Source organism: Ptychodera flava, chromosome 1, assembly GCF_041260155.1.
Source record: "Ptychodera flava strain L36383 chromosome 1, AS_Pfla_20210202, whole genome shotgun sequence".
NCBI lineage: Eukaryota > Metazoa > Hemichordata > Enteropneusta > Ptychoderidae > Ptychodera > Ptychodera flava.
Genome location: NC_091928.1, coordinates 28,234,698 through 28,306,786, shown reverse-complemented (window position 1 = coordinate 28,306,786; position 72,089 = coordinate 28,234,698). Strand labels below are relative to the sequence as shown.

The window sequence follows — 72,089 nt, the reverse complement described above, 5'->3', positions numbered from 1 at the left end:
ATAATTAGATATATATCAGATCTCAGACCGTCTCCATAGGGAAACCATCGTATGGAAAAAAACACAATATTGCATAACTTCATTAAAATATTAGCCACACTAACCAAAATCTAATCAGTTCTTGCAAGTAGCATATGATACCTGTGTACCAAATCTGACTTCAATCTGTTCAGGCGTTTTTGAGTTACCGTGTAAACAGACAGACAGACAGACAGACAGACAGACAGACAGACAGACAGACAGACAGACAGACAGACACGGACAGACAGACAGACATCGCTATGACATTAGCCCACATGTTCACACACGTGAGCTGAAAATGAGGACATTATGAAAGACACAACACTTCAGCAATATTCTATAAGCCGATCACAATTTGATGCATGATAAATCAATATAATTTCTATAAACAATGTTTGTCGTTACTGAGATTGGGATGTAAAAGATAATATATTGGAGCTGCTAAGAAGTGCAACGGTACAGCTTGATTGCAACGGCCATTTTGATTTGAATAAAATTGAAAGACACTGTTTTTCTCATTTTGCAATTACCTGTACAACACCTTTTTAAATGCCCAGATTTCTCTACAACGACATTTTCAACGAGGAAAATCTGGACGACCGCTCGGTCGTTTACATCACTGTACATATTCACATCATCGACAAAAGGTAAGTACTAATAGTTTACTTTCATTTACTTTTTTATCTTCATTTCTTTGACTTTTCTTGAACGTTAAGAATTAGAGTGATGACAAGTTATTCATATACGAAACTATATATATGTGTTTTGTTTTTGTAAAATATTTGTGTTTAAAATACAAAAAGATCGCATTTGTACATCAAATGCACTGCTTAACGATGACTTATTCCTCTATTATTAGGTTTAACAAGAAAAACACTCTCAGAAGCATTATCAACGTTTACACCTCAAACAAATAATTTCACTGGGCAAGGTAAAATAATAGAAAAGAGTTCTAACTCGCATCAGTCATTTGTACGCTCTCGTATGCACGTATTGGAAATGCGATCATGTGAAGGGCCGTTTGAAAGAATTTTTCCTTTTAAAATTGTTATTACTGGTAAAAAGTTAAATTGTAAGAAAGTTGTTTTAAAAAGCGTGAATTTTACTAGCTACTTCAGCATTTTATAAATTGCAGTCTATTAAATACATAGACCTTAGGTCGATATTTTTAGATGTCGTTATGAAATCACACGCATTTAAGTTTAAAGCTCAAACATTCTGAATAACGGTGATACTAAAACGCAAACAACAAAGCCTGCCTTTGATTTAATTCCTGTAATAAGTCACATTCTCGTACATAGTTAATACATTGTTCGGTAGTAGTAACGAGAACGGTTTTATTTAAATTTTCAGATATTAATAAGGTTAACTCATCGTTCACAATTGTTGTCATAGTAGTCGCAACATTAGTGGCGATTATGGTGGCGCTAACCGTAACGGTTTCAATGATCTACCTGCTTATACGCATCAAGCGTGGAAGTAAAAAGGATTGTAATAAGGAAAAATCACAACCAGACATGAACAATGTAAGTATTTGCAACATTTATACAGATTGAACTGTTTATTTTGCCACACAGATCACCACTTTACTCAAGAAATTAAATAAATGGTTAAAGTGGCTTCAGGTAATGATACTTAGCGATGAATTATGAAACTAAACGTGGCGATAATGAAATACAATCAAACATCGTAGTGTATTCATTCCTAGGTTTCTAACAAGCATATTAGATATTGACGTTTACGTTTTCAAAATTAATTATTATGGTCGCTTAAACTAATAGAACTTAAAATAAACATGAACGTTTTCTGTTTCAAAAGATATTACTCCACTCTTCACTGTTTTGGCATTTACTGGACAATATATTTTGTAGATTTTACATTTTGACTTGACATACAGTGCTATTTTACGATAAAAGAAAGACATCACAAAAATGCAAAAGGGAATATGATAATGTGCGTTTTACAGATAAAGTACTACTGATAGGAAGGTTATATTTAACATAGATGAAAACCAAATTACAAGACAACATTAGCTTATAATAATCTTAGTGATTTACGTGCAGTTATGAAAATGTTACATAAGATTTTAAATATATCAAATAATTTTCTTCCAATTTCTTTGATTTACGGCATGATATTAAAAGTGAGTTTATGATATTTGATCACATTTCCCAGATAATCGACTTAGTGTAATTGGGCTTGTATTACGGTACATCATTGACCTTTAATGAAAATGAGATATACACAGGGAAGTTAGGTGACTGCTAAAGAGCACAGGCTTTGAAATACCTGGGAGTGAAACATTATATATTTTGAGCGGTGGTCAGGATGTATTCAATTGTGTTTGCCGTTCCTGATTTATTTATTTCAAATTTGTTTACTATTTTCCTTATTTTCCTACAAGCGTGATGTAATGTGTATTCTAAACCAAGCTTGCCCCCGGGAAGAAAATACAGCAATCCTTTGCTCTGCAGATTGTCTTTTCTGTTTGTGATCTTCTTCCCGACATTTAATTGGCCATATTAAAGTTGCAATGTAACTCGATTGTCATTCCTTTCTGCACACCACAGTCACTCTCATGGTTGCAGAAATTAACCAGATACCCTTTTGTACCGTTTCCAGAATCAAGAAAATAAGAAATTAAAAGATGTAACATCGTCTGATAATAACTTGATGATAAGTTCTGGCTATTGCACGGGCAATGTAAGTAACAACATGTATCTCATACTGAAGTATACTTATATAAATTGCATGAAATAAATGGACATTTTTACAAATGCTTTCACTGGAAAAGTAACTTTTATAGGCACAATAAATTTGCCCTCATTCCGAAAATATTGATTACCCTTTATAGCCAATGTAATTTGTTGCCTTTTGACCAGTTAAGTTATTGAAGAGACGAACTTGTGTTATGAGAATTTGAAAAGACAAATTTGTGTTATTTAGTCATCAGATTCAGACAAGAAAAGTGAAGAGGACCCATTTATCAATTCTCCGGTACAGTCATCATAGAATCATCGTCCTTGTGCCATGAAGCGAAGTTTTAACGAGAAAATGAGAGAATCTTTCCGAAGTCAAAATAAATGAGATTAATGTTACAGTTCCTGATATTAAAAGCGTTTGATGTCCCTGTTTCACCCTGTTAAAACAGGACTGCGGTCTTTGATATATAAATATGCTTGTGACTGTATGAGTATGCGGACATTTCACATGACAGCGTAGAATATACAATGCCATGTATATGTTTTTCTTGCATTTAAAGGAAAAGTCAGAAACTATTTACACGACAAAAATGTTGCAACGAGAACTGGAGAGCATTCCAGCTCTTCACCATGGACCTAAACAAAATTGCGACTTACTGGAATTAAGTCACGACCTTTTGCAATTCTATGATGACGGTTACCTTGGACGAGGAGAATTCGGAGTTGTACGAAAAGCTATTGTGCTGGACGTGAATTTTAAATCGGAGAACAAGGCAGTGGCTGTTAAGTGTTTGCGTGGTACGTATAGATGGTAGAAAATGATCGTTTAAATGCAAATATAATAAAGGTGTTAAACACATATATTTTTATATCAACTTGTTTTGCAAATATGTAAAAGAACTAACTCCTACAGGACAATAAAACTGAACATGATTGTCAAAAGGGATTAAGTACGTCATAGAAAATATATCTGAATGCTAATTACCTGGAAATAAAACACCGTTGTCTTTGAAAAAGTGGTGGCTTAGTGATAAAGTAATATTGTCTTTCTAAAGCTCACTTACTTGTATTTAATTTAACGACGAGTTTATCTGTCTTATACAGAAAACGCCTCCTACGAGGACAGGAGGAATTTTCTCCGAGAGTTAGAAATCATGAAAATTCTTTGTGAAAGTCATCCAAATGTCATCACACTTCTTGGATACTGCTCTCAATCAGGTATTTTGACCTATGTATGAGCCTTGTCCTTTGCTTTGATGTTTGGTCCTTCCAATAATATATATATATATATATCGAAGTAAAGAGATGTCCTCGTGGGAAATTAGAGTGCTCAATGCAAAAGCAGAGCGTCATAAATAACTCTACCTGAGGATTGCAAGATGCATGAAACTTAAGTAATAGATTTCATTACTTTGTACTTGAATTAATCTGTTTATATATATATATATATATATATATATATATATATATATATATATATATATATATATATATAACGAATATATGCCATGCGTGTAGAGTTATTTCATGCTTCAGCTTTGCTTATTTAAACACCATCGAGTTTTCGAAATGGCATTTCTAGTGTTTACATTACGCTTTGCAAAAGAGGCTTCACTACAGCGTAGATTATCATCGTTAAAGTAAATTTACTGCATTTATTGTATGTTTCTATTCATTTTAATACAAGTCGTTCAACGTCTGACCATAAGAAAATGATGTGGTTGTTCATGTCCTTATATAGTAGCATATATTATTTCACATGGCGTCGATCATAGCACTTATGATATTGGCATACACTTGTGAAATTAAATTTACTGAAAAAAGCTTGAAATTGATATAGTATATAGCCAAATATCTAAGAATATTGTAAAAGTAGTGTCCTTGTAGTCAAATTGCATAATAATGGAAAACTTATAATGAAATGACCACCGACAGTCTATTGCATGAGTCATGAAGGATAGGCAGAAGTGAAATGGGCTGAAGGCGGACCTGCATATCAGGATCAACCGGCGTGGTGTGCATCTCTGCCCTTATAAGTAATTATGAAAAGACGTTTAGGAATAATAACGTCAATATCACACTGGTCCCTCACACAAAAGTATATTGACGTCCGGTTTATTCATATCACATACATATACTGCATGTCTCATCAAGTAAGTCATTTTAGAGCTGTAAATACAACAGACAGACAAATAAACAAACAAAAATATAGACAGACAAAAAGAAAGACAGACAGACGATGATGATTGACACGAAGACAGCCAAACATGCAGTGTCCGTACGACGGTAGCTTGGTAGCCTTTGCGAGAGAGGTATAAAAGGCATTTTTAAGATTAGTTAGATTCAATAATTTGTCTTGACTGTCCTAAAACAAAAAGTGTCTCAGAGTGGGATAGAAAGTGTCAAAATATATTAAAATTCGAAATATCTTTTATGAATTTTAGACGTTGATTCTTGCGAGATGCAGAACATGATCAATCCTACAAGACTTGTCACTCAAGTAGATATATTACACCTTGATGCTGTACACAAATAACTTATTTGTACTCTAGATATATTTGTTTATTTCTTTCTACACATTTTATTCACTCTTGTCTTGTGTGCCTTTTTTGATTTTTACTAACCTGACAGTGTTTCGAACAACCGTTTTTTAAGATATAACAATAAAAAAGTAATAAAAAGTTCCTACCAAGAAAGTGCTTACCTTTCCTCTTCGAGTCTGAATTCACATCCCAATCCTGGGTAAAATCTTACTACCCCTGCTAGAATGGCATTGTTATGCAAATGTATCGTAAATGCAATGTTATGTTACATTCTCTCCAATTCCTGTCAGTATTTTTTACATTTGGGCAAATGTATTGAAAAGTAATAAAGATAAGTACAAAAGCTTTTCTATGTAATATTATAAAATATTATTGATACAATTACACCAGTTTGACGACGTTGTTGCCTAGTTGCTAGTGAAAAATTAAAAGAGTAAAAGAGGTAAGCCGGTTTGTTCTACGACAAATGACTTTTGTTTTTTCAAGTTGAACAAAACAGTAATTCGAGAAAAATGATAAATGAGATGTATCATATCAGCACAGGGTATAGTTGAAATAGCGAACGTGAATGTAAATCACACTGCACGAAATCGACTTCAATCTATGAGCAGGTCGACAGTGAAGCCATAATTAATCTAAACTGATAAGTGGCTTGAAATAGCGATACGACAAGCATAGAACTAAACTCCAAAGTTTAATTTAAATTTTCCGTTAACTTAAATGACAATGATGTCCCACCATCTGTAAATGTTTGTTATAACAGTTTTAAGTGAGAGCATACTGCCCATACTTAAAACTTTTCATAATAAGCACAATCATGATGACCCCATATTATAATAATGTGCACGTGGGTACCCCTTACTTAAGCAGATTGTTTTAGTAAAGGTGATTGGTCATGTTCACGTTTAGTTGCAACCTAAATATTTTATAAAGCAATGCATGACACCTGACAATACTCGATTTGAAGAGAATATTTTTAGAGTCGTTTATCAAAATTACTAAGCGATCAGAGAAGACTTTTTTTGCGAAAATGTGAAAAATTGAAAATGACGAATATATATTATTGTCACAATAATTTGCACATGTCAATATATAGTCCATCCTAGAAACCTAAAAATCCATATAACAAAGTTATCCTGCAATTATTTGTGCGGAAGATATCTGACCAAATATTGTACATTTTACCACAGGGACCTGTACAAAAATCAGGTTATCCATATATCCTATCGATGATATGCTTGAGACTTCAACTAAAGAACGGTTTGTTTTTATAATGTATTGGAGCCCCTGATCACTTGACTACACACTGTTAATTCGTAAACACTGCCTAACGCAGAAGAGCCTTTGAACCTAAGCTTATTAGGGGCGTAAATCGAACATCTTACGACATAATAATAAAATGCCTTTTCGAGATTTTGACTGACTGACGTAATCATCTGATGAGGTCAACACTGTAGCTCATAAGGCACTTTTTTATGGACAAACGGCTGTGTTCAATAAAAGGAGAGAAGGCCTTCGATAGAAATATGCAACTTTATTGGAAATATCACAAACATCATTTAAATGATTGATACTTGAAATTCCTACATTCCCTGCAATTTGATCTTATAATCGTTATGTTTGAATAAAACATGAATGAGAGCACCCCTAGTGACTTAAAAATCAAAGTTTAATGCTAATGAGTAAGCAGTTTAATAAAAAAGATACTCCATTCAAAAATAAAAAATCGGCTCATTATGACTGTCATCTGCAAATGTGTTATAATTATACTGTAACAAAAGGTTATGAAGCATAATTTCGTTGACGAAATTAAAGACAGTTTCTATCACGATTTCCCCCTGGCACCAGATGTTAAAGGCACAAGCTCTGTAAGTTTGATCTATGTCTCGCTGAAAAAGGCCATCACATTTTGCCAACATGTCTATTCAATCCTCCTGTAAGTCACTTTACGGAAATTAGCTTGTATTCCAATCTTTTACGGAATTTTAATGTGCTGGTTTCTCTAGTGCTGTATGTTTACTAGTACTGTCTTCAAATATGGATCAATGCGATGCGACAATGAGTGAAGGTTTTAGGGTTTGCGCTACAGTCAGATACAGGAAGATTATTCCCTTTGATGACAGCCATCACAACTGCCTGTCATGTTGTACGTGATCAATAACGAAGCATTTTGATATTTGCAAGGGATCAGATAGATGAATTATGGCGCCAAGGTAAGCAAGATTTGAAAGGTTTTGCTCAAAAGGACAAGTCCAGAAAGTCGGCTAGTGGTGTACCTGTTAGTTTGACGAGGTTTTGTTTCCAAAGACGAGATTGAGGATGGTCTTAACACTAGATTTTGGCATTTTTAGAAAGATTTCGGTGTTCGTCGTTCGCCCTTTGAAGGGTTGGTTACATAAAATGGACAGCTATTGAGAAAAGTTTGCCTTCAGTGTCAAAATTCCCAGAGAAAAGCTTTCAAGGGATTTCAAAGCATACTAAGGGTGAAAGGATTGTCCACATTCAATCGGCAGCTGATAAGCAATATATAACAGTCAAGGATTGAAAAGATGTACTTATAGGGGCAGATACTAAACTCTAATGGGCAGATCAAGCTTTCAGAATGTTACTCAGCTGCATTTTACCATCCTTGTTTTCAACCGCTTTTGCTCATACAACTCTTTCGCCACATTCTAATATATAGTCGTCTATGGGATTTGAATATTTACAATTATCTCTTTCTTCGACGGATTATATTTCGCATGCCACTGTGTTGTCAGTTTCTGCCAGAAGGGTATTATTTCTTGATCAGATGGGATTCCCTAATTAGTCAACTCACAAATGTTTGAGCAAGCTTCCTATTCGAGGCGATAATCCTTTTCATTGAGAAGTCTCCGATATATTTCGTAAGAAAATTGAAGTGGCTAGAGATGTTAGAGCAATATATAGCAATTGTCATTAGACCACGTCAGTCACCTATGTGCTTTATTTCAGCTCAAGTAGCGGCCTCCTGCTAAACGTAACAGGCTTACTGCAATGGATAATTTTCAGGTTCTCCAAATAGTTATTTTAAGGGTTAGAGGAAAAAAGAAGATCCTTAAACCACTGTTGCTACCCTTTCCCTCTAAACTAGAAAGCGGTCATCCAAACAATGACGATTTGCTTATGGCTCAGTGCGTAAATCCTGCAATATAATGAATTCACATACACTTCTTGAGGAATGTATCTGTTTTCAGTTAACACTTGGTCAAACTAACTAACAACAGTAGGGTTTTAGGTTGTTTCAGTGGATTTTCACTCGAATATCTGCACATTCCCCAATTGATCTCACAATGGGCTATAGAGCCTGTTACGGATATGTCAAAATGTATACAGCTCAATTTTCTGATGCAAAAGATATTAAGTGGTTTGAGACCAGTTGAAATCTTCCATTCAACCGTTCCTCACAAACAACATTTTGAATGGAAACTCTATCTTTACTTTTATCGTTCCTGTGGAAAGGTGATTGTGTAGTACCAATCTAGCTGTCTCTAGCCACTAAGGTTACCAAGGCTGCATCAGCTTCACGTCCCTTTCATCAAGAACAACAATATTTGTCCATATGTATCTTGACAATTCAACTGGCTAACTATGTACACGAAGATCAGGTTATTGCAGCAGGATACCGTACAAATTCTAAGGACACTTGTCAGTTTAGGTTGGATTCCGAACGACAAGAAGTCAGAGCTTTGCCAAAGTCAGATCATTCATAATATAGGAGCTACAATAAATGTGGAATGATTGCTAATCCACTTAAAGAGCGTTTTCAAGCTTTGTGAAGTGGTAGGTCACTCTTTGTCGGACAATTTTTATACAAAACGGTATTAAATTTGCCTCCTGAACCTTGTGGCATTATATGTTTAGCTCATTCCATCGCCAAGGTTGAATATGCGACTGCAGTTTTCATTTGTCTTTTGTCTTCGATGCAACAACATTGAAATCCACACAGTCATCCTAAAAGGGCAAATGCCTTGTTAGTACAACATCTCCTTTGGTGGATCAATAGAATCATTTTTTGCAGGGGAGTTTCACTGTCACTGGAACCCTGTTATAATAATTAGAGATGCTCTGATACAAGGTTGCAGACCTCATATTTCATAAGTCTGGTCAGTAGCTCAGAAACGACATCACATAAACTCAGTCGAGTTTAAGGCAGTATGGGAAAGTTTGGGGGCTTTCGTTCCTAATATTTGGGTAAATTGGTTCTTGTTAGGTCAGATAATTCAACATCAGTACCATATTGAAAAAGCAGAGGACAAAGTTCCCATCTCTCTGCATCCCAACTTGATATCTAATGGGTTGATGTATTGTCAGAAATATTAGGATCAGGTTAGCTCATATTCCAGGCGGAGGCAAGGGATAGATGATACTCTGTCCAGAAGACTACCTATCCAACAAGAGGTGACATTTATGCGACAGGTGGTGTTGCAACCATTGAAGATATTAGACAGGCCTCACATAGATCTCTTTGTTAGAACGTACTAGGTCCATTTGCAGGTGTATTTTTCTCCGACACGAGACCAAGGAGCAGTGGCGATGGATATTTTCTCAATTTCCTTAAAAAACATGTTTGAATATGCCTTTCCTCGAGTGTATCTGATTCACACAGGTTTAAGCAAGTCAGGACACTAGGAGTGTGTTGTCCTTCTCATAACAACAAAGTGGCTGAGACAACCATGGTTCCTCGAATGCTGGAGTTGCTTCCTTCAATAAGTCTTCAAGTTGAATGCTTTGAAATTATCCAAAACACTGTTGCTCACATGTACTTCAGTAAGAGCTTCAGAAGATGAAGCAAACACTCATCAATCATCAACCATTACGTCATGTAGTTACAGGCTCAGAGCATTCATTTATTAGAGCAAAGAACATGATGTTGATTCCGTGTATCATTCTCGACGCTATGTGGCTGACTGTCTAGTGTCTCCCCTTTGAGGTTAAGGGTCTAAATCCCAAGACAATTTCACTATGTCTTTCAGCGTGAAGTTAATTTCTTCCGAGTTATGGTGAGGTCAGCATCCGATTGTAGAGATGGTCTAGTTAAAGGGGTATTTGTTAAGCATCCTCCACGGAGGCGGCTGTTGCCATCTTGGAGCCTTACATTGCATTGGTGTTTGACTATGGCAAGCTCTTTATGAGCCTATTAGTCTGAACTGAAAGATTCAACCAGGAAAACTGTTTGTCTTTTAAAGGTACACGGTCACCATAAATTTGCATATTCCATATATGGTAAAGGGAGCGGGGCTTAACGTACAACCCCGTAACACCTGTAACTGTCTGTCCTCAATATTTGATATGTCAAGATCATGCAGACGCACGCTGCTAAGCAGGCCATGGTTGGTCATGTGGGGGCGCCCTTTTTAAAAAGCGGCCACCCGCGTAAAATCTGTGATTGGCTAATAAAAAACTGGTGACCGAATACCTTTAATTGTTGCATGCAGATGTAGACCTAGTGAGATTCTTACTTTGTCTATCAACAATGCTTATCTCATATGGGACCAATGGGTGTCAGTTTGTGCCTACGGTAGGTTTCCTTTCCTAAAATGAATTTTTAACTCATGTTGGGACGAATGCTATCCTTCCTTACCTTGATAATATGTCCGATCATAAATAGTATAAACTTATTTGCCCTTGTTTGGTTCTTTGCCACTTTATTAAGGTGACTAACAGCTGTGTGTTAATGCAGTATTATTCTTCATTAAGGTGTCCACATGGACAAGCATAAAAGGACACTATTGTCCCACGATTAAGAGATTTAATCCAACTTGCCTAAGATTCTTGTTATGACAAACATAGATATCTACCTTCAATCAAAGCATATTATTGATGAGCTTTTGTTCCCCTTTGGCCTTTGTTTAAAGGTCTTTCAGTTGTAAGTGTTCTGAAAGTTTGTTTGTGGCTTTAATCAATACCTTTATTAACATTCACCTCAAGGACGGGCCTATGAAAGAAAGTTTTGCTTACCATGTTTGTGTTGTTCTACATGGTTGAGAAAATTTATTCAGAAGTACGTTCCTCTATAATGGCTTTGGATTCCGCATCAAAGGTAACAGTGTTAGGTAAGTAGAATGACGAAGTGAATGAAAAAGTTGTCTCGAGGAAAAAACTTTCGAATGGAACTACCGCTTTCCTGTCACTCTTCCTTCCTCCCACTGATTTTTTGGAAGGTTGAGAACTGATTTTATATGGGGATCTCATGGTGGTTTTCTCCGTGGATGAAATCACATGTTATGAAAATGTTCCTCCATTCTGAAAGGCAGAAATGAGATAAGCCAGAGGTAACAATGACAGGTACATTAGGTATTAAGTGTTGTCGCAGAAAGATGTTTCCTGGGAAAACTGTTATTCGAAACTTAAGGCATTCCCGTCGAGAATATCGGATGTAGTGTTTTTTTTCTTTGTCTCGACTTATGAAATGTGAGCAGCCTAGCATAGCAGCACTCGTAAATCCTGGGCGCCAATGTTTTGGTACATTGATGAAGAACACACGTAATGGCCAGGAAACGTTTAAAGGAACTGGTTTCAAATACTATAGTTTGACTGAATACACTTTTGTGATGTATAAGTACAATTATCAGTTCTATATCAGGTACCGCAGTCAGCATATGTAATGGACAGGGATTAGATAAAGATCATTAAACTTCTAGATATTTTTGGCCAATTCGATTCTAAGCCATTTGATGTGGTAATGTTCCTGGTTTGCTGACTGATAACATAATACTTTCCAACTACAATGATTATGCTGCCGGCAAAGTCAGGGGAGAGTTACAACTTAACGAATTTGGTTGGTAAGTCTTTTGCTATTGAAATTTTTCTCACGTAAGAAACATTGAATTTCTGCAGTTTTTATTTACGACTTGCACAAAAAGCCAATCAGTTCTCTTTATTCAGTAATTACACCCGATCATCAAATTTTCGCCAATCTGATCAGGGGGCACCAGTAAATAAATAAGGGAAACGAATATGCAGACAGAAACACTATACGCTCCGATATGTAGATACAGAAGCTTTAAATTAAGCCAGAATGTCCCATTAGTCAAAGAGCACGCAAACAAGGTGAATACATGCACTAAATCTTTTTGGCTAAGTAATTTACATTCAATGATAAGGCATGCTGTCTTGTTTGAACTTAATGCCCAAGGGAAATGCAATAGAGATCAGATTTGTAATAATCTCCCTTTGAAATCAATCAGAAACTGGTTTGACAAACACAAAATATTGATGTTGTGAGTACTGTGTCAAAGGACATGAACATCCATGTTTCAATATTCATTGTAGCATAGAACATTATGTCATTCTATATTTGCTTGGTGCATAGAACCATCGCCGATCCGAAGAAATCAAGGATATCATATGGAATCGTGAACAAAGAATGCGGTGAACTTTGAGAAAAAAGTCTATGATGCATAACATAACACCTAATCGACGTGCATGATGATTCAAGCCTGAAATACTCCATTTCATAAGATTTTTTGTCTAAAAGAGCTCCTACAAATGCGTAGAATAGCGTTACATCATCTAAGGTAGTTTAAATATTCGATGATGAAATCGCTATAAGCATAAATACTTTGAACCTTTTCCATATAGCATTATAGAACACAAAGAACTATTTCTCTTTAGCAGTGTAGTCATTGTCTTGTCGTTCACCGCACCACTGTGTACGATCTTTCATCGTTATACCACATTCCATCAGAATATATAGCAAGTGATTTCTCTACCAAGTAATGAGGCATATGACACGTTTTAGGAATGAAAAGAAGGTAAGTCTTAAGAATGATCGCCATTACTAAGAGAAGATTAAATGCGCTAGTAACGCACCTTTTATTGATTACACAGCTTCAACATTAAGTGTTAATTTATATTATTTTGCTTGAATATTAGTGAGGAGATGATATCATTATATTTCCTTTGATACAGATCCGATTTGTATAGTACTTGAGTTGGCATCGTATGGAAACTTACAGACCTACCTTGTGAAAAACAGATCCCTAGAGACGTATAAAAACGTACACCCATGTAGTCGAAACATAACATCATTTGACCTTCTCCAGTTTGCTTGGCAGATTGCAAAGGGTATGAGTTATGTTGCTTCAAAGAAGGTAATCTTTATGCTCTACCCCAATTTTTGTTAAATTTTTAATGTTGAATAGTTTTAGAGCTCTTAACAACAAATCAACATAATAGAGTTTGCAATGAATAAAATACGATAGGAATATATTTAAAACAATATAAAAAAGAAAACGTGTTTAAAATGTAAAAAAATTTCAAAACAAGCTAACAGATACATTTTTTTAATGTGAAATTATTTATTTATGATTTAAAATGAATTTTTTGTTATATCATTCATTTTGGAATGAATTCCATAACTTTTGACTCCAAACTGAATCAGTGCGGTCGTCAAACATGTTGAAAGAACTTGGTACTATCTTATTCAAAGCAGAATTAATCCCAAATTCTATATACTGACCCTGACCCTTACTACCTAGTCACAAATATGCTGCTGTGCCATACCTGCGCAAGAATAATTTTTAAGTTAGGCCATGCCTCTAGCCAATGTCACATTTCAATGCAAACTGCTTAATTTCATAACTTTCTTTAATATAATACTTGGATAAGATGCGAGAAAAATTCAAACCTTGTCGAATTTAAAGTCACCTTTCATAGTGTTGAGCAAGATTTCGTGATCCACTGTGTTACAGGCACTGCTGAAATCAAGCAGCATCGTCAATGCCACCCTTTTCCCATGCAATGTAAAATGTAAGAAATTACGCTGTCATATGTGGCAGTTACTCTCCATTTCAGAGACACTAATGTGATCAAAATTTGGCTTCATTTAATGTCATTAACAATGCAGTAAGATTGCCCAGTTTTTAAACGAATGAATATTTCGTATTTTTGAAAGTAATAGTATGGCCGAAAAATATCGTTTGCCAATTTGTATACAAATAATCATTGTTCTACCCATCATGAAAAAAACTTTTAATTTCTCAATGATAGTTCGTTCACAGAGATCTGGCTTCAAGGAACATCCTCTTAGGCGAAAGCCTTTGTTGTAAGATTTCCGACTTCGGGTTCGCTCGAGATGTCAGTGGAACAGACGTATACGAGCCGAAAATATTGGTAAAAGGAGAAGCCTTGTTCAGTTAAAAAACAAAATATAAGAGCTTTGAAAATAACCTTTCAGTAATTGTTATGTATACATCAACTGCGTTCTATGTCGTCAACCAGTGAAATACTGTCACGTCTACCAAAATAAATGTTATATCGTATTTGATATTGCTCTCACTGTGCCTGCATTGTTTTATTGATACAGTCACAATTATAGAATTACCTGCATGTCATTTTTCATACATCATCTTTTTTTCAGGGACCTTTACCAATCAGATGGATGGCCCTCGAATCTTTAATATGCTCGACGTACACGACAGCGAGTGATGTTTGGTCATATGGGGTTGTTCTATGGGAAATAGCCACATTGGGTAGGTAATGTACAATTGTCCCCTACCCGCTATGTGGAATCACAGAAGAAGAAAACTCTTGAGAACGAAATTGTGCGTTTATTGTTATCGGTTGGGCTTTGCAGTATTTCATCAGCTCAGGTATATTGCTTAATAAAGAAGAAGGATTTTCACGTGTAGTGAGCTACAGTTGTCTGATGTCCTTCAAGCTAACTTTTTGTATTTTATTTTCATTCAGGAGCCACGCCTTATGCCGGATTAAACTCTAGTAAAGTCATACACTTTCTGCGCAATGGTAATCGTTTAGCAAAACCTTATCATTGTAGCGAAGAACTGTGAGTTCAATTTTTCAAACACGTTTCTTTATTATTTTGGACATTATTACCGAGTGACAATGTGAAGGAAAAAGTGACTTGAAGATTTGGCAATGCTCTAGGCTTTCATTCATTTGTCAAAATATAACCGAGTTTCACCAAAATGTGTCATGAAGTTCTTTTAAATGAGGGACAGTGAGAATGAACACATGAAATTTATTTCATATGAACACGAGACAGCAGCAGACAAGTACGTCGCCATATATTGCTAAGTTTTTCGTGCTCAGCATTTTCTCCACCCTGCTAACCTCTTTGTTCTTTGACGAAAGGAAATTCATGAACATACAAATATCGCTCATTTGATTGAATCATTGTTTAATAGACAGCCGTGACACAGGTATTCCCGTAAAGCAAATAATGTCGTGCATAATCGTCAGATGGACAGCCATTTAATGCTCTGTCTATTCCTAGAGATGTCACTCAAGTTCGTACTTGGAAGATTCAGCGTGACTCAAATGAGGCAGTCATTCCAATCCAAGCAATCCCATCCACTGCATGGTAGCTTAGCGGTCATTTTGTAAAAACAATTTTTCATGCCAAGAGCTAATGGTTGCATAATATGGCAAAGTATAAGGAAGGCTACCTTCGACTTCGGTAATAACAAATTCGCCACACTATAATTTAGCTTTATCATTGTGATAGTGCAACGCCAATATTTTATTACAGAGGTTAGCTTTATGAAGATTTTGGCTATTAATTCTTACCTCATGACTCTCAGTGTTGGTAATAGTATATAAAACAGAACGCCAAACATTCATTACATTTTTTCATGACAACAATGAACAGCATGTACTGCGAAAGAATATACTCCAGTACAACGTCCATACATAAACTATGAGGAACGCAGTCAGTTTGAACCCTGCGACAATGACACAGTTATGCTCTGTGGCCGAAGGACATACTTAGAAATTTATCTTGTTTCATATCATGCAGATACCGTATAATGTTGGAATGCTGGACGTCGTGCCCTTTCATCCGACCATCTTTCTCTGACATATCCGTAAAAGTCGGCACAATCGCAAATGACTCAACCAAGGTAACTCTTGAAAACGTATTTTAAAACATCATGTGTGAAATTGTGTTCATAGCCAGCATTTCATATCAATCGGTGTTAACGAACACAGAGCGCAGTAGTCCCTCCAGGTATACCATTTTACTTTGTGTCCAAAATCCGAAGGATTAAAGTGAACCATATAACTGAACAGTCAGTTTCAGTCTGCTAGTTAATATTCACCTCTTAATTTTCACTTTTTAACTGTTACAGGAGTACCTTACATTACGAGAGTTTGATGATCGTCTGTATGTGAACATGTCCGAAGACAATGTACATCTAGATGAAAAGTTGTAGGAAAATGAACTGTCTCTTTTCCTGTCAAAATGAAACAGAAAGTATCTTTAAGAGACACAGCGTGATAAGAATCATTCCTATTGAACGACAAGATTTCTGGTTTTTTTTTCGTTAAAAATGGTGCTACTCCTGTATGGATTATGTATTCATGTATGTATTTGTGCGTATATGTATGTGTGCAACCATTATGTATCAATGTATGTATGTGTTAATGTATATACGTGTGTCAACCTTTGAAACACGTTCATGTGTCATCGATATACACGTATATGCATTTGATGTTAGTTTTTGGCATGTGTCATATCTATGTCCTATTCCAAGTTCTTAAAGGGACAATGCTTGTGTAAATAGCAGAGGGGGATTTTAAGGTTTTTAGTCAAAACATTGTACGTACCATTCTATACGACTCATCCTTAACACATTGGTTTCATGGCTATACAGTTGACCTCACTCACTTTTGTTCAAATCGTGACCCAATCGGCATTATTTTAAGATGGAATTATACTAATATCTTAATTGAAAGTTAAATTAAATTAATTAAAGGTTTTTTGTTGTTACTTCACTCAGATGTGACTACATTATGGTGAAATATGTACACGTAAAATCTTAGGGACAACGTTTAAATGTTTGCCGAGGTGCTATTCTCGAATACCCTTGCCAATAACCTTTGAAGGTGTTATGTGTTCACAAGGAAAACTTTATCATGTTTTTGTTCAGATTATGAGAAGTGAATTTTATAGCTAGATGCTTAGGCCATTATTCTAGTTTGGTAAAGTTAATTAAATCACTTTGCTAATAGTTAGCTACCCGCCGATGACTTTATACACTAATAAAATATGGTGAACTTTTGTGTGTAAAATTAAGTGCAACTTCTTTTAAATAAACTAGTTTTGTAAAACGTATATCAGGTCTTGTTGGAGTATACTTTGCTGTTTTATACCTGGAGGTTCAAAAACATGCTTTCTTCTTATATGCTGGTCGTTTTTTGTGTAATTTGTATATAATTGTGCACTATGTGTCCATGCAGTCAAATTGCCAAACAAGATTGTAAACAAGATCTTGTAAGGTCATCAAAATGAATTTTAAAATCAAAGAGGACTGAAGATTTCTCTCTGTTTATTCACTCGCGCTAGGAATCCATCTTTTACCTATTGTATTATAATTAAAATCCTAGACAATATTTGGCGAGTTTCTAGTGTCGGATGAAAGTGGGCCATAAAATAATAATAACTTTGACTTCGTCAACTTCGTTTCGCAGAAATACAAATGGCAGAAAATTAAAACGTAAAACGCAGGTAAATGTTTACATTCGTGATTGATAACTGCTGCCTTCTTAGGAATTTTGCAAAATGGAATATGACGTCAGGCACCACGGGATAATTACGTTTGGCTACAACCATATCTTTTTCACCAACCGTTAAAATGAGAACGTACATTTACTAATCAATACATTAACTTCGGTGAGATGAATTGTATTGGAGGCAACATTTTATTGACCAATCAAGGGATCGTTGATGTGTATCTAACACTTAGTCACGTTAAGTCGTGTATTTATTCAACTAATACTTCATTCTAATCTTCATGTCTCGCTAGTGGAGAAGTTCGCGAGACAGGGTGAGGAACGGACACTTTTTGCAAGAAACGTGCGAGAATAATTTTTTATGTTATCACTGTAAGAGCTTTTGATTTTCTCTCTAGGCGTAAGAAATTTCATTCTCACATTAAATGGGAATGTACAGGAAGAAAAGCAATCTCTTGGCAATTTCTTGCAGATGCAGTGCAAGGGAAGTGATTTCTCACCGAATGATTGCAAAAAAAAATCCGCTATTTTACGATATCAGGCCCAAGAAAAACAATTTTCGCACATTTCTCCGTTAAGTTGAGAAAGTGTCCCTTTCTCGGTATTTTCTGGCAAATCTCTATATTTCTAGTACTAGTGTGTCTTCGTTAATTTAAAATTGATTTTGATAACCATCAAATTATTTAAAGTCATGATGATCATCTCTTAAACATTCTTTTGCTTCAGAAGTCAATTATGTTCAAAGTAAAGATGATTTGGGCAATCCGCTATGCCATCTGCGAAAAGTGTCGGATTGATTTAAAGACTGCAATTTAGCGATAAGAACAACACAATATATGTTGAGGTTATCATCGTATAACTGTGTATTAGACAATCGTCACGTAAAAGGGTTTTATATCGATAATTGTTCTTATATTACCAAGTAAGTGTATTAAGAATTGGAGTCTCTCTCTCTACGAAATTACAAGTAACATTCTTAACACGATGTTTTCGATCGGGTTTAATTTTTAAATCTCAACAAACGGCATCCAGGCACCTAGCGGAGAAGCAGCGGACAGAACTCACTGCCAAAAAGAGAGTGGTTCAATAACCGGGCTAAGTTGTTACATTTTTCTGACTGCACACGCTGTAGAGTTCAGAAGCACTCACGCTCCTACTCTCGCCATTAAACATGACACACGAGCTTTATCGAGCAATGAATACATCGCTACACTGGTCGAACAGCCTCGGGACAATTCTCTCCACTGCAGAGCTATAAATTGTTTGTTATGTTGATCCTGTCGATAAAATGGATTGTATGAAATATATAAAGGTTTGTTTCATAATTTAATGAAAGTACTTTTCTAGTGCGTGTTCTCATATTTCAACCTGTCGCTGTTTCACATTGCGCTTCTATGATAGAAGTACACACGGCAATGTGACTTAGTTCTTTCTGCAAAGTCATCGAACTACTGCTATAGAACCAGGGGAGCAGAGGTCAAAAGTCTGGAGTATGTCAGTTTGGTAACACAACGCTCCGTTGGTTTAAGACCAATGACAACGCAAACACGACTGAGGCCTGTCTTGTCTACGTTGTAAACACAAGCTTATCACGAAATCACGATCTGATTAGCAGCGTCGATCGTTTTGCTTACGAAATTCAATTTGCTATCAACAATTCTCTATATAAAGCAGAAAATGACAATCTATCAGATCAAATATATGCACTCTGTGCAGTTCGGGGAAAATAAATTTATCATGTGCATCTTGCTATGTGTCGCAATAACTCCTGAACTTTCCTTTCCCATTGTTTTCTAAACGTAGCAAAACAATTATCGTATTATACTTCTCCGTAAAGTTTAGAAAGTGTCCATTTTCGGTCTTTTCTGGCAAACGTCTCTACTTCTAGCACTGGAGTCTCTTGAGTAAATTTATGAACTTGGTTGCCATCAAAATATTTTCAGTAATGATGATAAATTCAAAGCATTACTCTAGCCTCAGAAGTTCATTATGTACAAATTGCAGATGATTCGGCAATCTGCGAGGCCAATTGTGCAAACTGATTAAAGGCGGCAATTTTGCGATTAGCACAAAACAATACATGTTGATATTATTATCATATAACTGTGTCGTACACAATTATCAAGTAAAAGAGTTTCATGTCGATGATTGTGCTTTTACTATTAAATAGGTGTACTTAGCATTGTAGTCATATTCTTTATACGAAAAAATAAGTAACGTATGTGTTGTAAAGATCAATAGTTTCTTTTTTTGATCCTGTTGATCAAATAGAGATGGTACCAAATCTATAGGGGTTTTATTCATAACATAGTGAAGTACTTGACCAGTGCCTGTTCTCATATTTCAACCTGTCGTTGTCTCACTTCTATGATAGACATACATACGGTGCTATGACTTAGTTCTGCAAAGTGAGCGAACAACTGTTATCGAACAAGGCGAGCAGAGGTCGTAAGTTCGGAGTACGCCAAACTGGTAACACAACAATCCATTTGCTTAAGACCCATGGCAACGTACTCTATACTCAGGCTGGTCTTGTCTACATCGGAAAAAACAAGCTCATCACCAAACTTTAGAGACTAAAAACATCCTTCCAGGATTGGGTGCTTAATGTCATGAAGATTACAATTTCTAGTTGCCCTTTATGTACTTACGGGATTACACAAGAAATATTTTACTAGGTGACAGTTCAGAAAGCAGACATGTAAAAATCTTATTAATATGTTAACAAAAATTATACCTTTTTATTGATTCAAAGCAATGAATTCAATGGTACATAATATTCAAGTAGACGACGTACATTTTGAGTAAAATATATACAATAACTTATTCAGGGCGATGATGAAAAAATGTTTCATGGACACAGAAAAATATGGAAGTTTTTGATATTAATATGTGGCAGTGCTTCGAAAATAAATTAAAAACAGGATGTAACTTTAGAGTCTTTCTCTAGAAGGCCAATTCTCCAGTGATATGTTGACATAAATGCGATCTTCAAAGCTTTCCATCTCTAGATGTTCCTGATATTAAAAATAAAAAAATAAGTTATTAAACAGCAAGTAAAGCAGAGATTGTCAGAGTTACTAAAAAACTATTTTGAAAATAAAGGATTTCTCCAAATTTTCATCTTATACTGAATAATTATATATATATATATATATATATATATATATATATATATATATATATATATATATATATATATATATATATTATATATATATATATAATACACCCTCTCCTTTCTCTTTCTCTCTCTCACTCTCTCTTCCCCCCTCTCTCTCTAATAAAAATATTGCCAACCTGTGTTTCATCACTGACTAAATGTCCAACTTTTAAACATATATCTGAGAAGGTTGGTCTCACTTCAGGTTGTTGCTGCCAGCACGCCTCCATGATCTGATAACTGAAGAAAAAGAAGTTAACAGAACTTATTTACAATTGAGGAAGGAATTCACTGCTTTTTAAATAAAAGCAATACATGTGTCTATTATCTTTAGCACCTACACGATAACTTGACCTACCATTCATTACTGCAGTGATTCGGTTTTGGTAGTCGGTACCCACATTTCAATTTCTGAATAACCTTTTTCGCTGGCATACCAGCATACGGTGTCGATCCTGATAGAGACATAATAAGGGAAAGATCAAAATAAATGGCAGGGGTGGTCGAGAAAATGGTTTGTCAAACTTTTGTGCAGCCCCTGCACAACGTTTTAACGATTTTCATAGGCCCTCTGTTGACAAGGAAATTTTGGATGTTCCATCCCCACTTGCGCTGACGTATCCCATAGTTCGCATTGTCACTGTGTGAATATCTATCTATCTATCTATCTATCTATCTATCTATCTATCTATCTATCTATCTATCTATCTATCTATCTATCTATCTATCTATCTATCTATCTATCTATCTATCTATCTATCTATCTATCTATCTATCTTTTATCTATCTATCTATCTATCTACCCATCTATCTATCTTTCTATCTATCTATCTATCTATCTATCTATCTATCTATCTATCTATCTATCTATCTATCTATGACTATGTTGGATTAATCTACAAATATAAGCTCATCTGCTTTTCTTTTGAAGGTTATACACTTGTTTTCATAGGTAATTTGTGATATTGCAACACTCAGCTCTAAGGCACATTATAGTTTTTAGAAAGTGGACACATTTGAAAATCCATTATCCGAAGTTGGTTCCAATCGTGTTGAACAAAAAAGCACACTTAGAGTCATTCTAGAAATGGTCAATCAGTTGTTTTCTGCGTACCTTTAACACTTTCTTCGTATTTTGTTAAGCACGGTACTGATACTGAGATATATTAAACAGAAAAAGGCGTTGTTGACATGTATATTCCTCAAAAATTGTAGGACACATTTGTAAACTATGTAAAGAATTTATATGGCTACTAACTGTGCTATTTTGCTTTCTGACGTATTTCTATATTCATACAAAGCACAATTCATCCAGGCCTAATAAGTCAAACCGAAGTGTTTCTTTAGATAAAGCTTCAACTTTACATGAAGATCCATAGATGAAGTCATTTCTCTAAATATTTTCAGATAAAATGACGGTCTCTATGATTCATCCTCCTGAATTGGAATCAAGAAACTACTGAAACAGCTTCTTTTGATTTCTAGAATTTAACTCTAATGGCCCCTTTCGATTTATCATCAATTCCCTCACCTAGACAGTGACATTCTCACCAGCATTTGAAACTATACACATATCAGACTATTCAGTATGCGAACTTATGTAGTACACATTGGAACTCTGCAGAAAGATATGGTCACCTCTCTTGCAAAGTCATAGCCCAAGGTTACATTGGACAAAGGCCCGTCATGTTTGTAGTGGTGGGAAAAAAGAATTTCACTAATAAGCCCAATAGTGCACCAGAGGGTGTAAAGTGACATCAGTGCATGAAGTAGAGTAATAATATGAGATTACAGGTGACGGGATCCAACACCAAATGTTTTGAAAATAAGGAGATTCTTTAGATCATGGCTTAAAAATGGGGCGATCCCAGAAAACTACACAGAAACGGTGCTTTTCTACGACTCCCTTATCTTATGTCTGGCAGAACCCTTATATCTTTGCGTTTTCGGCATTGAGGGGATTATAATCAGTAAATGGCATTGGCTGGTGACTTACCTAATGTCACTATTTCCCAAAGGACGATGCCATACGACCAAATGTCACTTTTAGTTGTGTACGTTGAGCTTAATAACGATTCTAGGGCCATCCATCTTACAGGCAGTCGCATCTGAATTTAATAACACTCGAGAGTAAACATGTCAATATTTCGAACATAAAGTGACACAAATGATTTCCTGCATATGGAACGTTATCTTTGCAAATGAAAAATACAAACAACCCAAAGTATAAGCAAACTGCATAGCAACCTCTGAATATAAGAGCTCAATTTTGCAACCAATTCTTACCTGCGTTGTACGTTGTTCTACAAACGAATCACTTACTCGTCTGGCAAGACCAAAGTCTGATATCTTACAACATCTTTCGTGGCCTACCAGAACATTTCGTGCGGCAAGGTCTCTGTGGGTACACTGTTTTGCAATGGAGAAAATGAATTGTTAAAATTGGGTCGAATAAGAAGTAATAAGCTTGAGTTCTTTAAAACTCAGAAGTGTATTTGATAGTGACTTTCACATCGGTAAATGGGACAACTCTAAGAAAATGTACCTGTTTTGAGGCAATAAAGCTCATTCCTTTTGCAATTTGCCAAGCAAACTGCAAGAGATCATGTGACGTCAAGTCTCGGCTGTTAGGATGGATATTTTCATACAACTCCCATGCTCTGTTGGTTATCAGGTAATCATGTAAGCTTCCATACGGTGCTAATTCTAGGATAATGTATATCGGATCTGTTAAATGTAAACATAGTATAAGCACTATTTAATACATGGAAATTATCTTCAAATCAAGTAAAATACTGCGTGTGTAATCCATGTTGTAAAGCCAAATATGTTTTAACATTTCAGATGAGTAGTATCAAATGTCCTTGTCTGATTGACAATGAAATGTATGCATTTAGTTTCCCCTGATCTTGACTTTGGAATCACAAATACATTTTGGAATTGTTAACGTGGAATTAAATATCAATGCACAGAGTTCGTTTTAACTACATGAAGGTATAGGTCGGAAATTTGTGTATAAAATTGGACTACAGTTAAAACATGTAAAATTGGAATCGTTAAATATCATCAATTATGCTCGATAATGTTAACAATACTCCCTTTTCTGATAGTGCATGGTCGAAAAAGTGAGTGAGTGAGTGAGTGAGTAAGTAAGTAAGTAAGTGAGTAAGTGAGTTACCACCTTGAGTGCACCAGCCAAGCAATGTAACAATGTGTGGATGACCTGATTGTAATGACTTCAAAATGTCTAATTCTCGAAGAAGATCCTTCCGGTTATCAATAGATGCATTCGCTGAAAATATAAAAAAATAATTTAGCTAGAACATTTCAAAAATAAAGTATATTTTTCTAGTCGAAGAAAACGATAAATTGTGACATGCAACTTTTCATTGAAAAATGGCATTTGTAATATGTTTGCAAACAACTTTTACCTTTTAGACATTTCACTGCAACCTCTTTGTGTCCGGACATATGATTTGCGTTTTCGACAGAAGCTCTCCGTACAACACCGAATTCTCCTCGGCCAAGAATGTTGTCTTCCGAGAATCGAAGGTGATGGTACTCGATGTCAATTGTCGCATCAAACGGTCCATTTATATATCCACTGGTAAGCAAAGGTACTGACGTTTCGGATGTTCCAACTGATCCCTGTGAGGATTTTAAGATGTAAAACGTTTTTGCTAAATTAAATAGCTACTTTCAAGTCATTGTTTGCAAGGTTATAGGAAACTGAAAGCGGTTTACAATATACTTGTGACATTTCAGTGTGCCTCAGTAATCAATGTGAAAGTTAACGTAAATGTTCCTCTATGTGATTGTCATCCTTTTTGACATTTAGCAATCATTGCAACAAATGGGCCCTTACTCGTAAAAGCTCAGAACAAGTTTTCAACTCGAAACTTTCCGATTGAACTTTGACATCATCTGCTCAGTATGATTTAATATAATTCTCTTCGGGTTGGTTTAAAGTATGCTAAACATTGAACTCACGATTCTTGTATCTAATAGACTTTCGGTTCTCAGGGAGTTATTCTCACTTGATGTGGAGGATGCGTCGCCAGTTGATGCTTGTGAAACCTTTGGGGATAAATTAAACGTCTCTTAATGCCCGTTTTTACAAAACAAGACAATGGTTTTTGTCCGCTATTCCCTATTTCCTGTCTGTCTCTCCCATTTTCTAAAGCAAAAAAACATTCTGTCAAAGCTTTGCAAAAGTAAACACTAAACAATGTGTGTGACAAAAATTGGTCCGTCTTTCATCTTACCGAAAGTGAAATGTCCTCATTGTATGTCTCTCCGTTCGTCCTTTCGATGTCGGCGTCATTATTATTGCCATAGTTTATATTTCTCCGAATTGTAATAACAAGTAAATATGCTACAACCACAGCCAACATGCCGCTCAGGAAAAATATGGGATAAAAAAGATGTTTTTCACCGTCTTTAGGTAATACCGACTGTGTTGATAATGGATCTGGAATTAATCGAGACATAATAGTCAAGTCGCAGGAAAGCTTAATTTTTTTGTAAATTTTAAACAATTGTGAGCTCGATTTGATAGATGATATTAAAAATAACAGCACGTGAAGAGGCGCGAGTTTTAGACCCTGTTGTTTGTACTCCAAAGTACCACATACGATAATACAACTTCTCACTCCCTAATCCATTCTCTGATGTCTAGATTTGTGATTCACAATGTACACTGTTTTCCACCCTCTATAGTGCGTACCATACTACGGTCTCTGACCAAACTCTATGATTTAAACCCTTCTCTATAAGGAATTTCTCTTTCACTCTCATCATTTGCACGTGTAAGATTTGTGTTAATCGAGAGATTGTCATACTCTTTGAATCTTTATCGTTTATAATTATTCTGCAGTATTCTTCACACTAAGATTTTTCGTATCCAGTCTGAAGAAACAAAAACTTATGAGATACAGTGCTGGTGAAGTTTTTTATGTTCATGCTGAAGGTAAACACAAGTACTATCTTAATGCCATGTATTTGTTGTGTAAGATTAATCAAAGGGGCACGACCGCTTGTTTGAAAACTCCTTAATCAAAGTGTTAATAGCTCTGAATATATGTACACTAATGGACTGAACTGACTGCAAAATATTTCGTATCAACATTGAGATAGCACGCAACCTCCAGATGTTTAGTGTGATCAGACTCTACGGGCTACGTGGTATGTATTTGTCCACATAAAAAAAAACAAAGCGAGAAAGTCACAAGTGTCTTACGTTTGACTTGCTCACAGTAAGAATCAGTATGTGCCTCGAATTCGTTTTGTACCACAAAAATGATAAGACCTACCTTGAAATGTGGAAACGTAATGGTTCTGTATGCTTCCTTCATGATCGGGGGATGTCCTTTGAGTGGAAGTTACTTGCGTTGTTGCCTCTGAAAATTATAGGAACATTTTCATTTACATCAAGAATTTCATAATTTGCAACCTTGGAAACGTTCAATAGGAATAGCCTATTTCCCACCCTCTATTGTGCATAAGGCTTACCACACTACGGTCTCTAGACCAACTCAATGACGTAAACCCTTATTTATACGGTGTGAAGGTATTTCTCTTTTATTCTTATCATTTGCATGTATAAGATTTTGTCTCAATCGGGGCATTGTCATACTCTTCGAATCTTATTCTGCAGTATGTTTCACATAGGGTTTTACTTATCTGTTCTGAATATACAAACAATTGTGAGATACAGAGCGGTGGAGTTTGAAATGTTCATGTTGAAGGTAAACACAATTACGATCATAATGCCAGGTATTCGTTGTGTAGGAACAAGGGGATACGACAGCTTGTTTTTATCAGCATTGAGGTAGCACGTATTCGAGGCATTTGAGGTGTCAAATAAGTCTGAATATATTGAAGCTAATGAACTTTACAGTCTACAAAATATTTCGTATCAGCATGGAGGAAGCACGCAACCTCCGGCGTATCTGCGTGGTCAGACCCTACGGGCCGCGTTTGGTATGTGTTTGTCCACATGAAAAAAACGGAGAAAGTCATCAGTGTCTTACTTTTAACGTGCTTACAGTCAGAATCATTTTTGGCCTCGGATTCGCTTTGTACCACAAAAACGATAAGGCCTACCTTGAAGTATGGAAACGTAATCGTTCTGTATGCTACCTTCATGTTCGGGCAATGTCCTTTGAGTGGAAGTTACTTGCATTGTCGCCTCTGAAAATAATATGAGCATTTTCATTTTCATTTATATCAACTATTGCAAAATTTGTAACCTCGGAAACTTTCCTTACGGAATAGCTATCCCAATACGAAATGTATATTATGAAGCAAAATTTAACGATTTGAAAGACACAACCGGAATATTCGTACCGATTACCTTTATCATTTATGTCCATTTTTTCTATGATGAAGAAATAGTAGAAATAAAAGATAGTTCAAAGATTACTGAAAGTCATTTAGCATTTTACTTCAGCTAATCACTAATTGTCATAGTAACGAACTTTCTTTATTGGGATATATCTAGATTGACTTGATCAAAATCGTAGAAACTTGTTCTGTACATTGAAGAAAATATAATGACCAAAAGTCGGCTTGGATTTTTTAGAACATAAAATTTTTAATTTGCATATTCGACGAACTTTTCTAGTTATAGATATATATCTATATTAGCTTAATAAAAGTTGCCACAACCAGCTACATACATTGAAGATACTGCGATATAACATTATAGAAGTCAGCAGTTTTATTTTAGCCAATTACTAATTTGTGTATTAATGAACTTTTCTAAAGGAATATATAAATCTTGATTGACTACACCAAAGTTGACGAAACTTATTATGTGTATTGTAGATACTGTGATATAGTATTGCCAAAAGTAAGTCTTTATTTTTGACACATTTAGATTGATAGTTTGCATATTTAACGAACGTTTCTAATTAGGGATATATGTTGATTGACTTCATCAAAGCTAATGAAACCTGCTATGTACATTGAAGAAATATAATAAAATATTAAAGAAAGTTGTTCACCATTTCACGTCAGCTTGTCACACATTTGCACATTTAATTGACTTTCCAAATTAGAAATATAAGACTGGAACGACTCTAAAAAGTTTATGAAACTTTCTTTTTGACACATGCATATTGATGAGACAATTCTGTTGTATAAGTGAAAGATATTCAGCATTTTAATGTCAGTTTATTCATAATTTGTATATCTAATGAGCTTTCGCAGTTTGGCATATTTACCTTGAGAGACTTGACCAAAGGCAATTACACTTGCTATATAAAGTGGTGATACAATTACAGCAGTAAAAAAATCAATACTTTTATATCAGTAATAACATATTCATATGTATAATGACATTTGGGATAAATTTGTCGTGAATATTGTTCATGATATTGATCATAACACTTTTAATGAAATTGCAAACATGTGGCAAAAGTTTCAATTCAAAGATGACAGCAATATATACTGAAACACATTGCATTTTCAGATCATATCCGGTTACAAATTGTCGAAATTGGTAGACAGCTTACTGTAGCAATGATCACACCCAAAGTCAGATTTCGAAATGAAAACCACCTCAACGAGTGTCTTTATGTGTTTTACGCTTACCTTGGTTAACGGGAAGCGTATCATTGTCGTCAAGTGTGGATGTCACAGTCACTCCAGTCATCTCAGTTGTAACATCGATAATCTTTGTTGTTTGATGCGCTCGCCCTTTATATAAGTAACATGCAAAATAAGCGATTCGTTAGATTGACTAATCTAACAGCAAAGGTATCTATGGAAAGCAAAATGTTTAATTATTCTCCCACAAAAGTTCAGCTAGCTTTGACTCAAGAGTCAAATACAAAACTAACTGTTGCTGATGATAATATGAGGGTGTCTTGGTGGAAACCACATTTTCTATGTCCACACTTCAAGAGAACCACTCTAAATGGACCAACGCTAATTAAACTTACTAAACGAGAAAATGTTGAACCACCTAGAAGAAAATTTGAAATGTCCGATTTTTCCCTGTTTACTCTGGTCACAAAACAGTCGTGATATTAAATTTTCTCTTAACGTAAGCTTTAAGTGAATGGCAACACTGCCGTTTTAATGTTCAAATAAAAAAATCACGCACAATTATTACATAGAGAAATGGAACAAAGCTACTCTACGATAACTAACCGTTAGTACGCGACGTTGTTATTTTGTAATCTGTTATAAAACTATCAACATTTCGAGTTTCGAAATGTCACTGGCAATTCACTGACGCTGTGTGAAATTATTTGTCGACTTGCACATGCTATCAAAAGTTTATTGCGTTGCCTATTCTAGGAAAACGATTTAGCGATCTGCACATATTCTGGCTCGATATTCACTTATTCCTTGAAAAAGTGAACATTAAGTTTTATCGAAATACCAGTCATACGGGACTAATTTTGCGTAATAGAGTTCTTTGATTCTCAAGCGGGAAAAGTACACGGAAAGCAGTACCTACCCTTGATACCAATCTCAAGGTCTTCACTGTAAAAGATACTTCCGCAGTTTGTGCGAACGCGGCAGGAATAATTTCCAATATTTTGTTGTTGAAATTCAGGTACTTCATATTTGAACACCTTGCTCTTTAAATCTATGTCACTATGTAACACATTTCCTTGAAATATCCAATCAACCGTTGCTATGTCATCTGAGGCACTGCATTGCAGATCGATGTTGTCACCGAAGGCATTTGGTTGATGTGATACAGATATGCGTACATCTATACTCTCTGCAAATACGTGGAAAACTATACCATTGTTAGTTTGTCATTGAGATGAAAACTGTCCCTTATATAAATCACTCATTCATATATATATATATATATATATATATATATATATATATATATCTCGATGCTAAAAGCAAAGCGTTATAAATAAGGTATTTCTTGACATTGGTCTACAGACCACGATGGAGCTACAGCAGAAAATAATAAACTTCTTTGATGTGACATAATCTGAATAACGGCGAGTTATATCCGTTTCGTATACCAAACGACCAAACAATGTAAGTCTATAAGCAGTCTTATCACCCGCCAACTATAATGAAACACATCCGTGACCGAACAAGCAAACGCGTTTCAACATTATCCATTGACAAGGCCAACTTTGATAAATACCAAGGTCCCTACAACACAGTCTTGAAGTCAAGTGTTTACACCGACCTAATGCAATATATGTCAAAACCAACCAATCAACGAGGAAAAAGTAATAACAGGAAACTTATCATCATGTGGTTCAAACTCCTTTAAGAAGAAACATTGAAACTAACATTGATAATAATAGATAATAAATATATTCCAAAGGGGTCCAAACTTCACAAGATTTTCAAAAGAAACACAGTTAAAAAGAGTTACAGTTGCATAAAGAATATGGCCAATATTATCAAATCGCATAACAACAGAGTAATCACCGGAAGCCAGCGTAAAGATCGACAAGCTGTTTAAAATTGCTTGGACAAGTCTACATGCCCGTTAAAAGGTGACTGTCAAGCCAAACGTGTCGTTTACAAGGCCAAAATATCAACATGAGTCAAAATTCATCTATAGCCGGAACTATAAAAATAGCAGAGTAATGAAAACTATAGTCAAATAACACAATGTTATTGATCTGTTTGATAAATCCCATATATTCTATATATTCTGAACGTCTTCGATTACCTTGTATATGAACGTCAAACATTTTCTGTAAAGGTCTTTTGGATCTATGTCCGGGTCTAGTAACAGTAAATATATAATCAGCCTTCATTGTATACTCCATATGCTGGAATGTGGTCATATAAAAAGGTGTCTCATACGAGGGGAGAATATTTTTGTTTAAAGACCAACAGTGCCATGGTGTCGAAGGCTGGTAATTGTATATGTCAATGGGTTTACTTGTTTTTAAGGCAACATCAGTGACTCGTCCAAAACCAAGATTGAATACAACGTGCATGGTTCTACCCTTGCGTCCACATGCAGTGAAGTCATTGTCTTCATCTGAAAAAGAAAAAAATACATTGTAGCTTAACCTTTATAGATAATGATAATGTTGGCCATCTAGTTTCATGAATATAACCATGCATACTTATTTGAAACATCTTCGCTAAACACACATTTAGCAGATACCATCAATCGATCTGGAAACACTTTACCGACCATAATGAGCTGCGTCAACTGTGATGGCAAGGAACACGATAAAGGTAGAATGCGTCAGGGAACAGATGTTTTGACTCTCAAAACTTCAAAGTTCCTGTTTTGTCTGTCGATTGAAAGTTTTCACCGGCCCATTTTTTCTGTAAATCAAAGATTTCATTTTTTCCGAGGCAACCATTTTGCATGTCAAATGGCGGTAAATATTCGGTAATATGTTTCTCAAATACCAAATCGTAAATGATGGCCCCTGATTTTTATTCTTACTTTTCAAAATGGAATGGTTCAAAGTTTCCTATGTAAAGTTTAAGCAAATGTTTAAATATTTCAATTTTGTAATACCTCTATGCAATGTTAATCATCTAATTTGAATATTCTGAAGGTATAGGTAACACAAAAATATGAAAATGAAGAAATACAAAGAAGTCCGACTTTGTTTTGACTTTAGATCTGAGTTGAAACTAGTCGATACTCGCTTAGAACAGTCAGAGAATTTGGTAGCAGTTACAAAGTGATAAGGGACTGGTCAGTTTCTTCGGCCGGGGGGGGGGGTTGGAATATTTTTTGCCGACGTCAAAAAGTGGCTGACCCCCCTATTCCAAATTTTGGAAACAGGGTGACCCCCCCTATTCCAAATTTCGAAAACAGGTGACTCCCCTCCCCGGCACGCGACACAGGTAAAACAAAAGGTGCACATAAATTACACACACACATATATATATATATATATATATATATATATATATATATATATATATATATATATATATATATATATATATATATATATATATATATATATATATATGTGTGTATATATGTATATATATATATATATATATATATATTATATTTTACATTTGACATATATTTATATTTTAAATAGTCATTCTATGTTTTAATGAAATTGTTGACATGTCAGCTGTAAGATAGGAATTTCAAAGTGTCAATCTTAAAGTTTGAATACAGTACATTTTGAATGAGCTGTATTTTGAATGAGCTGTGAATGTATTTCACACTTTCTATGCTTAACCAGATGTCCTGAACTGTTGTACAGAAATGGATGTCAATCATTAATATCAAAGAGGAAAAAGCAGTGAATCAAAAACTTTGATTGGTGTTAAGACTAATGCCAACCATATAATTAAATCTCTTGAGGAGCCATGGAGAGCTTTTTTAGCCAAATCTGATGTGTACAGTGTCTGAGAGGACCTTTTCTTGTAACATTGAAACCATAAAAGCACAGCTAAAAATGACAAAAACTGCCTTTTTAACTGTTATTTTGTTCATAAAAAAGCATCTTTCACAGAAAACCTGTGACACAAAGGAAAATAATTGCATCAATAAGAAGGAAAGATATCTTGTCATTTTTCTATCTCTAAAATAAGTCACTGTATCAAATATATATTGAAAAATATTTGTGCATGTTGCTTTCTCATACTGAAATCTCATAGAGAGAACAGAAAAGTATCAGGAATTTGTCATCCTTTTCATATGAAATGCAGATTTCATAATGGTACACTTTCAATTAGCAAACATCAAGATATCTCTGATTTAATAAAGTATGGCGCCCGAAGGGCGCGCCGAAAAATATGAAACATCCTTTTATCTCTGATATATATGCCTTGTATATTAAAGTTATGCACCTGAAGGGCATGCTGAAAAATGTCTGATATATTAAAGTAATGAGCTTGAAGAGCATGCTGAAAAATATTGAACATACAGATATCTCTGATGTATGTATGCTTGATATGTTAAAGTTGGGGGATGCTGAAAAATATGACTGATTATTAAAGTTATCGCGCCCGAAGGGCGCACCGAAAAATACAACTGAATGATGAAATTTGTGGCTGACATTTTAGGCAATGATGAGCCTGTGTCAAAATTCAAAAACACACTAACCCCCAATTGGGCATTTCAAAACATGGTGGCCCCTATCACCAAAATCACAAATAGGGTGACCCCCCCCCCCATGAATCCACCGCCCCCCCCCAGGTTGAAGAAAATGACCAGTCCCTAAAAGGTGTTCTGACTAAAGGTGAATGCTACTTATCTCAAACATGGCGTCTAAATGCCACTGTGTTGTATTTTGATACTATTTACAGTGACAGATTACAATGGTTTAAATTGGATCACGTCACCGACCCCTGACATGTCCAGACAAACGCCGATTATTCGACATCGGACAGACGTATTCATAACTTAGGAGCTAGGCAATATGTTTTGGGTTTGGTCCAAAGTACAAAGTAAGGAGCCTGCTTCATGCCCAAAGAATATCACTCTTCGTGTGCGTGATCGTTACAATGCTACTGCATGCGTGATCAGTGCGTGATTTTAAACTTTTAAGGTAAAGAAAACAATAAAACCAAAAAGCTTGATACAGACGACGGTACAACAATCAAACCGTGAGCACCGCTTCTGCGATTTGATCGTGGCGTTGCTAAAGTTTCTGTCGCGATCAGGAATAATTTGTCATGTTCCTACGAGAGTATGGAGTTGCTACTAACTGTATATGTATCTGGTTTGACGTGATTAAGAAATTGATAGCGTCTTTTACACGATGAAATATCCTGGATTAATTGTCACGATACGTTTTGTAATGTAGCACGAAAGGTCATAGTAAGGTACGTTCGTATTGTTGACCATTTTGACTACTTTCTGAGGAATTAGTGCACAACTTTCTAAATTTCATTCATTTGATTTTTTTAGAATTTCTTTCAATATAATATTCAAGTGAACCAGGCTGCATGACAGTGAATACACAATCTTCGATGGCTTATGAACTATCATGATATTTGTTCTCAACTATTCGTGCACGACAGGTCCTGTAGTGTTGAATGCAACCGACACTACTTAAGAACAGTGATATAGTGCTTATGGTATCCTTGATTCTACTTTGCTTTTATCTTTAAATTTGTGTGTAACCATGTTATGTTGCAGTCTTTGCTGTTTTTATTGACTAAAGGATTTTGTTATAAGTTATTACCTAGCACTGTTACCATGGTTTCGCCCAAAGGGTCAGTACCAGCTGACCACCATGTAAACACTGCTTTGTCGTCGCTTGCTGTAAGTTCTTCGACCTTTAGCATCAAATAACCGTCAATATCTTGCAATAACATTCGTGGATATTTACTTTCAATGGCAATTGAAGAACAAGCTATCCGCTCGGAAGCACCTGAAATGAAGGTAAGAAAAATGGATGTCTTTACACGGAAGAAAGTGCTCTGAATTTCACAAAACGCTCTTCATCCTCGACGTTTATAACTTAGCATATATCGAAACTATGTGTCGAAAAATTGTCGTCTGCTACATGTAAGGATCGAGGTGGCGCCCTCTTATGAATTAAAACCCAGTTACTCATGAAAAGTGTAGAGCCGTTATTAAATCACGGATTTTGCTGCCCAATACTAAAGGGATGTAGAGATACCAGGGTCTGTAGTCCAATTGGATGAATGTAACAGATGAAAATAAAACATAATATTTTCATGGCTTTCAATGGTACAGTGATTGGCCTCCAGTAGTTCGCATGATGCTAAATCTGCAATGTTATCTATGTGACAAAAAATCTGCCGGTTTGAATCATGGTGTTAAGCCTTCTCATTGCAACATGTAGCTGCAACGATGCTTTAATAACGGTGTTATTCCTTATGGGATGAGCAGAGTCTCCGAGTTAACAGAATATCACAACATGCAATTTGAAGGACTTTTGTCCATTTTAAAAATAATATCAACTACAGCAATCGTAGGTTTATATTAATTTCTGAAATGATCAAGTTGTGCTCTTATAAACATAAAAACTTACCACTGCTTGTTGTTATGTTTATGCAAATATTTTGGCTTACTCCCACTCTCATAGTACTATTTAACAATAAGGTCGTTTCCTTCGGTACAACAATATCTTCATCGAGGTCAAGCAGAAGTTCATGATTGTCACGAACACGAGGACCTGCAATTTTGAGTTTGGAAATATATATTACTATATGTTACTGAAGGTCTATGCATCCTGCAATATTCCGACGGAAATTAAATTGTCGTCAGCTCTTCACTGTCATTTATATGGTTGGGACGTATGATCAATTGAAATCGAAACTGAAGTTCGATATTTCAGTACATGTTTTGATGGCGACATTTTAAAAGCGACCCAGGGCGCTTATTTATCAGCATAGATTTTTGAGCATTGATTATGTGGATGTCTTTCTGACGGACAAAAATACATTACTTGCTTATGTTATACTAAGTATCTAGATGACCTTGCATTTATTGACCATAATACGTCAAAGTCAAAATAAACTTGAAACTACCCGTAGTTCAGTACTGTTCTCATAATTTTTGATACAGAACTATTACATGTGATAGGCGAAGCGTGTTTTGAATGTGCATTATTAGTGAGGCCTATGTAACCTTCCCTTTATTTAATCCTTTTACGACTTTACAATATGGAGGAGGTTTACAATGTACGAGTAGAGTAATCGTCCATATCCGATAGGCACAAGATTTTTTACACCATGACGGAGAGATAGTAGAAGCAGGAGTGCAGGTACGAGGAAGGCGGTCATTATGAGATTGTGTTTTGTAGAACTTACTTGTAACTTGAGGACATGTTACTCCCGCTGACCATGAGCCGGAAGTGAAGATAGCGATCGAAACAAAAACGACGAACAAATTGAACTCCATACTTACGAAAAGAAGGAAAGGTCGGGATTAGTCGAGAACAAAATCAATCTTTAGTCTTAGTTATATTAACACTAACCACATTCCCGGGCTTTGGTGTAAATAATTTCTATTATATTGACCTTTCCAACCCACGGTATATCCAAAGGTATACTATAAGGAGCACTATTCATAGTTACTTTATGTAGTTTCAAAACAAAATCGATTTTCACTAAAAAGTCTTCAAAAATGCGTGAATGATATAAAAAAGATTGATTCTTTGTATTTCAATATATTTCAAGGAAAAATAATAAAGTTTTCTTGTTCTCTTGAACAACGATCAGGTAACCGTATTCGTGACTTTTAATAATATGTATGTTTAAACCACTAAGCTTTCTAAAACATTGGCATTCAAGCACGAAATAAGATGTTGCGATTTAAACGGTATACGAGTTGTTGTTCATCTAGAAACTGTGAATGATACTGATTTAGATGAAATATCCGTCATCATCAGGACACTATATATTAATGGTCTCAAAGTCATCGTCATGCCATGTGTCTCAATACTCCCCATTATACGTACCTACGTAAGTGTCAGCAATACTATTTTTCAACAGAAACTTTTAACAGTAATAATCTTCAGCGATAGCAAACTGTAGCTACTCGACTTGCGGAGAAAGATATTCTTTCTGTGAATGACGTCGATCAGAACACAAATGTCAGGCTATATGGCATTGCATCTGTACGTCTCTAACAATTGTTTTCTGCTTAAATACAGGACTTGCGCTGCAAGAAAACTATATCGTATTTATATCTGAATTATTGCTGATTAATATATTTTGCATACGAATACATCGATTTCAATCCTCCATGTGTTCGACATGTTTTGTAACATGGATCCACCATTATATCACCTTCATGTCAACTCAATTTACACTAATTGTTTTCGAGTCTAAAGCGTACGTCATGTCGAAGTCTATTTTACCTCTGGTCGGAAGATCTCTGAAGAAATACAAAAATAACTGCTCAAAAAATTATAAAGTTTAGAAGCAATACCGTGTACTCTATAAATACATACCTTGAACAAGGCATTGCAGCAAAATTTGAATCTGTGTCGCAGACAATATTTTTGTATTGAAACATGAACAAAAACATACGGTGAAACGCTTCTTCATTGGCCAAGACAGGTGACGTGTGTACGGTGCTAAAGGTCAGAGGGTATTTCTAAGGTAAATAAATACATGGAAAGGTTTTTTATCGCCCTTTAAAATCTCGTATTCAATTGATCTCGTAGCAAGTGTCAATAAAATGCCTGAAATGATTTTATTTGACGTAATATGACGGTCACTCTGCTTTAGGTGAGAAAAATTATCTGTGTATATTGCTGTGATTAACAAGTCTGATATGAAAGACATGTCAATAAAATCGAACCACTTTACCAAAATGTAACATGGAATGAATATCCGGGTCTTACCGTGTCGTTTTATCTTACTTAAAACACACATTTCACAATAAATCATTTTGTACACGCCAATGTTTCATTTTGAGGAAATTCCATTTAATTAAGATAGGTATTATAGTATATTCATATCAGGCCATTTCTATTACAGATTTGTTGCTGCTGACGATAACAAGAAATTAATATCATTTGTTTTCAGACGTATAATAAGCATAATTTCGCCGGCAGTAGATCAAACAATTGACTTTACTCCAGCCAATGATGGCCCAATATATTTTGCCAATACAAAATAGCCGTCGAATAATACAAGAGCACTGTCATGAAACCAGGGGGGTGCAATTTCTCCGATTCCTTTCTTTCAATGTGATCTGAGATACCAAGAGTTATGCCAGCTAAGAGGTAAATGCAGGTGGTTACGACTACGGACGGAATGTAACGCATCTTCGTCGTCTCTTCAGTCTTGACATTTCTGAATTCAAGGACATAGTTACACAGGTTAACAGCCAAGATCTGAAGTTTGCAAGTACAAACGTCACTACTTTGGATCGACGGTATATTGTCTTTGAATCGCCAATATAACAGAATTAAGCTCCTTCATCTACACTTCAATAAACATTTTCTAATGAATATTAGAATAAAATGATCAATAATGATATGGAGACTTTTTGACTTGACAGAGCGCTCACATTTAAAAATCTAGGGCTTTCATGTCCCCTTTAATGTACTTGTTATGGTGATAATTGAGTTTACTCGTAAATTATATGCGGCTTGCAATACGAAGCTCCTTATCTTAGACTTGTGATCAATATACTACAATGATTTGCTGTGTATGTTACATTACATCTCCTACATGGATTTAATACTTCATAAATTCTTACATAACTAACATACCTACTTAAAAAGAACATTACTTGTATTGTTAAGGGGGTACGTCTTCAGTAACTGTAAAGCTAATCAAATAAACAGACCGACTTTAAATGCGCATCATGTAGCATAATAACTGAAAAATGTCTCCATATCTCACCCGAGAATCATATGGTTAAATATCAAAAAATATGTACAATTCCCTTGAATTGCTTAGTTTATAAATTCGTCAGTACTGAAAGGATTCATTCTTTTTTTAAACACACACTATTATCAGGAAACAGAGGTTCCATTGTTGATGGCTGATTATCTTTATTTGTTCAACTTTGACAAGACTGACCCCTAACACGAATCTATCATAGAGATGAACAAGCAACTTGGTTGACTTTATGATATTGTAATCGATGGAAAATTGAATATATTATATCTTGATTTTTATATCCTCTAAATGAAAAATTGTTGTCTTAGATAACGCTGATAATTCTGTAACGTAAAGTACTCTGTGGATGTTCTTTCTGTCTCACTGCCTCTGTCACTTTGCCTGTCTGTCTGTCTGTCTATCTGTCTGTCTGCTGTCTGTCTGTCTGTCTGTCTGTCTCTAGTTCGCTCTCTCTCTCGCGCGTCTCCCTCTGTCTCTGTCTCTCTCTGTGTCTGTCTCTCTCGCTCTCTCTGTCTCTCTGTCTCTCTCTCTCTCTCTGTCTCTGTCTCTCTCTGTCTCTGTCTGTCTGTCTGTCTGTCTGTCTGTCTGTCTGTCTGTCTGTCTGTCTGTCTCTCTCTCTCTCTCTCTCTCTCTCTCTCTCTCTCTCTCTCTCTCTCTCTCTCTCTCTCTCTCTCTCTCTCTCTCTCTCTCTCTCTCTCTCTCTCTCTCTCTCTCTCTCTCTCTCTCTCATGGTGAAAAATTCCTTGAGGGATTTGAACAACATACAGCATTGCACAACATCGAGATCGAAAGACAAATATTTGCTCAAATTTTCTGTGTCGGAAAGCGAGAATAAAAGTCATTGTCATTGTGCAACAATTGTACCAGAGAGAGAACTCACCTATCTGTACCGAAATTAGGCACTCAAAATGGCCGCCATAACTATGTTTACTTTATTTGGAAAAATTGAATTTTTGACTTTCATAAAAATAAACCGGTTAAAGTTTTGTGTTTTCCATGAGTTACAAAGAGAGCCTCCACAAGTGATAGACCAAACATGGGTATTTGTAAAGTTTGAGAGTCCGGATACTTATCCCCAAGCACGGGTACAGGGGACAGTCCCCTGGGTGGGGAGGAAGGTGTTTTTTGTGCAACGGTTTACGTATACCTTATTTGATTTTATTAATTTTGACTATGATATTTCAAATAAGAGTTCAACTCTACACCGTCTGACTGCTTTATTATTACCGACAAGTCCTTATCTCCTCTCCAACTTGTGTATACACCTCTGTAATTGCTCCGACAACATTGCCAACTTGCTTTCGACTCCAAACTGTCTGACTGTGTTTCCAATGCCTTCAATTCCTTATCTCCTCTTCAACCAGTGCACATACCACTCTAATTGCTGCGCAAACATTGCCAACTTGTTAATGTCACTGAGCGTATCAGCGGATTAGCTTAATAAGTCAACATCACAGCCGTCACACACGTAGTGAAATAAGGATGCGTGTGGGATGGCTGTGGTGTTCACTCAATCACTTAATCAGCTGATACGGACGGATTTTCCCATGGGTATGGCATTGTCCACCTCACCCATGCTTGAACCAGGCTGTGCGTATTTACACATAATTTTTGTTTATACTGTTTATTCTTGCATAAACAATGAATCACTTATAATAAACTTTCCACTGTCAGATTTTGTGTTGCTGTTTACTACTGTGTTACTGTGAGTGGACAATGTGAGGGCCATACCCGTCCGAAGATGGTCCCTTCCATATCACATTATGCGAGCTCCAAGTTTGATGCTTTTTTTCCCATGATTCAAATTACATGGGCAACTTCCTGTACTATTTTATCGTTTTTTGTAAAAAATCCTGCGAGTTATAAATGGTGAAAATAGTTTTTCCTGGGTAAATGACCACAGAGCTACCACATATGTAAAAATCATCCTTGGTGAACTTCCCCTTTAACTAAAGCCAAACACTGTGATTCATTATCATAGAGATACACTTTGATCTCCCTGGCAGGTCGTGACCGATAAATAGGAATACACATCAAGATTTTTCAAGCAAATCATTGGTTGTGTCAAGGTTCGAGGACTCTGATCACTTAATGCATACATACACTCACACTGTAAACCCTGTGAGGGCTCTCTCTACACGTATCTGTATCTTTATAACAAATAGCCATCATATTACTGGATTATTTGCTGTGAAGTTACGCCAGTATTTCTGATATTTAAGAAGGCCAGCCTATATGATTAACATTCGATTAATATCCTCCCATTCACACTATTCGCCCTTCCTTTCTCGAGGTCAATCCATCTACCGTCTATTTTTGTGGTTGTCACGTTCTTTCATAGTCTATGGTTCTATCTATTACCCTTAATGTCCGTTCGTCTACCTGTCGTTGTCTGTGTCTGTCAGTCAGTCAGTCAGGCAGTCAGTCGGTCTCTGTCTCTGTCAGTCAGTCAATTAATCAGTCTCTCTCTCTCTCTCTCTCTCTCTCTCTCTCTCTCTCTCTCTCTCTCTCTCTCTCTCTCTCTCTCTCCTCTCTCTCTCCTCTTCTCTCTCTCTCTCTCTCTCTCTCTCTCTCTCTCTCTCTCTCTCTCTCTCTCTCTCTCTCTCTCTCTCTCTCTCTCTTGGCGTATAAACTTCGCCCTATTTACGAACGGGAATCTAAACAGAAATCAAATACAGTACCAAATTATGTTACATGGATTAAAATGGTTTTAATCGATGCCGTTGATACCGTGATCAGCTATCTGTGCATCGATATCCTGCAATGACACGTGAATTACCAAATAAAGTCATACCATTCTACTTCAGTGATTTATGAGTATTGAGATACCCTCTGATCTCATACTTTGGTGCAATACAGGAGGTCGAGATATGCCTTTATTGATTTCGCAACTAGAGTGTATAGAAGAGTACGCAGTACGGTGAGTCACCGCTATAATTGGTAACTTCACTGAGTCGCACGAAGAACCTTGTGAGGGCTCTGTCTGCACTCACCAGTAATTTAGAAATCACAAACTAACTATCACATAGCTGCATTTGGTTGCTGTGACTGACTAGTTTACGCCGCTATCGCTTTCGAAAGTTTGAGCTTTTCACTGCACAATATTTTATCATTCAATTGACAATCGAATAAATATCATAGGAGCCTAAGTTCAGTATAACAGAACATTTGGTTGTTTTAACGATGATTCTGCACCGGAAATAAATAAAAAATAATTAAAATAGTCTGCATTTGTTTGAACTTGTTTAATCTACAAAGATTTATCACAAAGGTTTTCATAATAATTTATTAAACCCATCGAATCGAAATTGAGCGCAGTAGGGTTAAAATTACTTGTATATTAAATCATGTAATTTGTTGTAGATGCTTCAGTAGTGATCATATCTGTAGCATTTCACATCATGTGAGACAGATGAGTAAGCTCGGTTTGATGAGCAGGTTTGTCTCTTCCGGAAACACAATTCTTCCTTTCTTTCTCCAGGCCGATCCAGCTTCCACTTACAATTTTATATTTGTGTTTTTTATTTGAGTTCAATCACAATAAAAGTGATATCAAACAATAAATCTGGGACTAATAAGCTTCAGTTTCCAAATTCCGCCCATCTTTGTCTTTGTTCCCTTCCATGTGTTTCCCTTACTGCCCGACGGTCAGCTAGTCTGTCTGTATGTTTGTCTGGTTGTCTATGTGTCTCTGTCACTCACTCAGTCAGTTGTCAGTTTTATGTATCTTTCTGTCTCTTGGAGCATCATCAATGCGTCTGATTAACGGACAGAAATCTAATAACAAACGCATCGCTGATGCTACATAAATCAAACTTGTTTTCAGTAGTGTCGCTGAAACCGTGACATTGATATTGTGCAGTGGCATCAGAATACTCAAATAGGCACACCATTGTGGGTCATTGATTTATGATAATCATTACTCAGATACCCTCTGATCTCATACTTTAGTACTAACAGTATATCAGGTCACGAGAAACCTATATACGCAATTACTGTGCAGAGACTAACATACTTATCAAACTGGGGCGAGTGGACGCCATTAATGGCGTCACAGAATCGCATAAAGGACCTTGTGAGGGCTCTGTGTCACAAACCAGTAACTCTGAATTCTAAAAATTGCCGGTTAATTACTGTATAAGATGTCATTACTTTTTACTGTTCTCTATCTGAGGTTATTAGAATTTCACGGAAGATTAAGTGACGAAGTGAGATGGGAGCAATGATCCAAAGTTGACATGGACTCTGTAGACACATCAATGCAATGACATGAACGCACACTTGGAAGATTGATAAATAGTTGCATCAAAGAAACGTAAATGTGGGAATGTGTACAACTGGTGGGTACAGTGGAACTTTCAGTAGTGAGTAAAGGGAATCGGGAGCTAGAAGTGTTGCAGAGAGTTGGAAGAGGACACTTTAAGGTCTGGTTTTGGCAACAGACCATTATGGCTTTCCTGGGAACTCTCAGGAATGAATATGCCTTTCTAACTTTAATGACAACGGACAATTATACATGTACTGAGTTGAGCAACTGCATCATCATTTCAGTTTTAGACTACTTCACTATCATTTAACTGTCAGTATACCATGGTTACCATCAATCTATTTAGAACCCTTTGGCTTTGGGTTGTACTACATGCTGTAACACATTGGAATGAATCAAACTACACATGCAAATACTTTCTCCGGGCTACTGCTATTAGTATGACAGCCTGAATGAAAGACACAGAGGGATCTATAGTACATCATTTCAAGATCGGTCAGCTTGAATAGGATTTTGTACTCGTTGCCTCCTGTACTTAACATTAAATAGCAGTAACCTGTAATTGTAAATCGTCGTTTATTGCTGCTTATGTAGAATATTACACGTTATGTATAGGTAAAGATTTGAAACTATGATATGTATGTAGAAATATGAAACGCGTGTTAAAAATTGGTGATGTAGAAAATGAAAATACTTTGGGTTGCTTCTGCACAAATATATATATAAATATATATATATATATATATATATATATATATATATATATATATATATATATTATATATATATATATATATATATATATATATATATATATATATATATATATATATATATATATATATATATATATATATATATATATATCTCCCCTCCTCTCTCTCTAACTTAAATGAGAGACTGACAACAGCAAGCAGGAGAAATGCTTCCAAAGTGACTGGGAAAATTGCTGACATACATACTTCCTCAACTCTCTTATGAAATCAAGTGGCTCTCCCCTAATGTAGCCCATATTCCACTCCGTTCTCCTATTTGTATCAATATCCCGACTATCTCAGTCTCTGTCTCATTTTCCAATGTGTCATTTGACTGTGATATATATTTATAAAATTGCCCCTCAATCTTCTATTTTGCACACTCACACAGAGGTCACCGATACATTCACAAATTTGATTTAATTTATAGCTTTATTTCAGACTCAAAAACGTCATGCTAAACGAAAGAAACGACTTCTTAAATAATGAGGGCAATAAAACCTATGAGTGCTTTGGCGTCGCCCATGGATAATTCTGAGCTCAAACAATAGCCAGTGCAATACTAATTGTGACCCATTCAGCGTCGCTGCTGTTTTCCATAATATGACTTTAATCACCGTGAGCGGACAGCCTTTTGCTACAGTTTAATTTCCCATAGAAAGTTGCAAAAGCTTTGAGCTACGTTTTCTAGTCTTAAAACATTTTTGCGGTACAAAACATGCCGATAGGATCACGATTAGTGGCAGCTTGAGCGCTGAATAATTTTTCGAGTTGGCAAGTACGTTGAAATTTCGAGTCAATGATGGAAGTAGCGCCCATGGTTTTTGACGAAATTCACGCTCTTTTCTACAATAATTTCTATGCCTCATCGGTCTCTGCACTACCATATAGCCATCTTTCACAACGGTTAGATTTTTTTACATTTAAGGAGACATTGCCTTCCAACAGTGTTTCAAACAGCTCAAACCTTACGAGGATCAATATATGTATCACAACTCAAAGGTCGACACTTTTTTCAACAGAACTATTTTCATGGGAAATGAGTTCAGACTTTAATAAAATTGCTTGTTTCATAAAATGGAAAATACAATAACTTGCGTTATGGATGCCCAATACTGAGAACATATTACTAATAAAAATACCGCCACCACAAAGCTTTGTATGTCAATCATTTGATCAGACTTGGACCACATTGTCGCCGGAAGCCGGATGGGCTAGGAGCATCGCTAACACGCAACCCTTAAGATGACACTCAGTGTCCAGGGGGCATTAAACAGTGAATCAGTCGGCGGGGTGGACGTGTGATTTGTCCAAAATTATTGCCATTTACTTACTATTTAATAGGAATTCTGTTAAATTCCTAAACACTTTAATTTGGATGTGACATGTTTGCTGTCCCACGTGAAACATCACGTTTTGAATTATTTTTCACCAAAGAGTAAGATCAAAGCCAAATGAGGAAATTCTGTCAGATAAGCACATTTTTTTAGATACATGCCTTAAGGCATTTAGCCTTGTTTCAGTGCGCATTCAATGCTTGTCTTTCGGCAGACCAGATCGTTGAGGGCATATAAACGTTGGGTAGAGATTAGCAGCTGTGTGAAGTACGATAAACTGTGAGGGAGTCTGAACTCATTATGCTAATGAAATACAACTGAAAAACTAATGTGCACCAAAATAAATAAGAAGTGGTAGAATTTTGAAAATAAACTGATTTAGTAAATATAAAGAAATATAAAAATGATGTTCTCTACTATTTAAGAAAGTAGACTGCATTGTTCTGAATCCACAATCATTGTTATTTTCAACTTGCAGTCCCTCAAACATCAGGTGCAGTTGAAATAATTTCATAATATTTCTTGACATGCAGGGGGCCAGGCAACGTTCTGTAGTAAAAGCTGGCACGGAGTTAGCGGGAGGGCATTTCTCATAAGCCGGGCGGGAACGTAATGTCAATCTGTTTCTCAGAAGGTACTTAAAGCTTCATCAATAGAGATTAGAGAGGGCATAATGTATTCGGTTGGTTTCAAGAGTTTGTCGATGGAAGAGCAAAATCCTGTGGCAATGTGAGGACAGTATGGAGCTGTTACTATGGGGGAGAGGGCAATGGGAAGAAGGTGACCGGTGAGCTTCCTCTTTTGAAGTGAGGAAGGAAAAAACTAATTTTTGGCGGCAAATATTGTTACTAGACGATTGACTTTAGATTCAGTAGCTGGGCGGTAGCTCTTGCATAGTACGATATGCAGTCTACGTGCGAGTCAAAGGTCACAGATAATAAATTCGTTCTTATATATTGACATTTGTTCATCGAAACAACCTACTCAATCCAACAAAAGATACCAGAGAAACAAGCCTTCAAGTGTAATAAAGTAGCCATACGCCACCTACATTCAGCACAATAGAATTATAAATCTGTACGACGTGCATTATATCCTTTGCGTTACGCTCGACGATGCAGTGTGTCCTCAGCGGAATGGGACAACATAAACGAAATAACAATCAAACTTCAAACAAAGGAAATAAAAATTCCAGCTCAGAGCCAAATGCAAAAGCGTTACTTGTACTTACATATTTTGAAATGTTCCGGCTAGACTGCCGGTTTTAAGAATTTAAAGCTATGACAAATGAGGTCATCAAAGTTTAAATCTTGCACTCTGCACTAACTGGTATAATCAGTCACGTGTCTTTTGCGTGCAAGGACATATTTTAAATCCGGTATACGATTATTTAAAATGTAGGTGTTACTTGCGTAAAGTCCTTAAAGTTAATCTGAAATCTTGCTCCTCCTAACGTAAGTTGCCGCCAACTGGTTAATGTCGTAAATTTTACAAGATCACCACAAAACAGGTTTCGAATGCTGATAAACTTATTTTACATATTTTCGAAATTTACCTAAAATTTGGAGGGTAAAGTAGAGCTGTTCATCACTCCTCTCCCACTGTCATATGCGGTAAATATGCCCTCCAACTGAAATTTGATTCCTACTGCCCTCAAGTATCTATGGTCTGCCCGCTCTTCAATCCCAACAACACTGCAACTTGAAGCTCCCCACTGCCCTCTCCCCACCATAGAAACTCCCGCCCACTTTTATTTACAAGACTCAATACGTACATGTATATTTAAAAAAAGCTAAAGAAAGCTAGTGTTAAGCTAGTGTTGTACTAAAGTTTTTTTCTTGTTTTCTCTGCCCACTGTAAAACTGAAATTTATTCCCAGACCATAGTAAATATTGACTTTTCTCCCCGCCAGTTGATTAGTTCTTGAATTTGCCCACCCGCTGCTAGCACCATAGCTTCGTATACAGCATCTGACATGGTAGTTTTGGGCGTAGAAACTCCTTAGGCTTTTTATGTTTATGTGACGGTTTATTTGGTTTCTTACACGCTATTTTAGATCATGCACAAAAATGTTAAAATTTACATTTCTTGGAGTGCAGGACTCGTCAGTTTCGATATGGCTCCACATCCTACCAGCAAAGAGGCAATGATACGCCCTGCGAGCCAACTGTGTGAATTTCTTCGAATTCAAGTTGTAGACCACATCATACAAGCGTGATGTGGTGGCGCTGGTATATTTGAGGCAATTAAAGTCATATTTTGTCAACTAATACAGGCATGCAAACAGCTCATTTATTGAAATTTTGTGTCTCGTAACTGGTCATAAAATTGGTGAATAGTGGTTGTTTGGTCATAAAGTTCTTTCGTCTAAACATTCTATTGTCCAACTGCTTCAGCAATTTCAGATTCCCTGGTAACCCTGATACCCATGTGCAATTAAAATGGGCGGTCAACAGTTTCTTTGTGCCTATTTTTGGAGCATTGTTGAGCCAAAACCAGATGTTGACTACATTGTAACCGCTCATGCTCTGAAAGCGGGTCGATGAAGTTTTACCTCATTTCGAACTGTAAGTTGTGGGGTTGCTTACGTCGTGCCTTTTACAGGTCGTTAACAATCCAATGTGATATATCGCCGGTACATTCTTTTATCTACTACAAGAAACTAAACATCCCCGATACCGAAGATACGGCGGGACATTGAAAGGCAATGAAACTTCTCACATTTCTCCAACTGATAGCGTACTGTGGAGGTGAGTGTCAAAGTAGTAAATGTTTTAACTCTTTGCCTTTCCGTTTCTTATGTTTTGACCCTGTTTGAAAACAGCGCAGGAAATATAATGAGTCCAATGTCATTCAGCCAATCCTCTCGATTCGGACCACCACGTCTATAAACATGTCCCCTTCCCAGATACACAATCAATAACTTGGACCAAGCTACCATTTTTAGTCTTCAGTATCGTAATAATATATAGGGCTCAGCCCTTTGTGTCGTGCCAGGCATTGAGATTAAAAATGTTATTTGTATCGACTCATGATTAGTAATCATAAAGGATAAAATAGAATTAATTGTTACTTTCTATAAACGTTTGTACAAGTATGACCGGTTTACCCTCTGATGACAGTTCATGTACACGATGTCAGACCCTGTAGGTATAGATTTTCTGTTATGTGTAAAAAGGTTTGACAAAAAGTTTCAATTTTTACCATGATTACTATCTATTGTGTTTAACAAGGGACATATTGTGCCATCATTAACTTTGCAATAGTAACTGTACCGCCCAACTTCCGATATCGTAAGCTGAAAACCAGCGTTACTTCTAAAAACGGGTAAATTTTGCATATATTTATTGACACAGAGGGCGCCTTTCTAAAATTCAATTCCAGCATTCTCTGCGAATGTTCTCGTTCATATGCACGAGAGTTTTCTCTCTTCTTTTAATTTTTAGGCGTGATAAGAAATTTTGTATCAGCGACAGGGTGGATAATTACAATTACTCATTAATAAAAAAGATATATTTTATAAATGGCATGTTATAAAATAATAGAGAGCACGTTTCGAATTTGTTTATTTATGAGCACTCAAAAAAACATGGCGGCGCCCACGAAAGAAGGGTACACTTCCAGTTACTCGCATAGTATATTATGAATACGCGCATGCGTAGTCAGTAAGCCGCTTGGCGCGACTAATAACAAATCTGGATTCTTGAGGAACCGATGGAGCGCAATCGACGACCACAGGTTCTCCTGAGAAAGGTCGAGATCAGCGAAAATTCATTTTAAGTCAATTAGGATATTATGCATGATATTTTCGATTGCATGAGACTGAAAGAAACTTGCAAAGTGGCATGTATTGCGGTCTCTTAACATGGTGTTTTATTTTGAGGGCGAGATACTATTAGCACTGGTAGCAATACGCCTTTTAATCGGATACTCATGTTACCAAAGTCAATAGCCAGACAGTTTTTGGCTGTTCAACTGTGACATACATTCAGATTGACAAACTATAGAAGCATTACACAAAGTAGTGTGTATGAACATAACATCATATTTAAAATAATTTATGCATTTTTGCTAGTTTTAACATATTTTATATATTATTAATAAAAACATTGATGTTCTATTTTACCTATTTGTCTGATATCTGTATAGTCAGTAAATTAAATAAAAACTGAAATTACGTTCATCTAATAGGACGTCCTAATTGGATCAAAACTAATCCAAATTAAAAGCACTTTAAAGTATTTCAACGACAACGTATAATAAATGAGCGAAACAAGAAATGTCACATAAATGGGATCTTAAATTTTTGTGTCACGGTTCCACTCTTTACAGGAATACACCTTACACCCGTTGCAGTTAAAACTGTCATTTTTTATTACACTCAGAAATGAAATATACGGAAACACACTTTAACATGTTTTCGTTCTGGCTTCAGACTTGAACTGAGGCATGCTTCCTAGTATTTGTGCTTTTAACTGACAGTGATGTGGCAAAAGGTGCGAGTGCTGCTCCGTGCACGTGTTACTTTTGGCGGATTAACTCCGATATTTGCATAGGTTGGATAAGGAATGTCAACATTAAATCCAGTCAGATTTCAGTCAGTTTCATATCACTGTAAAATTACTCATATGTTTTTAATATGATATTAATATTAACCTCTTAAAGTAAGTTAAGATGCTCCAAAAATGTTGAACTAGATGAATAAAAACGCTTTGACAGTGAACATGGTTAACAGAGGATATATATGATTTAAAATAGAAATATGTCTACGTTTGTAACATACCTTGACAGAATTACCAAATAAAATACGATAACTAAAGTAAACTTGCCCGCTTCTGTGTTTATTCTTGAAAGATAGGAGTACAAATAACAACACTTCTCATGTATAAATTTTCAACTCTCTCTTTCAGTCACATCTGCCTTTTATCAAACTGTTTATAAAAAAGAAGGAGATACCTCATTTCTTGAATGTCCAATTGAAAAACTTCGGCGGCAAATATATATTGTTCGCCGGAAACTCCATGGTCAATTCATCTCGCGACTGTATAAAGATGGATCACAAGTTTCCCTCAACAAAAGAATTTATATCAATAAGTCGTCACCAATGACTCTGGTCATTGAAAGCGTACAAAGGTCTGACGAAGGTGTATATCGTTGCCAAGTGTACTTCAGTGAATCAACAGCAGTGTTTGGTGCCCTTCGACTGCACGTATATTCTTTTCAAGGTAAGAAAAACAGTTATTATCATCATCCATAAGTGCATTTAAATCAACTTGTTTGTATCAGTATATGTATTGATTAAGATATTGTGATACATTTCTTCAGTGTGTCTAAGGTTCAAAATGTGGAGATACACCAGTAGCGTTGTCCAAAATATTCACTGCATATGCAAAAGGAGGCTATCGGATCTCTTAAAATAGTCTCCCTAATGATGAACGCTCACTGCTCCCAACCTTGGTTGCAGCCGTTCCGGTCACTCATTCACCTTGTGTAGTCCTCCTCTTGTCCTTTAACCACACAATCTCACCTGGTTCAAATCCCTTGTGACATACGTTTCGATCATAATACCTCTTGTATTTTCTAGTGCTCCTCTGTAACTGCTCTCTAGCCCTGATATGAGCATTGCTCAGCCTACCATGTAGTTTTGCTACATAATGCCCTTCAGTTTGCTCCTCAAACTCGGTTTTACAACCATTTTCAGTAATAGAGTGCAAAGCCACTGCAGTGAACTGCAATAAAACTGCTCACACTAATTAGTTTCAGCGCTAGCCAGCTGGCAAAGTCGACAACATTGTATGTCCCATGCAGACAGTTTGTCTGGGGAAGTTGAAATAAAAAAGATTTGTACATGGGCCAGTGCATGGTAGTGTTACATTGTATCTTAATCTTGAACACAGGGTGCCAATTGTAAACTCTCATTTACAACGCGAGCCTCAGACAGAGCTAGTTTTGCCTTTGTACAAGCAGACATTTTGGTCTTTATCAAATAGCCTTGTTCAACACCAAAGTGGCTACGGCTACAGCTGAAACTGATTAGTGTAAGCAGTTTTATTGCAGTTCACTGCAGTGGCTTCACGCTCTATTACTGAAAATGGTTGTAATAGCAGATCAATGGGTAGGGTAACCTCTATACCCAACATCATGTTGGACATCCTCCCTGTGAAGGAATGTACTGAAGACCAGTATGCCATAGTAGGACAAGACAAGCGTTGGTCCCAGTCCTTCTGATTTTCTAATGGGTCCTTGTAAGATATAATTATCGACACAGGTCACTTATTGTAGCTGCTGCCTTCCCAATACATGTTTACAGATGCAAATGCCACATATACGCACCCATGATCTAATATCAACAGACATGTCATACCAATAATACCTCTGCTTTGCTTTGTCAAGTGTCTTATTTATTTCTAGATGGCCACCAGCTTTGGCACCATGCAACCCCCTGATCATAACATCATGACATATATTGGGTCACACGAATTGCCACCTCACTAAGGTTCAATCAGCTAACTCCCATCTCCAGTACAACAAGCCCATATTGACACTAAGCTGTTTATACATGGGCCAGTATGCCTTGATAGCAGTTGAGGAAGAGGAAATTTCATTCAATCCTGGGCGATCTTGACTTATTTCATGGGCCTTCAAGATGACAGAGATGTCGATGTCAGACAACTGACATTCCCTCAGTCTTTCTCTCGACCAAATACTATCGTTGGTAATAACGTCAGGCTTAGTCACCTTTATCTGTTGCCCTTCATAGTCCACCAGGGACGACAAATCCTTATTAACATTGTCATTTACTCAGTCACTATCCTGGTAGTTTGGGCAACTGTTGTGCTGATGGACATCGATAGACTCTGTCACCGGACAATTCACCATCAACTGTCTCAGCCATTTCTGAGCGATAATGCTGTTCCAATACGTTTACACCTCCATCTTCGATTTGTAAAGGATCGTGCTCAAAAGCCTAAGGGTCAAATTCACTGGAGCAGTTGGTCAGAGGCATTCCATAAAACAGGCCACACTGTTTACACTCACAAATTAGTTTCCATGACATGGCATCAGCATTCCCATTGCGTGCACCTTGGCGATGAATAACCTTATAGTCAAAGTGAGGCAGTGTCACTAGCCCCCTAGCAACCTGCCCCTAAGGGTTCCTGAAATTAAGTAGCCAAACCAGTGCAGCATGATCAGTCTATAATGTAAAACACTGACCAAGCAAGTGGTGTTTAAAGTATTTTCATATACTCTACCACTGCCAAAATTTCACAGCGTGTGACACAGTACTGTCTTTCTGCGCATGGCAACACACAGCCAGCATAACTAATTGGCCTCTTCTGGCCCTGCTGCAGCTGACTTAAAAACAGCTCTTATCCAAATACAATCTGTATCAAATATAAAGTCACCCATTTCCAATGGAAATGCCAAAGCAGAAGCAGCTGTCAGACTAGCCTTTAATTGATCAAAAGAATCTTGGCAATCTTCTGTGCATCTAAAGACAGCATTCTTTCTGGTTAGGTCAAGGAATGGTCCAGCTATCTCCACAAACCCTTTCACTAAACGTCTATAATAGGATGCTAACCCTAGGAAACTCCTCACTTCTGTCACACTTTCTGGGCTTGGCCAGTCCTTTATCAACTTTCCCTGGGTCTGTTGCAGCCCCTTCCCAGGAAACATGGTGTCCCAGAAATTCAACACTGTGAGCAAAAAGCACACACTTGCCCGGCTTTAATTTAAGATTAGAAGAATGTAAGCACTCAAAGACCTGGCACAGTCTTTATTACTCCTCATTAAAGTGACCTCCCCATTATAATGATGTCATCAAGTTACAATAGCAGTATCTCCCATCGCATTCCTGCAAAAACCCATTCCATCAGCCGTTCAAATATGCTTGGGGCATTGCGGAGCCCAAATGGAAGCACATGCCACTGGTAGAGCCCACTTCGGATAAAAAACACTGTCTTTCCTTTTGATCCTTCTTTATCTCTAGCCGTCAGTAACCTGCCTGAAGGTCAAGCGTTGAGAACCATTCAGCTCAGTATAGAGCATATAAAGAGTCGTTTATCCTGGGTATAGGAAAAACATCTTTGACTGAAGCCACATTTACCTTCTGATAATCAACATACAGTCGATCGAACCCATTTTTCTCACTGGCCAGTACACATTGGACTGCTCAAGGGCTCGTCGACCCCTCTATTAGTCCTCTCTCTATCAAGTTTGTTACATGTCTCTCTATCTCTTCTCTAACAAGTTAGTAACCTGCCTCTCGATCTCTTTTAGTTTCCACACTGGTGTACGGTGTGCCGGCTGCCTCGCAGGCACAGCATTGTTTGTTTCAATTTTGTGATTAATAATATCTCTCCTACCAATATCGTGATCTCCACAGCTAAAGACTACAATATTTTGTCAACACCTGTGCAGCCTTCGCCTGTTGATGGGAAGAAAGATTATTGCATTTTCTAGTGTAAAAATCTACCAAGTGACCAGACCGGGTCACATTAACCTCATTTGCAAAATTTGACCCATCGCCAGCCTTGGAACTTACACAGTCACCACCAACCACATCTGCACTGGGTCCTAAGAGTGAACAGCCTTTGAGGCTACATACGTCTGTTAGTAGCAGATCAACAACAGTACAGCCTTCACAAGTACAGTTTTATTACCAACATTAAACATACTTACAGGTTGGTTGGTAGATCTGCTCAACACTAATGTTTTACAACTGATCACACCCATTCCAAGCAATTTTCCCCCTTGAACATGTTCAATGATGCTTACAACATCAGTGTCTGTGGGGCAAGAAGCAACCTCCTCTACAAAGGTAGAGGAATTCAAATTCCAAGTGAATGAACATCGCCAGGTCTTGCTGGTTTCTGATACCCTGCCACACCAACCCTTGGCGTCCTGCACATTCAGGCAGGGACAGTTACCTCATGTCCTGTGGAAATAGTTACATCGACTCTCTTTCTACCTTTACTCGACAAACAAAGGGCTTTAAGGTAATTGTTTTGATACACTGTAATTGCTTTCCCTCTATTGACTGTTCCTCTGTCCCAGTGTCAATAATACAATCAATGCCATGTAAAAGGCCCATACCAGTCATGCCATCGGTGTTCAGATCAGCCTCAAAAACTGGGGCGACAGCACCAACTCCACCAAGATAGATCTCCGAATCACGAATTCCACTCACCTCTAATGGTATACCATATGTCTGGTTTATCGTAACATTTACTGGTTTTGTAATTTAGTATCATTATTATTATTATTATTATTATTATTATTATTATTATATCCTTTATTAATCCAATATAAAAAAATGGAAATGTGTTGTGGTGTACACAGTCTAAAAAGAAATATTCCACAATAGATAAAATACAAAGAGATCACACATATTAAAAAGCACAGTTCCAAATAACAGACAAAGCACTTGTCGATCAACAACAGACAATTTAAAATAATTCTAACAGTAGCCATTAATGAGTTTTTTTTTTTTCACCTGTTAGAAAATTGGTTTAGAATTCTCACTGCTGAGGGTACAAAAGTATTTCTAAACCTTTTTGTGCGGCACCTTACTGAATAGTATCTGGTACCAGACCTCATTTTAGTGAAATTACTATTCAGTGGATGCGTTTTGTCAGACAATATAGTTGTAGATTTGTTTTTCACTGATTTCATATACAAGTCATCAAAACTATACAATTGTACGCCTAGAATATTCCTAGCAGCTTTGATGACACGATTTATCTGAACTTTATTAGAAGAGGAAATACTACCGCCCCAGCAAGAAATACAATAACAGATGATTGACTCAACCGTTGATCTGTAAAACATATGCAAAATGTTCCCGGATACATCAAATCTATGCAACTTACGCAGAAAATACAATCTTTGCTGACATTTACGGTTTAACATATTCACATGGTCATCCCAAGAAACCATGTTTGTAAGAAGGATCCCAAGATATCTATAACTATTTACCCTTTTAACCTCCTCACCTTTGATTTTTAATGGAGGTGGTGATTTTGTTTTTCCTGAAATAAATTACTATTTCTTTTGTTTTCTTTACATTCAAAAACAAGTTATTATCATCACACCATGTAACCAATCTGTCCACTTCTTGCTTATAGATTGTGTCCTGATCTGCTGTAATGAGGCCAATGAAGCCTTGCCGTCAGCAAATTTGTAAAGCGTATCATTACTGTCCGCATGTATGGGGTACAATCAGATATAAATATGGTAAATAATGACGGTGATATAACCGAGCCATGAGGCAAGCCGGTATTTGTCAATCGCACATGCGATCGTATTGAATTTACCTTGACAGACTGTGGTCTCCTAACCAAAAAATCTGCAACCCAATAAATTAACTGACTGTTTATTAACACCCAGTGAAATTTCCTGATACATTTCTGTAGAGATTACAGTGTCAGTTGTGCCGGTATCAATAAGGAAACTGCCCTGCACACCACCCACTCTGGCATCAATGTAAATACTGGCAATGCCTCGGCTGGAATATGCGGCGTGTAGTTCCCCATTATCCCCTTTATCATCCTTTCTCTGTGATTGAACTTGGGGTCAAGAACAATCGGCTGAGGGTTAACTCCTGCCCCACTCAGCCTTTATTCATTTCCCGCTTCTGCGGGTCTCAGTGGACAGTCCCTCTTTAGATGGCCTGGTTTATTACATAGCCAACACACCCGCCCTCTACAGGGCACTATACCAAGAGTCTGTCCAGACGGTCTTGCAATATCTTTGTTGTGGCTTTTGACCTCTATGTCCAGCTCCACAAGCTTTTTTTGCAATAGCATCTACTACAGACTCAAGTGACAGGGGTCACTCATTTCAACAATCTTCACCTGGTTACCAATTATTTTTCCGTTGTCAGAAGTACAACATGTCTCCAGCAACTGAAAATTTTCCTCCCACTATGCAGCTAGTATTGTGTCATCAGGTGTGGCAGTTGAGGACCTGCTAACTTCAATAAGATATCTGTGCATTTCTGTGTCGGTTAGTGACTTGAAAAATCCATCAATAAACAGGCATTCAAAGATATGAAACTTTGCCTCTGGGTAGTCTAATGTTACCATTTCCCTGATATCCTGACCTGGCCCACTAAGGGACTCCCCTGGTCTTCGTACCCTTTACTTCAATTTTAAACGGTATGTGTCCTCATGTTCTCTTATACCAAATCGCTGCTCTAACAGTTGTCATAACAATGTATATGTCAGAATTTTCCTGTCAACTGATGTTAATAACCTTTGGGCTGGTCCACATAGAAGGGCTTGCAGATACTTCAATTTTTCATTATCCGCCCAATCATTTATCTCTGCATAAATTTCAAAGTGTGCGAGATAATCATGTAAAGCAAGTGAACCGTCGTACATATCTGGCTTAGGAATATGCCCACGCTTACCCATACAAGAATTCCCTAATGTCGATAGAGTAGCAGGGCCACTCTATGCTGTTGGCATAATGACGGTGCTGTCCGCAAACCCTCTAAGCCCTCCATCTTGCCCTTATGTGATTTCACCAAATTACCGATTTTTGTGGGACACTCTTGCATTGAAAATACTCTCTTTTGAATTGCACCACAAAATTCATTGGGCTTTTGCTCGAACTCAAGAGATTCGTTCAATTTTGCCTTCCTCATAACAGCTTGTTTCTGTAATTTCTCCTATTCCAGTGCACAAAGCAATGACCGTATCTCGCATGTATCCCCGTTACTAGAATTAGGATGAATGTTGACAGTCTCACCAATTGGCATTAATTTTTTGTTTGTTTACGTTGACTAAACCATCATGTCGTCACCGTTTTTATCCTTTTCTTTAAATATGACAATTCCACTATCATCGGCCACAACCGTTCTGTTTTCGTGTTCTAGTTTTGATATCATACCAACACACAACGCACAGTTGTTCATACCTGAGAATGCACTATTCCTCCCTCCTGAACCAAAACACCTGGAAACTCTACCTAAACAAAAACAATAAAATTTCCCTATCAGACTATTGTTGTTTTCCATTCTCCCCTATAACGACTGCTACCGTGCAAAGTGGGTAGATGACTTAACCCACACAAGGAGTTTACCCCAGGCCTAACACACTTTATATCAAAGCCCTGACTGATATCAGTTGTCTGGATCTCTTGAAACAGTCTCCCTAACGATGAACGCTCACTGCTCCCAACCATGGTTGCAGCTGTTCGGGTCACTTAGATCGATCAGAAGATGCAGAGTAACAACAAAATTTACACAGATTTAGAGGTCTCGTTTACCTGGAAAGTAGTACAATCACACCAAATCCATTGGCAGCTGCTCTTCCACTGATGCATCTAGTCTGTTCTGCCCGTCTCAATTCCTGCCCACTAAAGCATGTTTGGAGGGAGATTCATGTGAAAAATACCTACCAACGAGTGCCTCGCCTAGTTTTACTGTGCAGACTACAATACAGTCCTATGAGTTCAGTTCTATGAATCTTTGTCTGTAGGGATTTACAAGACAATATTATCTTAATATTTTCCTTTATTCGGCTAAGGAAATATGAGTGACGCAATGAAGTGTCACCATGTGTAGAATACGAGTGGTGATGTCGCCAGTTTTTTTCCGAGTTGAAAATATTAGGGAATAGTATTATATTTATGGCATGCACAGTCGTAGACTTCGGTTATTTCTTTTTGCAAAATAAAGAGAGTTTTATTCTCAAAAATTCCTTCTTTACACCTTTGGCGACTTATAAATCATTTTGAGTCTTTGGTCGAGTTAGCGAGCAATACAGCGCTTACCTTCGTCTACTAAGTAAATGCCAGACGACCTCATACTTCATGTACCTCCTGCAAAGTTATAGATGATTGAAAAGATAGTATAGGTCTAGAAATTCAACTTCGACAAGGTGGCACTATTTTTCGAGAACGAAATTATTGTTGAAGTCTATGAAAATATTGATTCAATTGCACATCTTTAAAAGGCTCAAATTCGGTCTGGACGCACAATTATCCCCCTTAGTGCAATGGAAACTGCATTTCTACCTCATGAAAGTATTTTATGCGTCGAAAGTTCAGTTTTTCTTTAAGAATACGAACCGAAACTAAACCACTCGGTCTCAAAATGGCAACATTTTAAAAGTGGTGTAACCAATAGGTGATAACGTCCGAGATGTATTTGTAATTATGGAAATGAGGTTAAAGTTTACGTTCTTAAAGAGGCAGTAAATTATTATGGGGACCAATTAGTACCTTGTGCTTAGAAACTTAGAGACCAGGAAACACAAATTAACTCAAAATGATAAAGGGTATCGCTACGAACATAGCGGTAGTGTCTTTCAAATAGATTTTGTTTTCTAATAGGCATTCTGTATCAGAATAGCTATTCCTATAGAAAGTTTTCATGGTTGTAAATTATGCAATAGTTGGTGCAAATGAAGATACTCATTTACTTAATAGAGGCAATTGCGCAAAATACTTCCAATCGAAGATCATTCTCTGATCAATGACATGTAGGTAGCACACAGAACGATTACGATACCATAATTCAAGTTACGTCTTATAAATCATATAGTAAGAGGTGAATTCGAGACAGACTATAATCATGTAAAATATTATATATCCATGACTTACTCATTTTTTATGTGGATAAGCACATGCCAAGCTGAAACCTATAGACTTTGTGTGCTACCTCAATGCTGATGCAAAATAGTTTGTAAACTGTAAAGTTCATTAGCTATATCTAAAGAAAGTTTCCACGGTTGCAAATTATACAATAGTTGACATATATAAAGCTGTTCATTTATTTACAGAGGCAACTACGCAAGTAAGTTACAATCGAAGGAAATTCTCTGATCATGAAGGTAACGCACAGAAAGACTACGTTACCATATTTCAAGGTAAGTCTTATCAATTTTGTGGTCTAAGACGAATCCAAGACACACACTGATTCATGACACAGTAAGGATGTCAAACATAACACATCGATGAATTACTTATTTTTTCCTCTATGTGGACAAGCACCTGCAAACATAGCCGCTAGAGTTTGATCAGTCTGATACTATTGAGGATTCTTGCTACCTCAATGATGATACAAAATATTTTGTAGACTGTAAAGGTCATTAGTGTACATATATTAAGATCTAATAACACCTCGATTAAGGTGCTCTTAAACCACATCTCGTGGCCCCTTTGATTATTCTTACATAATGAATACTTGGCATTATGCATGGTAATTGTGTTTACCTTCAGCATGAGCTGGCCAAACTATACAAGCAGTGTATCTCATGATATTTTATTTATTTATAAATGGACCTGAAAAATCGTAGTTAAAAGCATACTGCAGAATAATGATAAATGATAAAGATTCCAGGAGTAATGTCAATATCTTCATTAAGACAAAATCTTACACATATGGGAGTGAAATAGAAATGCTTACACACCACAAAGAGAAGTATTGATATAAGTCATAAAGGTTTTGTCAGAGACCGCAGTGTGGTATGCACTGTAGGCTGTTGAAATCAGGCGACCCTTATCAATCACAAATCTTGGTAACAGAAAACTGATCGAGGGAAAGAAGTTATACAATTATATGTTGTAATTTGGAGTGCAAACTACAGGAACCAAAACTCTCGTCTCCTCCTATACTATTCACATGCTATTACTTTTAATATGTTTGTCAAATCCAGCTCACAACAATTTAATATTACCAACACTAACAGCTTTCTTGTAACCGTTTATTCTGTCCCGATTAATTTCAGATCCATTGCCAAAAAAGGCTGCATTACAAATTTTCGGTGAAATACGTGTTTTTGATGTTCTATTTTACTCAATCTTCATGTTAGCCATGGTTGTATCATATGTATTTGTTACCAAAATTCGGAGAAGGATTCACTCTGAGAATAATAATGACGACGCTGCTGAGAGAACGGACGGACATACATCTGAGGAAAATTCATCTTCGGTAAGATAAAAGACGGACTATTTTTTTGTCACACGTCGTTTGTTCAGCTCAGTTTTGACAGAGACAGACAGGGAGATAGACAAAAACAAACATAATAAGTAGAGACTGACCACAAAAATCAGGGCCCTGTTTTCGTAATAACGTGTATTAAGAGACGCCCAATTTATTCCAAAAGGTTTCACAAGCATCAACTGACGACGCTTCCTCCTTATCAAGTGAGAGTAACTTCCTGAGAACCGAAAGTCTATTAGATACAAGAATCGTAAGTTAATCATTTAGCATCTTTTTACCCAAAGAGAGTTATATTATATCATAATGAGCAAATTATGTCCAACATCAGTTCATTTTAAAAATCTTGAGTTAAATTTGAAACCTTTTAATGAGATTTTACGCAGTAAATTCAACTTTGGTTGTCATGGCATCCGAGCTTGTGTTACTTTGGTCTTCGCGCGATAGAGTTTCGAACAGTTCGCAGTTTGGCAAATCGTCTCTGTCCGATAGTAAAACAAATGACTGTTAAAATGTAAAAGTAACTATCAAATATCTTACATCAATAACTTGAGAAGAATAGCTATGAGATTCGGGAACTTCACGCTCAGATTAATTATTTTTGGCACAACTGATATGTCTCAAGTATATTGTAACCCCTTTGTCAGTTCCTCAAAACATTGCAAACAACGACTACGACCGCAATTCAATGAAAATAACTTTTAACATCTTAATGAGCCCTCAGGGATCAGCTGGCACACCCGAAACGTCATTACCTTTGCTAACCAGTGAATATGTTAATGGACCGTTTGGTGCGACAATTGGCATCGAGTACCATCAACTTCGATTTTCGGAAGACAACATTCTTGGCCGAGGAGAATTTGGTGTTGTTCGGAAAGCTTCTGTCGAAAACGCAAATCATTTTTCCGGACACAAAGAGGTTGCAGTGAAATGTCTAAAAGGTAAAAGTTGGTCTACTAGCATGTATCACAATTGTTATTTTCAAACAAAAAGGTAATGTCACAAATTAATGCATATACGCAAAGAAAAACACTTATTTTTTGAAATGTCATGACCAAGTTGTGTTCTTATATTTACAGAAAGAACATCTATTGATGATCGGGAAAATCTTCTTCGAGAATTAGACATTTTGAAGTCATTGCAATCAGGTCATCCACACGTCGTTACATTGCTTGGCTGGTCCACTCAAGGTAGTTACTTACTTACTCACTCACTCACTTATTACATATTTACTCATTCAGTTTTCGACCCTGCACTATCAAATAAAGCGGACTTCACAACTTTATAAAGCCTAAGTGATGCAAAAATAACTAGTCAAATTTCGCATTTTTCAATTATTTTCCAATTTCTCCCTAATTTATCTAAGATTAAGCTTCAAGTTATGATCGGCCCCTTTACATTAATATTTAACAAGACAGGCAGCAAACGTGTAATTCCCTAAAATATGTATAATTTCAAAGCCAAGCCATAGAGGAAGCAAATGTATTAATGTAAATGTCACAATAGCCATCGTCATGAAATATAATAAACACAATTGGAACTAATTGGGAACATAGGAAAGTGAACTAATGCCGGTTTAATCTGGAAATGTAATGTCATGTGCTTCTCTTGTTAAGCAATGCACTTGTCTTATGAGTAATTTGTAATATTTAAACATCGTGTGAATACTACTCGTTCAAATGTAAAAAAAATATATATAAATTTGGCTTTTTATCAAGGGTTACACACTGAGAATTTTACTGGATTCGAAGAAAATTTTCCATTCATTAGATTTAAAAAGTGCTTATACTATGGTTTACATTTAACAGATCCGATATACATTATCCTAGAATTAGCACCGTATGGAAGCTTACATGATTACCTGATGAGCAACAGAGCATGGGAGTTGTATGAAAATATCCATCCTAACAGCCGAGACTTGACGTCACATGATCTCTTGCAGTTTGCTTGGCAAATTGCAAAAGGAATGAGCTTTATTGCCTCAAAGAAGGTATACTGCTTAGAGTTGTTTCATTTACAACTTATACTCCCGTCAATATCAAAACACTTAATAGTTTTAAAGAAATCAAGCTGCTAACCTCTTATTCGATACAATTTTAACGCTTCGTTTTTTACCATTCCAAAACAGTTTATTCATAGAGACCTGGCCGCAAGAAATGTCCTGGTAGGACATGAAAGATGTTGTAAGATATCAGACTTTGGTCTTGCCAGACGAGTAAGTGGTGCCTTTGTACAACAACGTACAGCTCAGGTAAAAATTCTTCGCAAAATTCTTGTAAAGTTGCTCTCCTGTTTCTGCATAGTTCGAGTCAATAGTATTTTTCATTCGCGAAAGATAAGGTTCCATGAGCAGAAATCTTTTGTTTCACTTTATTTTTGATAAATTTACATGTTAACTGTAGAGTATTTTTGAATTCAGATGCGACTACCTATAAGATGGATGGCTCCAGAATCGTTATTTAGCTTAACGTGCACAACTAAAAGTGACATTTGGTCGTATGGTATCGTACTTTGGGAAATAGTTACACTAGGTAAGTCTCTTGCCAGTGGTTACTTATTACCGAAAATGTGGCAAAGGTATATGGGAACGGCCAGACAGAAAATCAGAGTAGTTTGGTAAGCACAGTTTATTTTTGCTTTTTCCTGGATCACCCTATTTATAATCCTCTATTTTCAAGATGTACTCTGTTGGATCCCGTCACCTGCCATCTCAGGCCATCACTCTGCTTTATCCACTGATGTCACTTGCCATCTACTTCACACTCTGGTGCCCTCTGGACAGATTATGAGTATAAAATCTGGATGTTTTACCATTATAAACATGACAAGTGATTTGGGGCGTGTAGTAGGTCTGGACGTTGAGTTTAATGAAACCGAGATGTTAGGGCACAATGATTGGCCATAACAATAAAAGGCATTGCATATTTCAATTGAAATATTCTGAAAGACATTTGTATGAATCTAGCTGCAGTACAACAGCACAAACATCAGCCGACAACCCTATCTGAGCTAATTGATGTAGACTACCATATATGCAACCATAGGCAAGCATTGATACAACCCCTTTTGGTTTCACTTTTCTCTTGGTTGAGCAAAATATTGTACCTTATAATTTTCCAACAACTTACCTTAGTTGCAAGATGCAATTTGGTCAATCCCTCATATTAATCAGGAGTTGATAATGTTACATTTCTTTCATACTATAATGTGATTGTAAGAAAGTATAAGACGAGGGCATACTGTTGTCCATCACCAAGTCACAGGCATAAGTTACTGGGTATTCCCTTCATCTTAATGCAACACAACTCAGGTGTTTCTCCGGGTTACTCTCACAAGTAGGAGGGGAAATGTCGCCCCTGCTTGAAAATTTAGGGGGTTTGGTTCTGATTGGCAATAATGATATGTTATGCAAACTAATATTTTTACACTGTATAAGTAAATTAAGGTACTGAGTTAGTCAAATATCAAATAAAAGACACTCATGTTTCTTTTTTTCATCCAGTAAATATTGAATATATTAGAAGCCTACAAAAATCATTCACACTTCTTTCCATTTCAGTTCAAACACAACTTTGTAATCTGGAAGCAAACTTTAGTTTATCGTTTTTCAGCTGTATCACATTCTTCTGCAGAAAGGGAGCTTGTGTTACTTTTCTGTGGTGACAGTAATCATGAGGTGGAATGCTACTATAAGTACTCTGTGTTAATCATAGTCTCATACGTCATTGCATAAGGGCAACATGTCGCCCAATTATTATTATTTGAAGAGGGTTTTTTATTGCCTGAACATTAAACCATTGAGCAGCAATAAATGGAAAGCATAGTAATAGAATGCACTGATAACTTGGTTCCAGCCTGCTAAAGTAGTGCATCTTTGGCTGATGACTTGTCACGCAATAACTGAAGTTATGACTTCTCACTATCATCATCGTCATCAGAATCTACGTCATAGAATATGTGCTCTATCTTTACTTCCATGGTTTTAACTTTGTCCTCAACTTCTCTTGCCTCATTCTCTAATTTCGTAGTATCATGCATCATGGACAGTAAGTGTCTGAATGTGCTAGTTTGAGAACAGGTTCATCAACGCCCTCACCGCTCTCCAAGTGACATAATATTTCGAGGTACTACTTTGCACTCTCCTTTTCGAGCCTATAGGAAAAATCTAAAGCTTATATGCAAGCCTAGCCTAGAATGATAACCTAGGAAAGAGAGTTGTTTCCATTATTTAGTACATTGATACCTGAAAAACATAATGGTTTTAAGGTGCGAAGATAATACATTTGTATAAAACACCAGCAGAATATCCTTAATTTTTGTACACCATGTGAATTGTTATGTCTACGAGAGCCTTGTTAATGATATTGTTGTATAGGAAAGCAGTGATATGTTTACTTCCAGCAGCAAATACGGCTTATGGTTTTATTTGAGATGTTCCAGAGTTCTGACTGTCACTTCTGGTCTTTCACATGGTTCATTCTGAGCAACTTCTTTTGACACTGTTCACCAAAGGCACAGGTGTTTTAGCTTTCCGCCTTTGTTTTGGTATTTTGAGTCAAAAACACGATTTTTTTTTTTATCCCTGAAAAGTATTCCTATAATATTGATCTTCCTTGTGTGTAGAATATCTTGGTCGCGAAGTTCCTGTTTTTGGGTGAAATTTTGGAATAAAAATGTACGAGAGGCACAGGTGTACATTTTGGCGTTTGAGACTACCGTTAAGTCTTGATTGACAAGGAATTACGCTAAGCAAGCAGCGTCACAGTATTCACATGTACTTAGAAACATCCGCTGTGAAAATCCCATTAACAACTACCATTCAGTGCCACTGCGTGGGTCAAGACCATAGTGTGTACCTGGCAATATTAGGCGTCGAAAGGTGGGTCCAAAAGATCACAATTTATCGACACAATCGGACAAGGTCAGACTTATGACATTGTTGACGGTACAATTTCAGATTACACAAATGGACCACACACTAAATGTTTTATCTGGGACATTTTTGTGCTTTTGTAAAAGCACCAGGAGTGGTGGATAAGTTACGTAATGTTAAACATCTTTGAAGAGGCTGTCCCGTATACATAAATGGTACGTTCCACTGGCGGCCTTAGTGACAGCGGGAACACTTGAATACCGCAACATGACACCCTTCACATCTTGAACATTCAAGCAACATTCGGCCTCTTTCGGCCGAAGTTTCGGCTTCTTTTGGCCCCAAGACATTTCGACACCCCCGTTATCGATTTATTTTTTCCCTTCAAACTTATATAACTGACAGACCAGTCATATTCATAAGCGTGACCTTTGCGTTCTGACCAGTATGACTTTTACAGTGCCGTTTAGGCGCCGCTTTTAAAACTTTGACAGTGTCGGCGGCTATTGCTATTGAAAATGATATGAAACTCTTGTCTCACGGTTTTTCACCATGTTCTCACAAACTTTAAAGCATGTGAATGCTGACACTATACGGTACTTCTCAGTGTTTTGATTTGTAACATTTGGCACGAGTTCCCCCAACCAGGTAGTGCCGAAACGTCTTTGGTCGCGTTGCCTAAACGTCTTGGGGTCGGAAATTGTGCGGCCGAAACGACTTTGCGCCGAAAGGTCTAGAAACCCGACATTGTCCGTTCGATGAGAATACTAAGTGAGTTGAACAATTTATGAATAAAAATGAAATATCAGAAACGCGGCACTGGAACTACTTGGGATTAGAAAATACAAGGTGGAAACAAATTGCATGGGCTTCAAGACAGCGACAGCAAATTTTCCCAAGGCAAAATACGTAGCGATGCAGAAATCACACGCCACAAAACAATAGCTGCCTCGTTTGCAGACGTTTTGGCACAATGGCAGTGAACTGATAATGTCGAAGTCGTTTCAATCCCGCGGTCCCGTTTTTCCTTGTCCCATTTCGTTTCCGGACCGCGCTATTACCTAATAATCGTACAATGCAACCACCCTACCACTAAATGAGAAGCCGACCTTGACAAGGTAAAAACATACGTCGACTAACAAATGTTCATCGTACACCGGACGAATGTGAATCAAATGATTTTATGGGAATGGACACGACAACATTGTTATCAGTTATCATGGCAGTAGCCAAAATGCTGCAGGACTGCGACCGAAGACAAATTTCAATATGAATTTGACCGTCACAACGTAATAACGTAATCGCCCTGAGTTTTCATCAACATGTCATCATTGGTCGGTAAACCATTGAATGAGACGCTTACGGGCTAACTACTTGAATACAGTGCAAAACACCATCCTAATCCTGAGATTTACATGTAATGAAGACGGGTCTGATATCATATTTGCCTGGAATCGATGCCATGGTACTCATGTTGGATACGAACAACAGCAGAGAGTTATCTATCTGTGACGTATGACGCTTGACGAGCGGTCTATCGCATGCAACTTGCGCTTGATGAAATGACGTACTTTTCTTTATGTTCATGTTTTCTAAACTTCTCTCCTTTGACTTTTATGCCGCCGACAAGCAATTGGTTCATTTTAGCATAAATGACTCCAGAAACGGTCTTCACCCACAGAAATGCTGTACAGAGTGAGGACGAACTATTGTCTCAGAAATGCTCGTAGTTTGATCGGTGTTAATCGGTTTTCAAGGCGCGTGAAGATCTAAAATGGCTGCTCACTGAATCCTCGGTTACTCTAACCGTAATGAATCACAGCATGGAGCTGTTCTTTTTTATCTCCATGATCACAGACACCGCAAATGTACATCCACATACAAACGCAGATATTTTTGTTGTCAGCCAATACTGTTTTCCCTATATCACTCATCGGGCTCGCTTTCATTCCGCAGCCGTGAGTCGTTTCCGAGGTCGAATCGAATGCTGCCATAAACTTACACTGTAGTGTACGCTTGTCATGGAGGTAATTAGTCCAAGCGCTCGTGTAGACGGCATCGAGATGCCGTAGCAGTTCCGACAGTTAGGTCGAACAGTTAATACTCTATTTAAACCTTACAACTAATCAGTCAACAGATTATGCATAATCCCTTCCCTGGCACTCCCCAAGTTTATTTACTCATCAGCTACTGTGTAGATTGCGCTCTAAAAAGAGTACAACGTTCCCAAAATTCACCCTTTTTAGCCTCATTTCGACCGTTGACACTGATTTCAATGAGTGAATATACTGTTGAAGTTGAACACTTTGATTTCACTATCTGGTTTTAGTGTTTTGTCGGTTGAGTACATTGTTTATTGCCATTCAAAAGGAAAAAAACAGAACCAATTTACTAAATCGCCTTTTTCTCAGTTCGGCATTTTGTCACATTGCAGCACGTTCAAAAGAGTTTAACTCGAGAACGCATGAACGGAAGTTCACCAGATTTTCACAGACGTTTGTCAAGTAGGTTGTCTCCAAAACCGTGTCTCAGTTTCTTTATGAAGATTTTTAAAGTCGAGTTATTGCTGCTTAATTAGGCGGCATTGTAAGACTAATCGGTGGATAAACTTTGACTCAACGATGTGAAAAAACTAAGGCCTTTTTCAAAAATCTGAGACACGGTTTTGTAGCCAGTATTCTGAAGACCAATTGCCCGTTAACACCTAAACAATAGCCCCTCTCCGCTCAGACTTAAACTTTTTTACGTGAGACCACCCATTTTCTTTACACTTTCACTAAGATCTTCAAAAAATTCATCGCACACTAACTTTCTTGATAAAACAAAAAATTTCATAGATATAGCTTTCAGGTGATATATAATACTTGGGTAAAAGTACACATGGCAAAATTCACGTTTGAAAATAGGTCGTCGCAAAGGCGGAAAAGCTACCTTAAATAATATAAAACATAGAAAAATTAAAAGGAAAATCAAACTTTCTGAGTGAAGGCATTAGGCTTCTTTACTTACTCAAAGTTGCAAAATATAATTGAATACTTTTAAAATTGTATTTTCTTACCAGGGTTGATAGCTCTGCTGTATTTCGCCCAGTAAAGCAATGTATTCATTGCTTTGCTAAAGTTGTGTTCGATGTATGATAGCGAGTATGTGAGTGCGAGTGCTTTATTAACTCTTCAGCATGTGGAGGGGTCGCAGTCAGAAAAATTGTGACAACTGAGCTCGGTTATTGATCCACTCTTTTATAAGGCTAGGGATTGTGCAGAGCGGCTTTGTCTTTGATGTCTTCGCTAGGTGACTGGGTGCTGTACGTTGTGAGTTCGATTCTGATAAAAAATCTACTGTATTGTAGATACAAAATTGATTTGGTGTATATTGAGATAAACACACATAAGACCAGAAGGACTTAGTACTTGCACCAGACAGGCCATATATGGTTGTCAAATTGTCAGATATGTTTTACCGACTACTTATAGACTAACTGTAAACGTGAAAGGAATTTATTAAATTTTCTGAAGAAACAGCAATATTTTGGCACATTTGACAAACTAGAGTCATGAATACCAAAAACACAAACAGGCACATCGTTAATTGTAAATGCTGGTCAACAGCTGTGTGATGATAAGTTCATCAAAGAATGCAAGAAAATTATTTTTGAAAGATTAGAGATTATTGTTTATATCCGAATCCTCAAGATGATGAACACATCTATAATTTGCGACATTATGGGGTTCTTAGATTATTCTGTGATGCAGAAAAGAGGTTTCTTTGGCATGCAGATGAGAATATACAATGGTGGTGGGAGAAGCCTCTGCTTTTTTTACCTCCAGAGGGCGCTTAGTGGAATTGCGTGGGACAACACTGCAATGTGATGGCAGTCATTGCCCGGGGCTCAGTGCGTGGTCAGAGATGGCCAGTGACATCAGTGCGAGGGCGGAGTACTGGAATGATATGATTGTCATTGATGACAGGATCCTACCTGAAATAGGGCCATCCTGTACGGAATGCCGTGAAAATTGGAGTTTTGAGAAAAGTAGACAGAAACGGTGCTTAAGTACTACTCGGGCGTATGTTGCCAGATATACATCTACACTGCACAGGCCAAAATGTGGGCAGAAATGATGAAGAAGGCGACAACAGCAAACAGAGAAAAACTGACATACTTTAGTAGTCTTTAAGATATTGTCAGGACAGTGTATTCATTCCTTATAAAGAGCAGTTTCTAATGCTGTGTTTTCTCCGCCGGTCTGTTTGACTATATACGACCTGAACTGTTAAATATCTCTATAGCTATTTAGTGAGATGAGGAGATATCGAAGAATTTGTATGTTGATTGAATTTTAAGGGTTTACCTCAAATGTGATTAAACACAACTCTCTGAACCTTGAATAAAAGGCTTAAACAGTCGAACACTGATATTTTTAGTATGGCTGATTTCTACAGGTAATACACATAAGATTATTGAAGCTAAAGTAACGTTTTCGGTCGTACAGAATTTAATGTCAGCAATGTCAAGAAAGTCGAAAAGCTAAAGGGGTTAGGTTACTTTCACGAACAAACAGAATGTTTCACCTTGATAAATATAACATAAGTGTTAAGAATGTTGATGAAGTCACCAACTTAATCGCTTGGTGTGGTGAGAAGTCGACTTCTTTGAATTTCAATACTATCTTGTTTGACCCCCTAGCAAAAGACAAAAGTATTTAAGTTTGTGATAATTACAAGATAATATCAACATGGTAACCATCTTGTGAACATTGTAAAGCTGACAGTCAAAGTATGGGAATGAGAAATGACAGCCACATTTTACAGTTATATGGATACTAAAAAGGCAGACAATGGGATGGGGAAGAGACGTTCATGTAAATAATTAATTTTGCTGATACAACAAGCGTTGTTTTCATAGTTTCCCGGTAGACTCATATGTATAGCATACTGACATCTTTTGATGAAATTTCAATGTCATATCTGTTGCACAGCGAACAGCTTTTTGTAACCTTGTTCTAGAGCATATACTAATGCATCAAGGGAAACATATCAGATTGTTCATAGTTTGTGCCATAGACTAGATAAATCTATCTATCTATCTATCTATCTATCTATCTATCTATCTATCTATCTATCTATCTATCTATCTATCTATCTATCTATCTATCTATCTATTATACATATATACATATCGTACAGGTGGATAGATAAAGTTAATTGATAGAGAGTTTCACACATACACTGTTAACTGTCGGAACTTGTCGGATAAGTCGCCACCAGTTGGCTCTACATTATACCATAAAGCGGGGCCTTCAAAAGCTTCCTTGCCAAAAGAGGGGGCTCTGACAATCGTTGCTAACGTTGTGCACGAGCTGCGAGAAAAATATTGACAAACCATTGTCTCTTCCGTCCCCTGCCATTAATTGTGATTGTTCTCTAACTAATTATCTATCAGGATCGACACCGTATGCAGGGATACCAGCGTCAAGGGTTATTCAGAAATTGAAATGTGGCTACAGACTACCAAAACCGAATCACAGCAGTTATGAATAGTAAGTCAAATTTCCCTATAGCTGCTCCAACTATTAGACAAACCATGTATTGCTTTAATGAAAAACAGTAAATTCCTCGCTCGTTTACAAATTAGTCATTTGTTATATTCTTGTTTGCAGTTATAAGATCATGAGTGCTTGCTGGCAGCAAAAACCTGAAGCAAGACCAAACTTTTCTGACGTATGTTTGGAAGTTGGACATTTAGTCAGTGACGATACACAGGTTGACAAAATTTAAATTTAATTCGAGAGAGAGAGAGAGAGAGAGAGAGAGAGAGAGAGAGAGAGAGAGAGAGAGAGAGAGAGAGAGAGAGATCAAAGCATACAGGTGTCCTTTTCGGAAATTCAGTGCTTGATGCTAAAAGCAGAATGTTATAAATAATGACACAAATTACTTTAAGTACAAAGTAATTGTATCTGTTACCGATTTAAGTTTAACGCATCCTACAATCTTCACACATATTTTTCCTTGGGTCTTCACTACTATAAATATGGCAGGAAAGCTCCATTATAGTCTTTGACGGTGTTGACATTCAATAAATAATAATGTTTCTATTAAAGAGCTTGTGTAGTTAAGACCTCTTCGGAAGTGTTCTTCAACTAGTAGAACGAATTTCAATGGTTTTACCAAAATGAGGGTTGCTAAATGATAATATACATATATATATATATATATATATATATATATATATATATATATATATATTATATATATATATATATATATATATATATATATATATATATATATCCCGGGAGTCCGAACGGGGGTGACGTCATCCGAAGACGGCATTTCCCCCTATATAATGGCGCAGCTTTGTTCATTTGAATGCGAGTATTCAATGACGCTAAGTAAGTGAGGAGTGCTACCAGCTATCGCCTGCGTATACATATACGTGAATGCCATTCGTCTCAGCTCGCGTTTAGGCCGCAGTTCGGGTTAAGGAGTAAACCCGATAGACTCGTGTTACTGTACGTAGCGTCAGTCAACTCTCTTCCTATACCTCCGTCCTCATGAAGTTCAACGTCAATTAAAATCCTTTTTCGATGCTAAAAATTCATCAGTAGCTTGTAGGCATTAATAGTAGATTTTAGTATATTCGATTACTTACTGTTAGGTTCGTCGGTATCGGAAAGTGGCTCAACGATTTACGGCTCGACTGACAAGCTTGTATATGTACTTTAATGGAATACGACCGTGAATGTCGTAGATTTTTATAAATTCAGATACTTCATCATATATTTATGGTATTTATGGTCATTTTATTACTAGTGTGTGATACAAAAGGATTAATAACAAAGTCAATGTATGTGATATATATATATTATATATATATATATATATATATATATATATATATATATATATATATATATATATATATATATATATATATATATATATATATATATATATATATATATATATATATATATATATATATATAATCAGTGGCTTGGTGTCAATCAGGCAATGTATAGTGCTCGATGCGTTTTCCACAGGGATAGGTATTCACTCCTGACGATTGCCAAGCGCATGTAAACAGTCTTGTAGAGTAATCACGACAAGTTCCACGTCTGGCATATATATATAATATATATATATATATATATATATATATATATATATATATATATATATATATATATATATATATATATATATATATATATATATACATATATATGTACATGTAGTCACATGTGATAGATATATATCCGTTATATTGAAAAGCGTTCTGAATTGTATGTCCAACAATCTTCACTTGACATGCTGTTTAATGACTTTAATTTGTTCTATTTATTGTCAGGAACACCTAAAGATGGAAGGCTTTGACGATCGCGTCTATGTCAACATATCGCAAGAGAATTGGCCTTCAGACGAAAGACTCTAAAGATACACCCGGTTTTTCAATTATTTTCGAAGTACTACCATATATGATATCAAAAACTATTCATCTGTGTCAGTGAAGCTTTTTTAGCATAACTGACGAAGTCACTGGTGCTTTGAGCATTATGTTTGTAGGTAGAGTAGGATAGACACGTGGATGGATGGAGGGATGGAGCAATGGATGGAGAAGACAGATTTGTCCTTAATCGTTTAATCACGAGAATTTCTGCATGGCGGTTGCTAATAGTTAGTTCAAGGTATGAAGATGAGCATTGTTCAAA

General features: G+C 36.7%; 3 protein-coding genes across 3 annotated transcripts; 2 read left to right on the top strand and 1 right to left on the bottom strand.

The window, feature by feature from the left end:
- The first annotated feature begins 13,294 nt into the window (after window positions 1-13,294).
- LOC139136730 (tyrosine-protein kinase receptor Tie-1-like) lies at window positions 13,295-16,646 on the top strand. Its single transcript, XM_070704581.1, has 6 exons — window positions 13,295-13,380; window positions 14,279-14,401; window positions 14,649-14,760; window positions 14,978-15,074; window positions 16,047-16,149; window positions 16,378-16,646. Exons 1-6 carry the CDS (start codon window positions 13,357-13,359, stop codon window positions 16,459-16,461), a joined length of 543 nt encoding a protein of 180 aa, XP_070560682.1. The 5' UTR covers window positions 13,295-13,356; the 3' UTR covers window positions 16,462-16,646.
- A 3,608-nt stretch (window positions 16,647-20,254) lies between these two features.
- LOC139134247 (fibroblast growth factor receptor 4-like) lies at window positions 20,255-36,504 on the bottom strand. Its single transcript, XM_070701164.1, has 19 exons — window positions 36,299-36,504; window positions 35,649-35,740; window positions 34,868-35,011; window positions 34,052-34,240; window positions 30,595-30,912; window positions 29,395-29,664; window positions 28,521-28,625; window positions 27,030-27,116; window positions 26,237-26,323; window positions 25,190-25,395; window positions 24,915-25,001; window positions 24,356-24,572; window positions 24,106-24,216; window positions 23,470-23,651; window positions 23,211-23,333; window positions 22,921-23,032; window positions 21,283-21,379; window positions 21,062-21,164; window positions 20,255-20,778 (listed from the first exon to the last, which is right to left on the bottom strand). The coding sequence occupies exons 2-19, from the start codon at window positions 35,737-35,739 to the stop codon at window positions 20,695-20,697; spliced, it is 2,613 nt and encodes an 870-aa protein (XP_070557265.1). The 5' UTR covers window position 35,740; window positions 36,299-36,504; the 3' UTR covers window positions 20,255-20,694.
- A 22,795-nt stretch (window positions 36,505-59,299) lies between these two features.
- On the top strand, window positions 59,300-71,837 carry LOC139134236 (tyrosine kinase receptor Cad96Ca-like). Its single transcript, XM_070701153.1, has 8 exons — window positions 59,300-59,498; window positions 59,674-59,760; window positions 60,232-60,448; window positions 60,587-60,697; window positions 61,316-61,497; window positions 61,636-61,758; window positions 61,927-62,038; window positions 71,729-71,837. Exons 1-8 carry the CDS (start codon window positions 59,373-59,375, stop codon window positions 71,752-71,754), a joined length of 984 nt encoding a protein of 327 aa, XP_070557254.1. The 5' UTR covers window positions 59,300-59,372; the 3' UTR covers window positions 71,755-71,837.
- Window positions 71,838-72,089: the final 252 nt, after the last annotated feature.

Bases quoted from the DNA above. Each gene is read 5' to 3' on its own strand.
- LOC139136730 (XM_070704581.1), top strand. From the start codon at position 13,357: ATGAGTTATGTTGCTTCAAAGAAG. The intron at 14,761-14,977 runs GTAGGTAATGTA...ATTTTCATTCAG, and splicing joins ATGGGAAATAGCCACATTGG to GAGCCACGCCTTATGCCGGA. The intron at 15,075-16,046 runs GTGAGTTCAATT...CATATCATGCAG, and splicing joins TATCATTGTAGCGAAGAACT to ATACCGTATAATGTTGGAAT.
- LOC139134247 (XM_070701164.1), bottom strand. From the start codon at position 35,739: ATGGAGTTCAATTTGTTCGTCGTTTTTGTTTCGATCGCTATCTTCACT. The intron at 26,324-27,029 runs GTAGGCCTTATC...TATAATTTTCAG, and splicing joins TTACGTTTCCATACTTCAAG to AGGCAACAACGCAAGTAACT. The intron at 24,217-24,355 runs GTAAAAGTTGTT...TTATATTTTCAG, and splicing joins TGCAGTGAAATGTCTAAAAG to CGAATGCATCTATTGATAAC.
- LOC139134236 (XM_070701153.1), top strand. From the start codon at position 59,373: ATGTTAGCCATGGTTGTATCATATGTATTTGTTACCAAAATTCGGAGA. The intron at 59,499-59,673 runs GTAAGATAAAAG...TTATTCCAAAAG, and splicing joins CTGAGGAAAATTCATCTTCG to GTTTCACAAGCATCAACTGA. The intron at 59,761-60,231 runs GTAAGTTAATCA...ATGAGCCCTCAG, and splicing joins GTCTATTAGATACAAGAATC to GGATCAGCTGGCACACCCGA.